At 30.9% G+C, this 56,727-nt stretch overlaps 8 protein-coding genes and 1 non-coding gene across 11 annotated transcripts; 3 read left to right on the forward strand and 6 right to left on the reverse strand.

Moving 5' to 3' along the window:
- The first annotated feature begins 469 nt into the window (after positions 1–469).
- Positions 470–8,428, forward strand: LOC125866059 (protein DETOXIFICATION 46, chloroplastic-like). 2 transcript variants are annotated; one of them, XM_049546351.1, is made up of 14 exons: positions 470–951; positions 1,404–1,498; positions 3,977–4,085; positions 4,226–4,281; positions 4,702–4,757; positions 5,088–5,226; positions 5,355–5,492; positions 5,572–5,640; positions 5,742–5,852; positions 6,125–6,253; positions 6,504–6,581; positions 7,009–7,080; positions 7,230–7,292; positions 7,386–7,554. In XM_049546351.1, the coding sequence occupies exons 1-14, from the start codon at positions 522–524 to the stop codon at positions 7,485–7,487; spliced, it is 1,647 nt and encodes a 548-aa protein (XP_049402308.1). In that variant the 5' UTR covers positions 470–521; the 3' UTR covers positions 7,488–7,554. The 2 variants fall into 2 exon arrangements, with proteins under 2 accessions (XP_049402308.1, XP_049402316.1); XM_049546359.1 differs by lacking the exons at positions 7,230–7,292; positions 7,386–7,554 and adding an exon at positions 8,102–8,428.
- Positions 8,137–15,996, forward strand: LOC125866051 (protein DETOXIFICATION 46, chloroplastic-like). The gene is made up of 14 exons (XM_049546340.1): positions 8,137–8,738; positions 8,877–8,971; positions 9,134–9,242; positions 9,370–9,425; positions 11,254–11,309; positions 12,703–12,841; positions 12,968–13,105; positions 13,185–13,253; positions 13,357–13,467; positions 14,136–14,264; positions 14,548–14,625; positions 15,267–15,338; positions 15,489–15,551; positions 15,636–15,996. Exons 1-14 carry the CDS (start codon positions 8,282–8,284, stop codon positions 15,735–15,737), a joined length of 1,674 nt encoding a protein of 557 aa, XP_049402297.1. The 5' UTR covers positions 8,137–8,281; the 3' UTR covers positions 15,738–15,996.
- Positions 15,997–16,012: 16 nt separating this feature from the next.
- LOC125866075 (uncharacterized) lies at positions 16,013–18,735 on the reverse strand. 2 transcript variants are annotated; one of them, XM_049546378.1, is made up of 3 exons: positions 18,184–18,733; positions 16,668–16,883; positions 16,013–16,343 (listed from the first exon to the last, which is right to left on the reverse strand). In XM_049546378.1, the coding sequence occupies exons 1-3, from the start codon at positions 18,691–18,693 to the stop codon at positions 16,284–16,286; spliced, it is 786 nt and encodes a 261-aa protein (XP_049402335.1). In that variant the 5' UTR covers positions 18,694–18,733; the 3' UTR covers positions 16,013–16,283. The 2 variants fall into 2 exon arrangements, with proteins under 2 accessions (XP_049402335.1, XP_049402327.1); XM_049546370.1 differs by lacking the exon at positions 16,013–16,343 and having other exon boundaries at positions 16,393–16,883; positions 18,184–18,735.
- A 295-nt stretch (positions 18,736–19,030) lies between these two features.
- On the forward strand, positions 19,031–19,102 carry TRNAP-CGG (transfer RNA proline (anticodon CGG)). Its single transcript has one exon. It is a non-coding gene; the product is annotated as a tRNA-Pro (tRNA).
- Positions 19,103–24,228: 5,126 nt separating this feature from the next.
- LOC125851531 (protein terminal ear1 homolog) lies at positions 24,229–24,841 on the reverse strand. Its single transcript, XM_049531310.1, has 3 exons — positions 24,717–24,841; positions 24,492–24,630; positions 24,229–24,411 (listed from the first exon to the last, which is right to left on the reverse strand). The coding sequence occupies exons 1-3, from the start codon at positions 24,833–24,835 to the stop codon at positions 24,229–24,231; spliced, it is 441 nt and encodes a 146-aa protein (XP_049387267.1). The 5' UTR covers positions 24,836–24,841.
- A 1,663-nt stretch (positions 24,842–26,504) lies between these two features.
- Positions 26,505–27,626, reverse strand: LOC125846882 (protein terminal ear1 homolog). Its single transcript, XM_049526570.1, has 5 exons — positions 27,538–27,626; positions 27,253–27,414; positions 26,994–27,119; positions 26,751–26,892; positions 26,505–26,657 (listed from the first exon to the last, which is right to left on the reverse strand). The coding sequence occupies exons 1-5, from the start codon at positions 27,624–27,626 to the stop codon at positions 26,505–26,507; spliced, it is 672 nt and encodes a 223-aa protein (XP_049382527.1).
- A 1,448-nt stretch (positions 27,627–29,074) lies between these two features.
- Positions 29,075–32,435, reverse strand: LOC125846926 (protein terminal ear1 homolog). The gene is made up of 5 exons (XM_049526627.1): positions 32,248–32,435; positions 32,069–32,123; positions 29,572–29,642; positions 29,342–29,483; positions 29,075–29,245 (listed from the first exon to the last, which is right to left on the reverse strand). The coding sequence occupies exons 1-5, from the start codon at positions 32,433–32,435 to the stop codon at positions 29,075–29,077; spliced, it is 627 nt and encodes a 208-aa protein (XP_049382584.1).
- A 1,225-nt stretch (positions 32,436–33,660) lies between these two features.
- Positions 33,661–34,695, reverse strand: LOC125846955 (protein terminal ear1-like). The gene is made up of 4 exons (XM_049526673.1): positions 34,328–34,695; positions 34,101–34,226; positions 33,863–34,004; positions 33,661–33,771 (listed from the first exon to the last, which is right to left on the reverse strand). The coding sequence occupies exons 1-4, from the start codon at positions 34,693–34,695 to the stop codon at positions 33,661–33,663; spliced, it is 747 nt and encodes a 248-aa protein (XP_049382630.1).
- Positions 34,696–42,774: 8,079 nt separating this feature from the next.
- On the reverse strand, positions 42,775–44,031 carry LOC125853327 (protein terminal ear1 homolog). Its single transcript, XM_049532997.1, has 4 exons — positions 43,571–44,031; positions 43,262–43,387; positions 43,027–43,168; positions 42,775–42,951 (listed from the first exon to the last, which is right to left on the reverse strand). The coding sequence occupies exons 1-4, from the start codon at positions 44,029–44,031 to the stop codon at positions 42,775–42,777; spliced, it is 906 nt and encodes a 301-aa protein (XP_049388954.1).
- Between the last annotated feature and the right edge of the window lie 12,696 nt (positions 44,032–56,727).

Genomic DNA, 56,727 nt, shown 5'->3' on the forward strand with positions numbered 1-56,727 from the left:
GAGGTTGCGCCCATTTGGTGAAATTTCAGCTTTTGAATTTCGATTAATTGAATCTGCCGCCCCCGGTATTATTTCGCGCCGTTCCGTATATGAGCCTCTTCAAACCGGACTTATTGCTATTGATTCGATGGCGGACTTCATCCGATTAAAAAACATAACGTAGTTTGATTTGAAACGGAGTGTAAGAAAAGAAAAAAAACTTTTTAATCTTGTAGTTCTAAATAAAGTTAAGTCTATCAAATGTACCAAAATACCTTGTAATCATGTGGCCTTAAACATATCACGTGGATAATTGAAGTTAAAGTGTTGTTAAAAAAGAAAATAAGTCATTCTTTTTGAAACAGAGTAGACGAAAAAAGAAAATTTAATCATTCTTTTAGAAATATATATATATATATATATAATATAAAAATAGAAATGGGTTGTATTACGAGACTTTCTCCATATAAAGTAAAAGCAGGCAGGCTCAATTTTTTCTTTCTTTTCAATCAAGCACAGCAACCGACTCTTCATCGCAAACAATGAATCTTCAAACCCTGATTTATAAATCTCACATTCCGAACCAAATCCCTAGAATGAATCTGAATTTCTCTTCCACACGTCTCCAAAATTGTCAGGTAACGCCATTGGACCGAATCTGCAAACACCGCAAGCAAATAATTACTGCTTGTTTAAAGCAAAAGATTCCAGTGAAACTAGAGAACTTGAATCCGGATTCATGTATCAGCGATGAACAACAAGTAAAAGCGGTAACACTTGGAGAAGAAATCCCAGTGGTAAATTCTAATGGTAAAGAAGAATTCTCTGGCAATGAAAGCATTTGGGATCAAATGGTGGAGATTGTAAAGTTTTCAGGGCCAGCAGTTGGTTTGTGGTTATGTGGACCTTTGATGAGCCTCATTGACACTGCAGTTGTCGGTCAAGGAAGTTCTATTGAACTTGCTGCTCTAGGTAGAGATCTCACTGATCTTGCCATTTCTGGATGTCCAAAATATTCTAAAAGCTTAAGTATTAGTTAATGATACTCTCAAACATGTCCCTCATGTGCGAGCCCATTCTTTTTCATGGGCCAAACATATGAAAATTCTTTTTTTTAAAAAAAATTTAGGTGGTGGTAAGATTCGATTTAGGACCTCTGCCTACTTTATACATGTTAAACTGTGTGATTATCTCATCTAAATACTTAAGCTGTCAGAGAGATCACACTTTTGAGTTAATATCTTATATGACCACTCAATTTGAATCACTTAGAAAGTCACTACTCAAAAATGACTCAATAGTTGAACGGGATAATTATGTATTAACTCATCATACTTTTATACAATTTCCATATTGAGTGGGACGAACGGAGTATAATGTTGTTTAAATGTTCAGTGATTTAGCTCGACTTTTGTAATTGGCAGGTCCAGGAACAGTGTTTTGTGATAACACAAGTTATGTTTTTATGTTCCTTTCGATTGCCACTTCAAATTTAGTAGCTACTGCATTGGCCAAGCAGGTATGCTTTGTTGAAAATTCTTAATATTGGTATTATCTTTTAACTGTATCTACTTTCCCCAAATATTAGGTGCTTGGAAGTTATCATAGTATGGTGAACCTGTATATCAATATATAGTCGTTGGTATTTCTGTTTACTATTGCATTATGAGCATCTTCGGTTATGGTGCAGGATAAAGATGAAGTGCAAGGTATCAATTGTTGTGGAAATATAGTGGCTTAACTAGCACACAATCACAAACAAAAAAATAGAGAAGAAAAATATCACTAAGTTTAACGAGGTTCGGCTAGACCTAGTCCTTGGAGCAGAAGCATGGGAGCTTTTCATTATAAAAGAAAAGAAGAAGTGTACAATGCCTTAAAATTCTCAACTATATATAGATCCCAAGTAAACCCAACATATAAGGAAAATAATCTCCCAATCCTAGAAAGACAATACATTTCTGTTCCAAATTTATAAGGATAAAAGGTCTCCTAAACTAATAGAAAAATATATACTAAGGAAAAATTGTAGACATAATTAACAAATAATTAACACATATATGCATGCAGTGTTCCTGTTTTTGTTCATTAAGAGCAGGAAATGCTTTATCTATCTCAAACTCATGTTATTATCTTCAATATTCAACTACCCATCCGTTAAAGTAGGAAGTTAGATTGTGTGGTATCATAGTAGATTTATTACAACAAAAACAGTTTCTAATCTTACGAACATTAGTTAACTATAGGTTTTAGAAATATTTACAAAGAATACTAATTACTGTTAAAAATACATATTCAATAGTAATAATTAATTTATTACCGTTAATTACTAATTAATTATTTTTGTTGTTATGATTGTTGTGTTAAATCTCCTGGCCGGATCGACTTGGAATATGTGAGATATGAGATGTGTTGCTAACAAACTGAAAAAAAAAGCATGATGAATGCATGTGACAACTGTAGCTAGGGGTGTTCATGGTTTGGATAAAAATCTATTCAAATCGAAAAATCAAATTAAACCGATTTACTTTGGGTTTTAGATTGTTAAAAGTCGATAGTATTTGGTTTGGATATGGTTTTGTTCTGAAAAAATCTAAGAAATAACCGAACCGAACCAACAAGTTATATACATAAATTTTATTATTATACATACATAATATATTATATTCATAAACAATTTTAAAGATTTTATATATGTTTCATCAAAATTTATTTATAATTTACTTATGAAAGAAAAAATGTCCAAGGTGAAACATTTTTCTTATTGGTTTCATGTATATGAGCATCTATGAAAATTCTTTGTGGGTCTGAAAATGTCATTGTCTCTTTCTTCTATGCCAAAATAGTGAATTTTGAAGTTTTATTCAGTAAATTCAATGATCGAAAGTTCTGTAATGCTAGTCATTCTAACTAGTTTTTTGTTTGAATGGATTGTTATCACTCTTTTCACGTTTTGAATAAATTGTTTCTTTTATTTTTATGTATGGTTAATAATCGAATAACCAAACCGATAAATGTGTATTATATTTGGTTTGATTTGGTTTTGATAATTTTAAAATCGATTAAATTGGTTTGATTTTAATTTTAACCAATAACCGATCCAAATTAAACCGTGAACACCCCTAACTGTAGCAGTGTTGATGTAAGTCAAGATTCTAACTTCTTTTTGGCACAAACTGTACGCACAAGTACATTTATATAATGATATAGTGACGACAAGAGAACAACTTTTTGGCACAAACCCTACGCACAAGTCGAGGGTTAATTGTTTTATTCCCCAGATTGTCCACATAGAAACCCTAAAAACTCGATCGAAATTTAGGAAAAACTTCAAAAAAGTGTGATGAAAATTGTATCCCACGGAAGAGTTGGAGCTTCTTCCCCATGGGCGACGAGCCTATCGGAGCCCTTCTTCTGCTCCAAAATTACCGTAAAGAAATTCTTCTACAAAACTTCTCCAAAAGAGAAAACGTAGAATACAAATCTCAAAACCGATGACTAGGCGAGAAAACTCAAACTCAAACTGTTAATTGGTCAGGACTAACCGAGTTAATTGAGAAAATTGACTTAAATCTAAAAGAAACAGAGTATATTGAGAGAATATTTTTTACCGGCAATGGTCAAATGCCCATAATATTCGAGTTTATTAAGCAAATTAGTGGCAACTGTTTTGTTATAGTGTGAAAACAATATAGGCATTTGATGTCAAGCTTCAGTGCTCGCAATTCAACTGTTAGTAACAATCTTCTAGGCAAGAACAAACTATCAGGAACATTCTAATGCATCATATATTCCTTTTTCAAATTCAATTCAAGATTCATACCTATAGTCGTCCATACAACTTGTGGTCGAGATTCCTGCCCCAAATTAAGGGATTCGATGACTTATGCACTAAAGCTCATGAAGTGGATTGGAATCACTGCTTCTCTTTATTGTCGTGAGTGGGTCTGTGTCCTTCTCATTACAGTCCTCATGAGCATCTTGGATTATGGTGCAGGATAAGGACGGAGTGCAACACCAGATATCTATACTGCTCTTCATTGGGTTGGCCTGTGGTGTTGTGATGTTAATCTTTACAAGATTGTTTGGTACTTGGGGCATTACTGGTATGCATCTCATTCTCTTTTTGGTGGTGAATGTATCTATCATTCAATATGTATACTATTCAGAATGTTCCTTTCTTCCTTCAGTAATGGTGTAATTTTTATGAGCAACTAATGATAAATTTGTCTCCGATCCCTTTCAGCTTTCACAGGGGCACGCAATACGGAAATAACAAATGCAGCAAATACTTATGTCCAGGTTATTATGCTACTTCTGTTAGTTGTTAGTGCATGTTCTGCTGGATAGTAAGAGAGGTCCAATGCAAATTGGATATATTTATTCTGGTGATCTTTCGAGAGGCATCTTATCTAGAGTCCAAAGACTTAGCATATAAAGTAAAGTTTGAATGTTGTACTGTTTCATATCACTGTTCGATGACTTAGGAATTGGAAAGTTGTTGGCAAATTGAATGAATGATATACAATATTTGATTATCTGGATTTCTTATTGCCAATCTTCAAAGTAGGGTTTCATCCGTCCTAGTTCAAATTTGCTATAGCAGGGATAACAATATTTGGTTGAAAATTCTATCGTTCTGGGATATAATCAAGTCAAATCTACTTGTGCTTGGTTACCTGAGCACACTTCATCTGAATAGAATATCTTTTTTTGTGATAGATTCGAGGATTGGCATGGCCTGCAATGCTTGTTGGTTGGGTTGCCCAAAGTGCAAGGTAGCATCTACCTTCTGATACTTTAATTTGTATATTATGTAATCAGTGCACTTTTAGATAATTTACTTGAATTTAGTTGGCTGAGTGATCTATAAGGTTGTGTTGAAATCTATTATGTTTCTTCTTCATATTTGCAGCGATACTTTTACAAGAACCACTAACATATGCACTTAGTTCCTATGGCTACAATTTGAAATATGCATTCCTTGGTCAAATTATTGAGCTTTAAATCTGAAAGCTGTTTATGATTTTCTGCTGGTGATTTTTATGTTAAGTGTATTGGTCAGTATGTTTCAGTGTATAATATAGTCTTGTTAATGGTATATACAGTTTAGGCATAAAAGACTCATGGGGACCTTTAAAGGCTTTGGCTGTTGCTACTGCTATTAATGGCATTGGCGACATAGTCTTATGCAGATTCTTTAATTATGGTATTGCTGGAGCAGCATGGGCAACGATGGTGTCCCAAGTATGCCACAAACGCCTTTCCTTCCTCTAAATTAATTTGATCTGCTCTTCAACCCTGTCTCCCTCTCTGCCTCTCTCTATTTTCATACTCTTTATGGTAATATTCCTAGCTTACAGGCAATATTTTAGGTTGTTGCAGCTTATATGATGATTGCAGCTCTGAGCAAAAATGGGTATAATGGTTTTGCCTTATCTGTCCCATCATTGGATGACCTTCTACAGATTTTCATGCTTGCAGCACCTGTGTTCCTAACAATGATGTCAAAGGTTTGTTTGACTCAACTTAATTTTCGGCTTATATGAAAGTAGTGACTATGTTATGTATCTGATAGATATTGAATTCAAGGTCGCATTCTACTCTCTACTTGTCTACTATGCTACATCAATGGGCACACACACTGCTGCTGCACATCAGGTAAGTTTTTGTTGACTAATAATTAAGATGTATTTTCTTCTTGCATCGTTCTAATGTAATAGTCAGACGGATATTAACACTAACATTACTTACCTTATTAGGTCACGCGACAACTGTACTGCATATTTACAGTATGCATTGAGCCGCTCTCTCAAACAGCTCAGTCATTTATGCCTGAATTGTTACATGGAGTGAATCGGAACTTGTTGAAGGTCTTAAATTTATTTATGTTAAATTTACAGTATCCTGCATCTATTTTCTTACCACCACTTCCAAGCTTGAAAAGCTATCATAAAATGTTCCGTTATATCTGTAAAAGACTCTTCTTTGAAGAAAGCCTCGACTTCCATGAAATATTTTACTCTGATGTCCATATAAACTGTCGTTTCTATTCATTCTCCAATTGACAACTTTAGAGTTGTGTTCCATGCATTTTTCTTTATTCTTTAATAGGACATTTTAAAAGATGAACACTGTGAATCAGGCCCGGATGCTGTTGAAATCGCTTTTGATTATTGGAGCATCAAATGGATTAATAATGGGAACTGCTGGAGTGTTAATGTCATTGTTTTTCTCCAAAATATTTTCAACTGATCCTTTGGTCATACAAGAGGTTAGTTGCGTATTATATTTCTCTTTTTTGGTCATGAGTATATATATTAATCCTCTCCATGCCCTCTTCTTTATGAATAATTTTGCACAAATGATAAAGAAAAAAAATACTGCATAAAATAAAAATAAAAACAAGACAAAGAAAGCTGTGTTAATTTTTCCATGTTACACAGGATTAATATTGTGCAAGCATCATCATTGTATCAGTTTTTTTCTGATTTACTAATTGTTCTCACCTTCTATTGATGCAGATGCATAATGTACTGCTGCCATTATTTCTAGCTCTCTCGGTAGCGCCGTCTGTTCTTTGTCTTGAAGGAACCTTGTTGGTACGGTTTCATATTTGCTCCAAATTATGTTTTGATCATGGTAAATAGTTTGGTTGACTGTATCGATTATTTTTATCTGAAAGTTTTGTTTATTTTGTCTATGCCTGCCATAAATTTAAGAAGTATGCTCTGTTTCATTGAAGAAATATATAGCATTTCAAGTTTATTAAGGAGTAAGTACTACTGGGTAGGAGGGGCTAACTAGGTTGAATTTATTTGTACAAGGAATTAACTTTTTTCTTCACGAGGGATTTCATTTATTAACTATCTGCAAAATCAATACTATAATAACCTTACCATTTGCCTTGTGATTGTTTACATTTATAATTTACTTAATTGTTATTGTATGATAAGATATCTTTTAATCCTAAAAATGGTTATTTTGAAGCTTTTATCTCAATTGTGTGATGATCTGATTACGTTGTAGGCTGGAAGAGACTTAAAATTTTTGAGCATATCAATGACCTCCATATTTGGTTTGGCTTCTCTTCTTGTCATGGTAAGTCATTTCACTTATTTTCAATGAGTCCCCTCATGATTTAGTTTGCAAACAAACTTTTTTTTTAACCCTTGCTCAGGAAGCTAGATTTCTTAAATCTTTTTCTAATAAACAGAATACTATTCACTAATTATTTTGATCTCAAACAGCTCTTCAGCAGTAAAGGATTTGGTTTGTCAGGGTGCTGGTTTGCACTAGTAGCTTTTCAATGGGTAACTTCATTTCATTTAATTTTTTTTTTTTACTCTTTGTTTGCTAAAACTGGCTCATGTTGTTTTCCATTTTAACTTTCGTTTTCTTTGCAGACACGATTTTTGGTAGCTCTACGGCGCCTCACGATGGTGGATGGCATGCTTTATTTGGAAGGCTCAGTTCATGATGAGTTTCAAAAGTTGAAAGTTTCATAGGGGATTATTATGTTCGAGACAATAGTCGCTACGTCAATTTTTAGATGCACTTTAATTTATTTTTGTAAAAAGGTAAGGGGAGGAAAAATAGGAAAGAGTATTATAACTTGAGAATCAGACACTCAGTAACAAAACGAAATTTCAGAAGCAATGAATAAAGTTCGTTTGAAGTGTTTGTTAATATATATATATTTTTTTTATGATTGAATGAGTTATGACTCAAGTGCACATACATGAAAAATTCAGACAGATATAACTAAAATTTTAGCTATTTTTTTTATTATGTACTTTAGTTAAAAATGCATAATGTTGGACTTGACAAGTCAGATAAATGTCACCTGAGTTGTGGTGCACTGGTGTGAGTGCTTCACCCTTAACTAGATGTCTCGGGTTTGAGCCCCTTAACCAGACGTTTTGGGTTTGAGCCCTAGATATAGAGAAAATCTTGTTGGGAGCGCCACCCCCGAATGAGCCAGAGCGCAATTCGAATTTAGTCGAAGTTTCAATGTGGACTCTGCACCGGGTGGAAAACCAAAAAACCAAAAAAAAAGTCAGATAAACGTCAATAAAAAATATATGAATCATGACTTTGTCAAATTTATAAATATTCAAAGCACCACACAAAATTGGATATTTGTGGGACTTCAGGACAGTTAGGGAAACGCTGAAGCACAAGTATATTCGAAGCAGGCGCCAATTTTCAAGTGGCTCAGAAAACTTTCTAGTTACGGCCATAATTTTCCCTCTGTTTTTTCTATCTGTTCAATCAAGCATCGAAATCTTCATCGCTAATAATGAATCTTGAAACCCTAACTTGTAAATCTCACATTGTTCCGATAGAAATCCCTAAATTCAATTTGAATTTCCATGTTGATTTTTCTTCCACCCGCCGTCGAACTTGTCGGGTAACATCATTGACCCGAATCTGCAATCACCGCAAGCGAATAATCCCTGCTTGTGTAAATCATAGCCAAGAGATTCCAGTGAATCTAGAGAACTTGCATTCGAATTTGAATTCATGTACCAGTGATGAAGAACAAGTAGAAGCGGTAACAGTTCGAGAAGAAATTCCAGTGGTAGATTCTAATGCTAAAGGAGAATTTTCTGGCAATGAGAGCATTTGGGCTCAAGTGGTGGAGATTGTAAAGTTTTCAGGGCCAGCAGTTGGTCTATGGTTATGTGGACCTTTGATGAGTCTCATTGACACTGCAGTAATCGGTCAAGGAAGTTCTATTGAACTTGCCGCTCTAGGTAGAGTCTTCCCATTTCTGGATGTCCAAAATATTTGGTACAATCGTACTTTTATACATTTTCCATATAAAGTTGGATGGGTTGAGTATAATGTTGTTTAAATGTTCAGTGATTCAGCTCGAGTTTTGTAATTGGCAGGCCCAGGAACAGTATTTTGTGATAACACAAGTTATGTTTTTATGTTCCTTTCAATTGCCACTTCAAATTTAGTTGCTACTGCATTGGCCAAACAGGTATGCTTTGTTGAAATTCATGTTATCATTTAACCGTATCTGCTTTCCCCAAATATTAGGAGCTTGGGAGTTATCATAGTATGGTGAACCCATTTATCAATATATAGTTGTCATTATTTTCTGTTTACTCTTGCATTCTGAGCATCTTGGATTATGGTGCAGGATAAAGATGAAGTGCAACATCAGATATCTATATTGCTCTTCATTGGGTTGGCCTGTGGTATTTTGATGTTTATCTTTACAAGATTGTTTGGTACTTGGGGCATTACTGGTTAGCATCTCATTCTTTTTTTGATTGTGGATTTATCAATCATTCAATATGTATACTATTTGAAATGCCCTCTTCTTCCGTCAGTATTTTTTATGAACAACTGATGTTAAATTTGTCTTACTTTCAGCTTTCACAGGGGCAAACAATATGGAAATAGTAAATGCAGCAAATACTTATGTCCAGGTTATTATGCTATTAATTATTAGTGCATATTCTCTTGGATAGTAAGAGAATTTCAATAGAAAATGGATTTATGTATTGTGTTCTTAGTTGCGCAGACTCTTCACTTTTGATGCCACACCCATCTCGGATTCACCAAAAATACACTACTTTTGGCGAATCTGACACACACCCGTTGGCACTTTTGAAGAGTCCGAGCAACATAGATTGTGTTTATCTTTCAAGAGGCATCCTGACTTATCTGGAGTCCAAAGATTCTAAAATAATGTTAGTTTTGAATGTTACATTGTTTCATATAGCTTTTAGATGACTTATGTTTGAATATCCTGCTAACTGAAACAAGCAAGTTATTTCTGGTAAGGGACAAGGAAAAAAGTCGTAGGAGCTTGGAAGTTGTTAACAAATTGAATATCTGAACTTCTTATTGCTGATCTTCAAAGTGGGGTTTCATCCATCCTAGTTCAAACTTGCAGATACAGACATTAGGTCATTTGTTATACTTCCAGAATTGGACTGGGAACCTAAATAAGCCACAAAAACATAAAAGTGACCAAAATAAGCCACTACTTTAGGAAGTAACTAAAATAGGCTTAGTGGAAGAAAAAATTCCACTTTATCTAATATTCTAAACGTTTTCCGTTAGTCTCATAACGTGTATATTTTAATATATAACGGAATTATTTTCTACACTTTATAAAATGGAACTATTTCTTACACTTTATAAAGTGGAACTTTTTCTTACACTTTATAAAGTGGAAGAAAATCTTACACTTTACAAAGTGGAAGAGAAAATTCCACTTTACAAAGAGGAATATTTTCACGTTTTTATCTCTTTTGCAGTGTTTGTCATACAATTATATTGATTTGACATATCATAAAAACGGAAAAAATTATTACACTATGTATTTTTATTTTTTTATTCTGAAAAATCCTTCAATCTCTATTTAAGGAGGACGTTCAAACATTAACTGGTAGCACCTACAACATACTTTCTATATTTGTTCATTTCAATCTCAAAAAAAAAATGTCTTCTAAACCAAAAGTTAGAGTTTTGATTTATTAGGATGGCGAAATTATACATGATGGAAATACCGTTTATTATAATTGTCCTCCCAAACACAATGCTAAATATTCAATTAATGTCCGATATCATAAATTTCTTTCATCAATTTATAAAAGAATGGGTATAATCAGTACTGTTTATAATTTGATTATAGTCGTAAAATACCCTACTTCATTTTTATCACAAGGACAAGTAAATTTTGGAGAGTGGATTATCTATAATGACGAATCGTTGACCGACTTTTTGAGGGTTCCAGATGACTACATAGATCAAATCAAGTTAACAATACTTGAAATCTATGTTAGGAAGGAGCCTAAGACTAGTCAACAACGTTCTCCTTTATCGGTCAATGTCTATCCAGTTTATAAAAAGTGTAATAAAAAGTTCCACTTTATAAAGTGTAAGAAAAAGTTTCACTTTATAAAGTGTAAGAAATAGTTCCATTTTATAAAGTGTAGAAAATAATTCCGTTATATATTAAAATATATACGTTATGAGACTAACGGAAAACGTTTAGAATATTAGATAAAGTGGAATTTTTTCTTCCACTAAGCCTATTTTAGTTACTTCCTAAAGTAGTGGCTTATTTTGGTCACTTTTATATTTTTGTGGCTTATTTAGGTTCCCAGTCCTCCAGAATTCATATGCTATAGCAGTGATAATAATATTTGGCTGAAAGTTATATTGTTCTGGGATGATCAAGTAAAATCCACTTGTGCTTAGTTACCTGAGCACACTTCATCTGAATAGAATATCTTTTCGTGCTAGATTCGAGGATTGGCATGGCCTGCCATGCTTGTTGGTTGGGTTGCCCAAAGTGCAAGGTACCATCTACCTACTGATACTCTAATTTGTATAGCATTATGTAATCAGTGTGCTTTTAAATAATTTGTACTTTAATTTTGTTAACTGAGTGATACATAGGGTTGTATAGGTAGCAATCTACTATGTTTCTTCTTCATAGTTGCAGTGATTCTTTTACAAGAACCACTAACATATGCATTTAGTTCCTATGCCTACGATTTGTCAATGTTCTTTTTCTTGTCTGCACAATGTCCTGTTTCATGCTGTTCCGGCCACAGAATCAATTGACGGGAATTCCAAGCCCCCAAATTTATTTCTCACCATATTTCATCTTCCTCTTCCTGTTGTGCTTTTCTCATTGATGCAAGTTCTCTCCCTATGTGTGATCAGATTCAAACTGTTTAGTCCACTTTTCTTCTTTATATGAGAAGAGTAGCACCATTAGCGGAACGAGGGGTTGCTCAGATGTTAAGCACCCTCCACCTCCAATCACAAGGTTGTGTGTTCGAGTCACCAAGGGAGTAGAAAAGGAAGCATAAAAGGTGGGAGCTCCTAGGGAGTGGTAAAAAAAGGATTGCCAAAAACAAAACAAAATAGAAATGTTGGTGAATTTTAACACACATACTGAACTCTTAGTAGATGATGAAGATAAGCACGATTTTTTAGATAATGAAGATGAAACAATTGTTATAAGTTCAATAAGCTAATTACCCTATTTAGATGGAAGGTCCATGAGGCTTGAAGCACAACGCGAGAAGTGAAGCGCGCAACTTAGGAGATATTAGAAATACCAAGTATATGTGAATTTAATACTATAATAGTAAATTGATAGTAAAACTAGTTTCAGCATCCAATATACAAAGATTCTGACATTAGTCCAACTCTTCAAAATTGAGATTCAAAGTGCCAAGCACTTCTCATTTGTATCATTGTTTGAGTTACACTTTTCTCTGAAGCACATGGCTGCACCCGTGAAGGGATAACCCCTTGCTTCACATCAACTGATGCAGTGTTGGTTTTAATAGTACTGGTTGGGAGACATTTGAGCATGTTTGTCTTTGCTTGACATTTCCTTGAATAATATAATTTTTTCCTTGATTAATATAAATTTGTTCCAATTGACTATCATTCCTGATACTATTTTTTTTACTTTAATGAAATCTTGATGATGAAGTTTCTTAAAGAAAGAAACGACACTTATGGATAACTGTCAGTACTGAAAGTTCTTAATGTTTTTCGTCCAGTATTTATATGTTTGAAATGTGCATTACTTGTCAATCTTTTGAGCTTTAAATCTGAAAACTGTTTATGATTTTCTGCTGGTGGTTTTTGTGTCAAGTGCATTGGTCAGCTGTTTATGATTTGCTGCTGGTGTTTTTTGTATTAATATAGTTCTTGTTAATGGATCTACAGTTTAGGCATGAAAGATTCATGGGGACCTTTAAAGGCTTTGGCAGTTGCCACGGCTATTAATGGCATTGGCGACATAGCCTTATGCAGATTCTTTGGATATGGTATAGCTGGAGCAGCATGGGCAACAATGGTGTCCCAAGTACGCCAAATATGCCTTCCCTTCCTCTAAATTTGATCTGCTCTTCAACTCTCTGTCTCTCTCCCTCCCTCTCTCCATTTTCATACTCTTCATGGTAATATTCCATGCTTACAAGCAATATTTTAGGTTGTTGCAGCTTATATGATGATTGCAGCCCTGAGCAAGAAAGGGTATAATGGTTTTGCCTTATCTGTCCCATCATTTGATGAAGTTCTACAGATTTTCACACTTGCAGCACCTGTGTTCTTAACAATGATGTCAAAGGTTTGTTTGACTCAGCTGCATTTTCGGCCTGTATGAATGTAGTTACTATGTTATGTATCTGATAGATCTTGAACTCCAGGTGGCATTCTACTCTCTACTTGTCTACTATGCCACATCAATGGGCACACACACTGCTGCTGCACATCAGGTTAGTTTATGTGGACTAATCTTATACATGTATTTTCTTTTTGCATCTTTCTAATGTAACGGTTAGATGAATGCTAACACTGACGTATTACTTACCTTATTAGGTCATGCTACAACTATTCTGCATATTTGCAGTATGGGGTGAGCCTCTCTCTCAAACAGCGCAGTCATTTATGCCTGAATTGTTGTATGGAGTGAATCGGAACTTGTCAAAGGTCATAAATTTATCTATGTAAAATTTACAATATCCTGTATTTATTTTCTTACAACCACTTCCAAGCTTGAAAAGCATAAAATTTTCCATTATGGGCGTGTTTGGTATGGAAGAAAACATTTCTTTTTCTATGTTTGGTTGGTCAAAATGTTTGGAAAATATTTTCTCTAGGAAAACAAGTTCCTTAAAAATAAGGAAAATGACTTCCCTAATGGAAGTAGGGAAAGCAAATTGTATAAGTGGCATTCTATGGTTATTGTCTCCTCCCCATCCACCCAATCCCCCAACCCCATCCCTTGACCATCCCAACCCCACTCCCCATCCCATCTCGCCTCCATAGTGTTTTGCCAGACAACATATAAATGCTCTTTGGATAATATTTTTTTGCTTACTTACCAAACACTAGAAAATAAGTAAGAAATCCATTTGTTTTCCTAGAAAACATTTTCTAGGAAATCATTTTCCGTGGAAAACAATTTCCTTCATACCAAACACACTAATATATCTGTACAAACCTCTTCCTTGAGGAAAGCCCTGACATCCATGAAACTTTGACTGTGATGTCAATGTAAACTGTTGTTTCTATTCATTCCCCAATCGACAACTTTAGAGTTGTGTCCATGCATATTTTTTGATTGGACATTCTAAAAGATGAACACTGTGAATCAGGCCCGGATGCTGCTGAAGTCCCTTTTGATCATTGGAGCATCAAATGGTTTAATACTGGGATCTGCTGGTGTGTCAATATCATGGTTTTTCCCCCAAATGTTTTCATCTGATCCTTTGGTCATACAAGAGGTTAGTTGTGTATAATATTTGTCTTTTTATATCCTGTGACTTTTCAATTTAGATGAAGTTCACAATGACACATCTCTTGGTCATGAGAATATTAATCCTCTCCACACCCTCTTCATTATGAATAATTTTGCTACTTGGAGCAAGCAGAAAAGATAAAGAAAGAAACACTGCATAAAATAAAAACAATGCAAAGGGGGAGCTGTGTGAGCCAAATAAAGATTTTATGTCGGTGAAAATAATTTTTTTCTGGTCTGCTGATTGTTCTCACCTTCTGTTGGCACAGATGCACAAAGTACTGCTGCAATTATTTCTAACTCTCTGGGTGTCACCATGTGTTCATAGTCTTGAAGGAACCTTGTTGGTACGGTTTCATACTAACTCTAAATTATATTTTGATCATTGTAGATATTTTGGTTGATTATATAGAGTATTTTTTATCTGAAAGTTCTGTTTATTTTGTTAATGTCTGCCATAAATTCAAGGATTATGCTCTGTTTCCTTGGAGTTTTTTTTATACCATTTCAAGCGTATTAAGGGGTAAATACGTAGGAGGGGCTAACTAGGTTGTGTTTATTTGCACTAGCAATTAGCTTTTTTCTTCATGAGGGTTTCATTTATTAACCATTTAAAAAATCAATATGTACTAGTAAGTACATTAATTCCTACGAGAACATAATCCGACAATCAGCGAATTGATTAATCCAAAAAACCGTAGAGAAGTTTTACCATAAGGATGTGTAGTATGGTAAGATGTGTTTTAGTTTCTTGGGAAAAAGAGCAGCAGAGCCACCTTCCGTTTCTTTTCCTTTTTCTTGTAGACGTTCAGCACCTACCCAAGAATATTTCCATCTTGTATATTGTTGAAGCCATTACCATTTGCCTTGTGATTCTTTACATTTATTTTTATCGTTATTGTATGATACTATATTTTTAATCTTTATTATTCTAGTTATGGTTTTTGAAGCCATATCTCAAGTCATTGATTATCTGATTACTTTTTAGGCTGGAAGAGACTTAAAATTTATCAGCATATCAATGACCGCCATATTTGGTTTAGCTTCTCTTCTCGTCATGGTAAGTCATTCCATTTATTTCCAATGAGTCCCCTCATGATATACAGTTTGCAAACTAACTTTTTTTTATCCTTGCTCACGAAGCCATATTTCTTAAATCTTTTTTCTGATAAAAAGAATATTACTCACTTATTATTTTGCTCTCAAACAGCTCTTCAGCAGTAAAGGATTTGGTTTGACGGGGTGCTGGTTTGCTCTAGTAGCATTCCAATGGGTAAATTCATTTCAGCCTTTCTACTCTTTGTTTGCTAAAACTGGCTCATGTTGTTTTCCATATTAACTTTCTTTTTCTTTGCAGACACGATTTTTGGTAGCTCTACGGCGACTCACTTTGGCGGATGGCATACTTTATTTGGAAGGCTCAGTTCATGATGAGTTTCAAAAGTTGAAAGCTACGTAGGGGTTTAATATGCCCGAGACAAAAATGTCCACATAGAAAAGAAGTTTTTCGTTAATGATACAATAAACCGCAGGGGCTGCAGTGATTAATCATCAAAATCCAAATTTTGTTGTTACTTGTCAATATCAAGTTATTTGATCCACCATGTCATAACTCAAATGAGTTGAGAACGAATTATTATTTACTTATTTAATATTCGGAGCGCTATTGTAATAGTACTTTTTTGGTATTGTAATATTCCTGAAAGCATTATTATGGTTTGTACATCCAAGTCCTGAGTTACCAATCTACTTATTAATATGCTGTGCAGTATTTGACATATAATTGCTTTGAAGCGTGTGATTCGTCTAAAGTTACATCAACTAAACAAACATAAATAGAATGATGGGGATTGCCCAGTGCAGTGACCACAAAAAGTCAGAACTATGATTACGAGACTGTAAAAAATTAAGACATCAAGGACCCATGGATAGTGTCCACTATGCCATGGGAGTATTGTGGTGGCTACTGCGGAAAGGAAATTAAGAAATGAGCCACAATGAAAGATCAAACCCTGCTACTTCCTCGGCGACTACGAGCATATGATCTAGGTACCGGTCCTTTATCCTGCACATAAGGAGACCCCAAAATGAGCAAGGATGATCATGAAAGAAACAAAGGAGAACAATGTGTATTTATTTGCACTCAAGGGTGTTGCCTAGCGGTCATTGAACTTGATAAAAACAGTAGGAAACCAATTCAAAATTCTAATATGGACAAAAGGTGCTCATTTGTCCAAAGCCTTTTTAGGTAAATTACTTCGTACACGTCCATAGGTGGAAGTAGCATGTACCCCGTGTATAAGTGGAACCCAGTAAAATAGTGAGAGTTGCACAAAAGCTTAACTAGGAAACCGGTGTTATAAAAGAAACTAGATAAATGAAAGATGACCTGAAATGATCGCCTCTCTGCATATTGTTTTTGTTTTTTCAAAAAAAGAATTTGAGCCTGTTTCTTCTTCTCTTCAGCTTTCATTTTTGTCAGGCTTGGACGGTAGAGAATCACAGTCCTACCAATTTGACCAACAACCACTGAGCCAGTTGCTTCCTCCAAATGCTTTACAACATCATCCAGCTCTCCTCCGGGACAGGTACCATGTATTTTGAGCTGCATATAACCATGAGGGCATAAAAAACAAACACAAGACCAATGCTTTTTATCACATTAATCAAAACTTAACACATTGCCAAGAAGATAATCGTGACTTTTCATCAACAGAGCTGAAACCGTGAGCGTTCACCTTAGTTGAAGTAAATTAAGCTCTATTCATGTCCCACCGCGAAAGGCCCTTATTCATCAGCAGATCAACTTATGATCATCAATTTGAACATTTGTCACTTTTACCAGCACAAGACACATACTTGATAAAAATGAGCGTCTTGCTAAATGCACTTAGCCTAAACATATATATATTGATCAATATTTCTCACACTCCTAAGTGCTAATACAACTATCTATAAACAGATTTTAACCAATTACTAATTTAACAATGTCACAAGCATAACTAGCAACAGAATTTTCCCTCTTTTCTACACACCTCTACTTGCTAGTAACCAGAATTATTAACCTCAACAACTTAATAAACATTCAGATAAACGCAATCTCATTAAAGTTATAACTATTCATAACATGTTTGTGTGAATTTGAGTTCCATGCTTTCAGCTAAAAAAACCTTTAAGCAACAGAGGAAGGAACTATAACACAGGAAACCATTTAGCAAGATCAATATCACTAATCAGATTACATACTTGTTACAATGTACAATATCAACAAACTAAAACGGCAAGCAAGCACAAACAGTTCCACCGTTTGAACAACATGCCTAAGTAAGATTCACAGCAAAATTAATAACCAAATTTTACCTATTTACTAGTATATCATCTCTACTTGTTACTTATCAAACATAAAAATCTTCTACACTTGTTAAAAAGCCACTGTTCTTGTTTACTAATTCAGAACAATTTTTTTTTGTTTATTTATGAGGTTAAGGTCAGCACAATTAGCCCCCTTCGACCATAGATTTTGAGTAGAAATATGAAAAATTGAGCTTCTGAAGTTGTGTTTGGACCGGCATTTTACTTGGAAAAAGAAGTTGAAGTTTTATTTGTGGAAGTCCAAAGAATACCAAAACTGGTGTGAGCCAATATTTTGGAAACTTGAAAAAATATTCAAATTTCATGGCCAAATATATATTTGAAGATAATTTTTTCAAAATCTGATACAAAATCTATGACCAACTGTTAGCTAAAAGTTCTGAAGGCCAATTTCGCAACAGGAAAAAAAAAATCGCACTGATTTGAAAATAGCCTTTCCAGCATAACGATTCAATATAAACCCTAAACCCTAAATAGTTGCCCAAATATTTGAGTAAATTGTATGCCAACAGCAAAAAATTGAGAAAATGTACCTTGAGAAGCTCATTAGCTTCAAGAGTCTCCTCTAAAGCCATTACCACAGTATCAGTAACACCAGATTTGCCAACCTGTTGGCTCTTTAGCTTCTTCCCTAAACTATGTGCATACGATGCCAATTCTTTCTTCTCCTTCACAGTCAGGTTCGGCAATTTCGCCCTTAATATTTTTCTCTCAGACTCACTAGGCCTGGGGGCAGTAACTTCTTCATTTACTTTTACAATTTCCTCGTCTTCCACATCCTCAGAAGATTCCAAGAGAGCTTGAGAAGTACAGCTAATTGGAAGGTTCGAGAAAGTTCTAGAACGAAGGAAGATTGATGTATGGGTCCGAAGAGAGGGGAAGAAGGAAGGAGAATTGTTGGTGATGGGATGAAGTGACGTCGTTTGATGGGGAAGAAGATAGAGAGATTGCTTAAGGAAGGAGAAAGAAAGGATGGGAGCGGGTCGGAGCAGGCGATGGAGAGCCATGGACGAAGAGGATGAAGATAACATTACACTACTCATTTGCTCAACGCAGCGACATCATTTTGCTTTGTAATTTTTATTTTATTTTATATTATTACTCCTCTTTCTAATTTATGTAATTAGTTTAACTTGATATAAGAAAAAATATTTTTTAAAATTATAATTTAAAGTAAGTCATCATAATTCATATTTATGTTGCTATAAGCTAGTTAATTAATTAATTAAGACTTTATAATTGTTCATTCATGTATGTATATATATATATGTTTTGTTCGAGTTCATTGTAAAAATTAAAATATTTGTTTTCTTAATTTGAACCGTGTGAATATTGTAAAATAGATTAGCTAATATAAATAGGTAGTAATTATAACAGGGTGGGTGTTTGGTCTAGTGGTATGATTCTCGCTTCGGGTGCGAGAGGTCGTGAGTTCGATTCTTGCAACACCCCCCCCCACACCATAACTGCTATTTCTTTTTTTTTTTTTTTGTATTCTTCTTGTGTGTGAACCACTTAAATGTTCATTTTCTCATAAAATTTAATATTTTATTGTTGTTTAATAATCGGTATTTCAAAACTCATGGTCTAAATTAATTTAAATTTATGCAACCTGTAAAACGCTTCTGGATTAATTTAAATTTATGCCACGTGAAATCTATTTAAGTGAAAAACGTTTGAATATTCAACTTTTAATTTTGATATTGAGAAATTTATCCATATCATCACATTAATATTTGTTGATAACCATTTAATCTTTGAGAAAACTACACAAATTGGACCAATTAATGAAACTATTTACTCAAAGTGAAAATTTAATATATGACATATATTATATTAATATTTTCAAGTTATAGCAGTAGATTTAAACTTTCAAGTTGTAACATTAAAAATTTCAGGTTCTAACAATTTATTTAAAAAAAAATTGTTTTTAATAATTGAAAACATTTGTTTTAAAAAAAAAGAAGATAAAAAAACAAAAAAAAAAACATTTTTGAAGGCAAAAAGGTAAAAAACAAAAACAGGGGTGTTAATTTAATTTGAATTGAGTGTAGATAATTACTAATTAGCATGAATTAATGAATTCAAACTTATTAAGAATATTAAGTTTTCTTAATTCACTCAAATTAGTTAAACTTAATTAAAAATTCTGATTTTATCCTTCTTTTTTTTTAAACGTTTCTCTCTCTTCAATTTTCTGCCAAAAATCTTCTCACTATCGAGTAATTGAAGTTTTTTTTCTTTGAAAAATCTTGATTTTGTTGTGATGGACAACTACGTATCAATATTAATTAAACATGGTGGAAGCAGGTTAGTATTTATTATTGTTTAGTGATTGGTCAAAATTCGTTTTTGTTAATTTTTGTTCATAATACATTTTTATTAATTTTGTTCATAATACGTTTTGGTAAGTTTTTTTTTTGTTGTTGTTTTATTAATTTGTATACTATCAAAACCATGATTTCGTGAGAAATAGGTGCAATATATGAAATATTTGAGTATAAATGTATAAAATATAAATAGTTTTATCGTTGTAGATTAAGTAGGTATAGTAAAATTGTAATATTGATTACTGTTTTCTTTTTACGAAAATATAAATTAAATGTAAAATGTTGAATGAATATGGTAGTATAAATGTAATGAAATTGGTATGAAAGTGTGTTCACTAATGTGTAAAAAAGTTATTTAGATTTTTGAAGAAATGTATGAAAAGTGTTTTAATTTGGTATGAAATTTGAAATTTTACTGATTATATATGTTTTGTCATTTGTGTATAAATTTGTGTAAGAGTAATGAATTATTTGGTATGAGCAATGTATAAAATTGGTATGAATGATGATTGTTGTATGAAATGTGTATTAAGTGAGTATGAAATGTGAAATATTATTTTTTGTATGAAATTTATTTTGTAGTGTACCGTCTGAATGATATTTGTATGAAAAAAAATAATGACGAGTGTGTACAATTTTGTTGTTATTATAATCAATTTATGATGGAACAAGAAAATATGCAATTCAAAAAGTGTCGGAGCATAAATTAATACAAAAAAATATTGTTTCAGTGCGTATTATCATATTATATATAGTTTTGTAAAGTTTTTTTGTACTTTTGTATCCAGTAATACTAACACAATAATTTATGATGAAACAGGAAAATATGCAATTCAAAAAGTGTCAGAGCATAAATTATTGTTGTAGGGAGACCACAACATGAACGTTGGAAAGGATTTGCTGATGTGAAATGCAAGAGGTCTAAGGTTACGTGCAGTACATGTCGTCGGGAGGAACACAACAAGAAGACATGTTCAAATTACCTTGCTGAAAAAAAAAGACATATTTATTTTTATTTTGTTTTGGTTGTTTTAACGTGACAAACTCATGTTTTGATTTATTTTGTCTTTTAAGTTAATGAATTATAATTTCAGAACATTTATTATGTGTACTAGTTAATCATTTGTGTATTAAGTGTTTTTCAAATGTATAGTAAAAAAAACTAGATAATGATGGTATGCAATTGATATCAACTGAAAATTCAAATTTTAGTATGAAATTGGTATACATTTGGTATCCAACTGATGTCCCGGCAATAAAATTGAAAAAAAAAAACTTGTAATTGAGATTTCAACTGAAATAGTCAACCTAAAACTAGTTAATGTTGCATCTAATTTGTATACATTTGGTATCGAATTGATATCCTATTGGAAAAATTGAAAAAAGGGCATGTAATTGAGATTTCAATCGAATCAGACAACCTAAAACTAGTTAATTTTATACCCAATTGGTATACATTTGGTATCTAATAGATATCCAATTGAAAAAATTGAATAAAACATGTAATTGAGATTTCAACTAAATTAGTCAACCTAAAACTAGTTAATTTGTACCCAAGTGGTGTACACTTGGTATCAAACTGATATCTCATTGGAAAAATTGAATAAAACATGAAATTGAATAAAACATGTAATTGAGATTTCAACTAAATTAGTCAACCTAAAACTACTTAATTTGTACCAAATTGGTATAAACTTGGTATCGAACTGATATCTCATTGGAAAAATTGAAAAAAAAACATGTAATTGAGATCTCAAATGAATTAGTCAACCTACCAACAATATTCATGTTTCATTCTGATACCAACGTCATTTTATAAGTAGTTATAAATTAATTATTTCACATAATTTATACAAAAATTAAATCAATTTCATATCAACATTCATACACTATATATAAAATTCAGTTCAGACCAATATTATTCATATTTCATTTCATATTCATGTACATAAATTTTAATAAAACAGTATACCATATTTGAAAAAAAATTCACACCAATATTATTCAAACATCATACCAGATTTCATGTGCACTGTGGCATTTAACAAACGACACTAAAATCAACTAATTGGGCTACTTATATCAAATCAATATCAAATAATACTTCATACCAGTTGAATACCAACATTCCATCACATTTCATACAATATTCATATATCATATATTAATGTCATAGTCATACAAATATTATTCAAATTTCGTACATTATTCACATCAATATAAGTTTCGTAACAACAATAATCATAATACAATATTTTTAACACAAAAAATACTAAATTGAATAATTCAAAAATAAATTAAATAAAATACTTATCCTAACCACTTTTTTGCCTTTTTTTGAAATTGGGATTTATGAGTCCTCCTTCCTTGTTGTTCTTCTTGTTGATTGGTTTTGAAGACTGACCAATTTCGACATTTGTTGCTTTTTTGTTTTTTTCTTTTTAATCTCACTTATGAAATCTGAATCCGAATCCAAAACAGAATGAGTCGCTTCTACAATTTTCACCTTCCTCTTTGTTCCCTTTTGATTTGCATGACTAACTGTTTTCTTTGCTTGACTAATCTTTGACTGAGAAGAAGCATCTTTAATCGGAATTTCATTATTTGTTGGCATTGCAGCACTTATCTCTAGTTCAAGAGCAGAAACCTTGGCCAACACCTCTTCTCGAGCTGCCTGCTACCGGCAACAAAAGAGTTGATAGAGAACAAAAAATAGAAAGAAAAAATTAGAATTCATATCTGACATTCTTTCCTGCACATATAATTTTTAAAACATGTGCTAATTTTAAAACAAATACAGATCCACTTCTAATGGGGCACAAGTAAGCATTCGCTTCTTCCAATTATCAAACATAACAAAAAATTCATACAGAAAGGAAAGTATGTTATCTTATTTTTTTCCTTCCACATCCATGGAGCTCAATCATGAGTTCTGTTGATTTTCTTTTTTAATGAAGAAGACGAACGTTGAAGATGGTGAGAGAGAAAAAATTAGTTTTATGTAAAAGAGGAATGTGGGGGTGGGGGTGTGAAAACTGGAAAAAAAATCTCTAAAATAGTGTAAGAGATAATGGCAATTGATTCTCTATTAATGTTATCCCTAAAATGGTGTAAGAGATAATGACAATTGATTATCTTATTTCTCTTACTTATTAATTGTAAGGTAATTATAAAAATAATAACTAATTAATTAAATCAAATAAATTAAATTATAGATTAAAACTAATATGTTAATACTTGTAATTAAACTATTATAAGTAGTAATATAAAAAAAAATACATATAAAGGTTGTAATATTAAGCCTTAAATAAATATGTGGGGTGAATTTTCCTTACTCAAATTAGACTCAACACAAACTATTCATCCTTAATGGATCCATAGCCCAAATTATTTATGGCCATATACTTTGATAATATCAAACAGTAACCAGTAGTGTTTTTTAGTACTAGTAGTATAATAAATTTCAATGTAAAAAATAATATAAAAATCATTTGAAATACGATTTCTTTTTCTGGATGGATAGATGATATGATAAATCCCGGGATGCATATGCTCTTTGATATTTTGTTTTTGTGTTCTAAAATAACGTAACCAATATATTAACTAATCGATTAAATAATTTGAATCAAATTTTGTTCTTCTTGTTTGGTTCTGGTTTTTGTCAATGATGTGAATGATTTTGGGAGAGCAATTTAACTTCAAAAAATAACAAAGTAGTTTTGTTCTGATGTATGTCAATGATGTGAATGATTTTCCTTGCCTAAATGATTCATTGATGATGGGAGAGCAATTTAATTTCAAAAAATAACAAAGTATTTTTATATTTATATATATATATATAAACAAATATGTAACTTCCCCATAGTTTCAATATCCCTCATAATTATTACCGTAAAAATTGAATCCAAACTTCCCCTCCCGATGAATTGACATAATCTTCAATTCATTACGTTTAAAAACTTCACTTTCAACATCAATCATTTCTCGATGATCACCAACACAAATTAGAAACAATTATCTTCAAATAACTGCATATATTAATGCTCCACCATGAACCCCACCTAGCTCCGCCTCTGTCCACGACCAGATGACAACCAGACCAAATCAACTTTAACATCCTCAGCTCAAGCAAGAATAGAAAGAAAAAAAAAGGGCAAATGATATGTCATAGGCATAAATAGGAAAAAAAGGCAATCTCAGAGACTTCTTACTTGCCAGTTTCCACCCCTCAATTTTTTCTACCGCTCCCTAAAGTTGGGGTTTCTTGAGAATATCTGAACAAGATGGAGTGACTTTGTATTCACCTACAGTAATCATTTGTACCGATTCCCCAGAACCATCTCTCGGAGGACTAAACTGAACTGGCAGAAACTCTTCTGATTCACATACGAATCTTGTGTTCTTGAAATGGTTCACTAAAGCCTCTTTTCCCTGTTAAGTAGTAATAGAAATTTCACATAAAAAAATCACAAACTTAATTGGTTTATTTTAGAAATTTAACATTGACGCACCTGGATCTTCGCAGTGACAATCTTAACCGCCCAAGTAGATCCCGGAAACACATTTAGTTTGTCAAAAACCTCAAAAAAATTCCACACAGTTCTCTCATCTGTGAAATTCACAAATGCATAACCTTTGTTCATCTTGCTTCTGCAAATGAAAAAAAAAAAAAAAACTAATAGTACTGAAGTGGCTATACTTTACTGCAAATAAACACAAGAAAAATAATTATTTACTTGAAATCCATAGGCAAATACAAGAAATCATAAGCAAAGACATGAATATTTTCTCCATTTGAATCTCTAGCTTTTTGATTCTCCAGTAAACAGTGCTCGTCCAGAAATTGCATCAACATTTCACGGCTGTAAAGAAAAAATGAAATGAATTAGTCATCAAATTCAAAGAGCTACCAGATAACTAAACGACAGATAAATGATATGCCACTAGAGCGTCAAGCCATTAAATTTTGTTATAATCAACTTCCCAGAAAAAGTAATCTGAACAATCAAAGAGATTAAAATTACTTGTAGTCATATGGAATATTCTTAATCAGGATAGTAGTCACGTTCTTATGGTTCCTACTTATAGGTATCACACCGTATTTCATCGGGCCATCGTTTCTCGACCACTCCCCACCTCTGATTCCCTTAATGGATGGAGAAAATTTTGTTCTAGCGACATAATCATTTATCAATCTAGGAGGAATATTCAACCACGGGTGTTCCACCAGTGGTGGTCGCACATTCTCCCGTGGTGGTGAATCAACGGTAGGAGGAGGAGGAGGCGGTGGCGGAGTGGAAATAGGTATATATTCGGATGCATGTGGATTCAACAAACTCTTACGAACAGTAGCCATGGAGGTACAATTGATAAAATTGAAAAAAAAAAAAAACGGTTTGGTTGTTTCTTTTATATATGAAAAAGTGACACAGATTTGAACAGAAAAATGAAAGAGACAGTGATAGTTAACATAAAAGGCAGGATAATAAAGAGGAGAACAGTGTCTAGCTTATATAGTGTAAAAAAATTAAATTAATTGCAAAAAACAAATTTATTATAATAAGTTATATATTTTGTTTTCCATATATTTATTTAAAAGAGTTATCTATTATCGTAAGTAATTTATAAAGAGATTATGTAGTTCGGATTTCATTCATCTTGAAAAGGAAAAAATGTGATGAGATAGACGGACTTCAGTATTCATTCTTAAGAAAAAATTTCAAGTCCGGATCACAAAGAATAGATTTCAAATCCGGATCACAAAGAATGAGAACATTTATTGTAATTAAAAAATATTTTCCCTTTAATAAGATTGGGATCGAACCAAAATAAAGTAAAGATAAAATAAAGTGAAGATAATGCACTTGTATCTTAAATTTGAAAGGTGATAGATAAGTAACGTACAATTTTTGCTAGTAGTTTTGAAAATAGAACTTCAATTAACTTTTTTTAAAAACAAAATTATATTTGAATTAGTAAATGATAGAGAAAACATTTTAAGCTAATCGTGCATTATGTTTATACACAAGTGAAATACTTAGGTGATTTACAAATAACAAAAGAATCAAATCTCTCTATTCTTCTAGTAGTGGTTGATTCTCATGTATTTTTACAAAGTTAAACAGATCTCTAGTGTGTATTATTTCTTATTTTAGGTCCTTGATGATGAAAGTGTTTTTTAACCTCTACATTAGGGAGACGAATTATATGTTTACCTCCATATATTTCTCTATTCATAGAGTACATTAAATGATCAAAAATGACTATAACAACTTCTTTAATGTGTCAATAATATATATATATATATATATAGATATATATATTAGAGGAGTAACATTCCTGCTAGGCTATACTGAACTTCATTATTTCATAAACGAAAAATACAACAACAAAGGGTGGAACCCATCACCTGCTACTCAATTGATTGATCGGATTATCTGAGAGATTTTTCAAGTGTCAGTATTTCACCCCTAAATTTTTTCTCCCCCACAAATATAAACCCTAAAATCCATCGATCGATCGGATTATCTGTAGTGACTTTGTAATGCCCCCACAGTAATCATTTGCACCCATTCCCCATAACCATCTCTTGGAGGATTAAACCAAACTGGTAGAAACCTTTCTGATTTACACATAAGTCTTGTTTTCTTGAATCGGTTCACTAAAGCATTTTTTCCCTGTTAATTAGTAGTAGTAGAAATTTCACATCAAAAATCACAAACTTAATTAATAATTTATACCTTTATTTTTGAAATATTACAATCACGCACCTGGATCTTCGCAGCGACAATCTCAACACTCTTTACAGATCCTGGAAACACGTGTAGTTTGTCATTAAAAGCCCAAAAAAAATTCCACAGAGTTCGGTGATCAGTGAAATTCACAAATGCATAGCCTATGCTCCTATTGTTTCTGCAAATTCAAAAATAAAAGATAATCTAATAGTACTGAAGTAGTTTCTGTACTTTGCCTGCAAATAAACACAAGAAAATTAATTAAACGAGGTTATTTACTTATAATCCATAGGCAAATACAAGAAATCATAAGCGAAGACATGAAAATTTTCTCCATTTGAATTTCTCGCGTTTTGATTCTCCAGGAAGCAGTACTCGTCTAGAAATTGCATCAACATTTCACGGCTGTAAAGGAAAAAATGAAATTTAATTAGATCGATAATGATATGGAACTAGAGAGTCAGACGGTTAAATTTTGTTTTAATCCAACTTCCAAATTAATATGAACAATAAAAGAAGCAAAAAAGTTAAAAATTACTTGTAATGATATGGTATATTTTTTATCATTACAGTAGTTTTGTTCTCATGTGTTGAACTTATAGGTATCACATCGTATTTCACCAGCCCTCCTAGTCTAGGAGGAATATGCCGACGCTGGCGACGTGGTCGCACATTCTCCTGTGGCGGTGAATCGACGGTAGTAGTAGTAGGAAGCGGTGGAAGCATCGCCGGCTGAAATGGATGCGGTAGAATCATCGCCGGAGGAAATGGATGAGGTGGAAGCATCGCCGGTGGAAATGGAGGGAGTGGAAGCAGCACATACCGAGGAGGAGGGAGTGGGGGTGGCAGAGTGGACACAGGGATATATTCGGGTGCATGCGGGTTCAACGAACTCCCCTGAACAGCAGCCATGAAGGTACAATTGATAAAGTTGGTAGTGATTTTGAATAAAAGTGTCAGTTATTTCTTTCATATGAGAGGGAGAGAGAGGGGGAAAGAGAAATTTGAAGGGACCAAAAGAAATTTATTTTCCGAGAAAAGTAGAATACTTCAATGGAAAACAGGGAGAACTATATTCTTTCTTATAAAGTGTTAAAAAATTGAATTTATAATACTAAGTTATATTCTTTTCTTTATCCAAATTTACGCGACACATTTCATTTTTCGAGATTCAAACGGATTTAACCTTGACCAGAAATCGCGCATGAAATTTTCATTTTTAAAAAAAATGAAATTTATATATTTATAAATTATATACAACGTACTAATAGTCACCATAATTGACAATTCAAAATAATTATTAGATATCTTAAAAAATAAAAATATTTTTAAAAAAAAATATTGTGTCAAGGATTTAAATTAAGCTGCAAAATATCTCTCACATAGGGGTTCAAATATGTCATATTTCTTTCAAGTTAAAATTCATTTATCATGTTCTTGAGATCTTTTATAAATCTTTTTAATATAACTTTAATAAAAGACAACTCAATATAAATAATTTTATTTTTATATGTACATATGTTATAACATTGTCGATTTAATTCCCTTTTAAAATGAAAAAATGTGAGAAAGATGACCGAATTTCATTCATTTTGAATTTTTTTTTTAGTAAAACAGTATTTTCCATTTCAATAATAAAATTGAACCCAAATAAATTGAAAAATATTGGCTTCTATTTTAAATTTAATTTGAATGCTGATCTAATCACACTTTTGTCTTCCCTCACATAACTAAATTCATTTATGTAAGGCTTGTTTAGCCATGTGAAACGTAGTCATTATATAAACTCATATAAGATGAAATTGAAATTTTATTTACATAGACAATTTAAGTTTAAAAAGCTACGTTTTTGTTCATAAAAGTAAAACCTCATATATATTCTGAAATTTAAGTAGTAAAAGTTCAACTTCAAAATAATGTTCTGAAGTCTCTCATTTGCGGAAGTTGAAGCTACAATAATTTGCCGAATGCCAAAGCTCCAACTCTTTGAACTTAAAAAGTGAATCCAACATAGTTTTAGTTTAAAATATTGTCATTTTTGAATTAAACTGTAGTATCTCACTTGTCAAATATATTAATTTTGATCACCACTTTATCATATTCAGGCTAAAATTACAAAATAAATTAATCCAACATATAAAATTCAAACTGAAAACTAGTAGACATATGAAAATATGTAATGAAACCAGAGGAACCAAATCAAATGTGTGATAGACATATCAGAGTAGAAGCAGCTCCTGCTAATGGCTATACTCAAACTTGTTTATTTCGTAAACGAAAAATACAACAACAAAGGGTGGAGTCCATCACCTGCTTTTCAATTACTTCTCCCCTGCATACCTAGCTTAATTATCTAAACCCTAAAATCGATCGATCGGAATATCTGGAATGACTTCGAATTTCCCCACAGTAATCACTTGCACTGATTCCCTAGAACCATTTCTTGGAGGATTAAACTGAACTGGAAGACACTCTTCTGATTCACACACAAATCTTGTATTCTTGTATCGGTTCACTAAAGCATTTTTTCCCTGTTAATAAGTTGTAGTAGTAGAAATTCAACATCAAAAATTACAAACTTAATTAACAATTTCTTCTTTTAGTTTTCAAATTTAACATTCACGCACCTGGATCTTCGCAATGACCATCTGAACGCTCCTTGCAGAATTTGGATACGCTTTTGCTCTCTCACTAAAATGCCCAAAAAAAATTGAGAGAGTTCTGTGATCGGTGAAATTCACAAATCCATAGCCTGCGCTGCTCGTCATTCTGCAAATGCAAAAATAAAAGATAAGTTAATAGTACTGACTTCGACTGCAAATAAAACACAAGAAAAATAATTACATAAGATTATTACTTGAAATTCATAGGCAAATACAAGAAATCATAAGCGAAGACATGAATATTTTCTTCATTTGAATCTCTATTCTGTGTATGCATCTATTATAATAATTAGTTGTGACTTATAAAAAAAAATATGCTGTGCCAATTATATTTTGAGCTAATCATTTATTGTGTTTACACTTAAGCGAAATAATTAGGTAATTTACGAGTACATAAATTATACTAATGTGATATTTTTAATATTATATCACGCTAAATATTGATGGGGCCTTTGGTGTATTTTATGAATATCACAATCATTGAATTAGAAGTACTTTTACTACTCACCTCATTTTGTTTGTTTATCGTTGAGTTTAAAATTCAATTACTTATTAAATTATTGATTTACAAATTAATGAAATGTTAGAATATAGAGAATTCAACAAGTTAGTAAATCCAGATGTGTTATATATATATATCCACAGTTGTCTCCCTAATTACATTGCTTATAAGCTTTTTAGTTGTAACTAATTTAACAAATTATACAGTTATACAGTAGCTAACTTAACTAATTGATCACGTAGTTAGTTACTCTTAGCCTCTTTTAATTACTTAGCTCATCAACAAAAATAATAAACTCTATCTATCGCAAATAGAGGCTAATCACTGTATATTTATTTCTTATTATAAGTCCATTATGATCGATTTGGACATTGTGCAACTTTATCATGTATATCGCTAAACAAATACATATGATCGATTGGTTTGCTAAGTATGGCAGAAAAAAAATACTATACTATTAATATTGAATAAAAATTTCAAAGAAAGGTTTAAAATTAATTTAAATTATGCTGCAGAATATCTCGCACGCGGGGGGGCGGGGGCGGGGGGGGCGCAAATAAGTCATAATTTTTTGAAGTTCATTTATTATGTGTGTGATCACGCTATTTTTATATAAAAAAAAAATTTATATAATCTCAATAAAAAACAATTCAATATGAAGAGATTTTTATTTTTTTTTATAACTGAAAAACATCCACAAGGATTCTTTCTTATTTTTTTGCGTCACAACATATCAGTCTTTGGTTAGAATAAAACTAGAGAAAAAGGGTCGCGTATTGCTATAGGAAAAAACTGCAGCAATATAAAATAGCAGAAATGTGACCATCTTATAAGTTATAAGTGAAAATATTTTTTTATATTGTTAGTATAGTTTTAATTTAAGAATTTATTTGTCATGGTAATTCATAAGTAACTTGATTTTGATATGTATATATATTATACATAGTCGATTTCATTCCCCCTAAAAAGAAAAAACTGTAAGTCGATTTCATTCCCTCTAAAAAGGAAAAAATGTAAGAAGATGGCCGAATTTCATTCATTTTGAATTAAGATTTCAAGTTGAAATAATAATAATAAAGAAAAAAACGATATTAGAGTGTTTTCCATCTAATAAGATTTGAATTGAACCCAAATAAATTGAAAAATATTCACTTTTGTTTTAAATTTAATCTTGATCTCGTTCACTCTGTTTGCCATGTGAGATAAAATTATGATATGAAACAAAAGTTTTATTTGGACATATAATTTGAATTTTTTATTGTATTTTATGTCTATAAACATAAACCCTCATATGTTCTCTGAAGTTTAATTCATAAAAGATCAACTTCAAGATAATTTTCTAAAGTCTCATTTGTGGAAATTAAAGCTACAATATTTAGTCTTGACTTGGAACTTATATAATGTTCTAGAGTCTAGTTTGCCGAAAGTTAAAAAGTGACTCGAACATTGTTTTAGTTAAAAAAAAATTGTCATTTTTGTATTAGACTTTAGTATCTCACTTGTCAAATATATTAATTTTGAAAATCACTTTATTATATTCATGCTAAAATTACAAATTAAATTAATCCAACAACTAAAATTCAAACTGAAAACTAGTAGATATATTATCCATGTGATGTGCTATGAAAATATGTAATGCAACCAGAGGAGTAAAAGAACAAATCAAATGTCTCATAGCATATCAGAGGAGTAACTTCCAATCTCGTGAGTATTTCGTAAACGAAAAATACAACAACAAAGGGTGGATTTCATCACCTGATCTGAGAGATTTCTCAGGTGACAGTATTCCACCCCTCAATTACAAAGCTAGCTAATGTAAACCCTATAATTGATCAATCGGATTATCAGGATTGACTTCAAATTTCCCCACTTGCAATGATCTAATAACCATCTCTTGGAGGATAAAACCCTATTGCTTCTGACGCATATTTTGCACTCTGGAATTCTCCGTCACTGAAAGCCAAAATAAAATTCCACAGACTTCTTTTATCCGTGAAATTCACAAATGCATAACCTTTGATCCTATTCATTCTGCAAATGGAAAAATAAAAGAAAAGCTAATAGTACGGAAGTTGCTCTGCAAATAACAACATATAATTACACGAGATTATTACTCACATGGTATCCAAAGGCAAATACAAGTAATCATAAGCGAAGACATGGATATTTTCTCCATTTGAATATCTCGCTTTTTCATTCTCCTGTAAGCAGAAATCGTCTAGAAATCGTATCATCAATCCACGGCTGTAAAGGAAAAAATAAATTAATTAGATGCTGATATGGAACTATTAAAATCTTGTTTTAATCAACTTCCAAATAAGGCAAAAGGTAATATGTACATTTAAAGAAGCAAAAAGTTATAAATTACTCGTAGTGAAATGGGATATTCTTGATCATGACAGTAGTTTCGTTATTAGGTATCCATTTCTCCACCCATCGTAGTCTAGGAGGAATACTCCGACGTCGTCGCACATTCTCCTGCGGCGGTGAAACGACGGTAGGAAGAGGAAGAAGCGGTGGAAGCGCCGGCGGATATGGACGCGGTGGAAGCTGCATCACCGGCAGAAATTGATATCTTGGAAGCATCATCAGCCATGGAAGTACAATTGATAAAGCTGGTAGTGATTTTGAAAAGAAGTGTTAGGTTAACTGTTTCTTTTATAGGAAAAAAAAAAGTGAGAAATTGAGAATTGAATATATAGTGAAGGAAGAAATGAAAAGAAAGAAATGAGACTATTCCCCTTTACTGGAGGCTGAGTTTAGTCTTGAATATAAAAATGGAAATACTTTTATCGGAATGAAGTTTTATGCAATATGAATTTGAAATGGTAAAATTATACCGTGTCAATTATACTTTGAGCTATTGTATTTATACTCAAAGTGAAATAATAAGGTACTTTATGACTATTACAATCATTGAATTAAGAGCTCTACTACTCACCTCATTTTGTTCCTTTATGGTTGAGTTTAAAATCTAGTTATTTTTTAAATTATTGATTTACACAAATAATGAAATTGTAGAATATAAATAATTCAACAATTTAGTAAATCCAAATGTTAGTAATGATGATGCAGAAGAAGAGAAAAAAGATAAGGGAGAATTCTTTATCTTGATTCTTCAGATAATATCTTAGTTAATTATTGTATTGATTTCCTAATTACATTGTTCATAAGCTTTTCAGTTGTAACTAATTTAACTAACTACAGAATAACAAACCTAACTAATTGATTACACAGTTAGTTACTCTTAGCCTCTTTTAATTACTTCGCTCAACAAAAATAATTAACTCTCTCTATTACAAATAGATACAAAATTAAACTGATTTTCATTGTATATTATTTTTCATTAAGCCCAATTTGCCGAAAGTTAAAGCTCCAATTCTTTTAACTTAAAAAGTGACTCGAACACTGTTTAAGTTAAAAATATTTTGTCATTTTTGCATTGAACTTTAGTATCTCACTTGTCAAATATATTAGAGTAATTTTGATCATCACTTTATCATATTCATGCTAAAATTACAAATTAAATCAATCCAACAACTAAAATTCAAAGTGAAAACTAGAAGACATATTATCCATGTGATACGAAAACAGAGGAGTAAAAGAACAAATCAAATGTCTGATAGCAAATCAGAGGAATAACAGCCCCTGCTAATGGTGGATTTCGTTAACGAAAAATACAACAACAAATTAAAGGGTGGATTCCATCACAATTGATCGATCGGATTATCTGAGAGGTGACAGTATTCCACCCCTCAAAGCATGCTAATCTGGAGTGACTTCAAATTTCCCCACTTGCAATGATCTGAGAACCATCTCTTGGAGGATAAAACCCTATTGCTTCTCTCCTAAATCTTGCATACTGATATCGTCTCCTTAAATCATTTTTTCCCTGTTAATTAGTAAAAATTCCACATCAAAAATCACAAACTTAATTAACAATTTCTTCTTTTATTTTTTAAATTTGACATTCACGCACGTACCTGGATATACGCAATTGCAATCTTAACGCTCCTTGCAGAATCTGGAAACGCTTTTACTCCGTCACTAAAAGCCAAAAAGAATTTCCACAGAGTTCTTTGATCGGTGAAATTCACAAATGCATAGCCTATGATCCTATTCTTTCTGCAAGTGAAAAAAATAAAAGAAACGCTAATAGTAATGAAGTTGCTATATACATATACATCGACTACAAATAAAATAATTACACGAGATTATTACTTGAAATGCAAAGGCAAATACAAGTAATCATAAGCGAAGACATGAATATTTTCTCCATTTGAATCTCTCGCTTTTCTATTCTCCTGTAAGCAGAAATCGTCTAGAAATCCCATCATCAATTCACGGCTGTAAAGGAAAAATTAAATTAAATTAATTAGATAATGATATGGAACTATTAAATTAAAAAGTAATATGAACATTTAAAGAAGCAAGAAATTAATAATTACTCGTAGTGAAATGGGATATTCTTGATCATGACAGTAGTTTCGTTCATAGATATCCGTCTCTCCAACCCTCCTACTCTAGGAGGAATACTCCTACGTTGGCGACGTCGTCGCACATTCTCCTGCGGCAGTGAATCGATGATAGGATATGGATGCGGTTGAAGTGCCGGCGGATATGGATGCGTTGAAAGTATCACCGGCAGAAATTGATGCGTTGGAAGCATCACCGCCAGATATTGATGCACTGGAAGCAGCATATACATAGGACGACGTCGTGGTCGTGGCCGTGGCCGTGGCAGTGTCGCCGGAGTGGGAATAGGGATGTATTCAGGTGCATCGGGGTTCAACGAACTCTCAGGAACATCAGCCATGGAAGTACAAATGATAAAGCTGGAAGTGATTTCGATTAAAAAAAAAAAAAAGTGTTAGGTTAACTGTTTCTTTTATAGGAGAAAAAAGAGAGAAACATATAGTGAAGTGAAGAAATGAAAAGAGAGAAACAGTTACCACCAAATGAGACTATTTCCCCTTTGACTTAGAGGTTGAGTTCAAGTCTAAAAATATCAAAATTTTATGATAAAAAATGCTTTTAATGGAATGAAGTTTTATGGGACACAAATCTAGATTAATTAGATCTACTTATGCTCCTTTTTCTCTAAATCATAAAAATGTGAATTAATGTTCAAAATATCATATAATAATATAATGATGATTGGATGCACCTCTTTAAGTGAAGATAGAAATTTAAATCTAAATCTATCTTCTCCTTTTTTTGGTAACACCTGTAATGAACTCAAGTTACCACTCAAAGAGGATATATATTATAATCGCGAAAGAACACAAAATACAATTGAGAAATGGGAACGACTAACGTCCTTACAACGAAATTGAGAAAACTTAACTGAAGGAAAAGAAGAGCAGAAAATATAGAACTGGATAGAAGAGATGGGAAACTTAGACTAAGAAGGGAGATGAGAGGAAACACTCTTTTCTTTAACAATTTGCATAATCCTTCTTTCCAACTCATTTGCCCTTTTTAACAAAGTGTAAATGGGCCTGGATCCCAAACAATCCTTTGTGAAGGCTTGGCCCGATTACTTTTACTCGGCCCAATATCTATTTGTGTGATATCCTTGTTGGTATCCCTATTGAGCTGGGGCTGATTCATAACAATACTCCCGTCCTCAATAAGAACCTTGTCCTCAAGGTTCAAGACAATAACAATGGAAATAGCATGCTCCTCACCAATTGCCTCAGATAACAGTAGCTGAGTAGATTGAACAACCTTGACCCATTTAAAAGTCACAATACCAGCAACATAGATGCACTCAAAACCACACATGCAATTTATATTAATCATTGGACACACACTAGTATGAGTATGATCAACCCTTAATGTCGTCTTCCTCCTTTCTTTAGATTGAGTACTCTCTTTCAAGTGAGCATCATAAAAGTAACTAAAAAGTCGAGAAGTAATATCAATAAATTCGAGCAATAGGTGTGCCTCTGTGGTCTCCATAAGACCATTTTGGTGCATGGTCTTGGAACTGATTCCCGGATCCCACACACAATTAACCTTCACCGTTCCATCAAGCTTAACAATGAACAGATTCACTCCGTCATCCATAGGAAAGAAACATTCAGCATGTCTTATTCCTTCATTAATTTGTTTTTGTTTAACATCATTCCTCACATCATAAGATTGGATCTCACTCTTTGAAACACCATCCTTATTCTCAAAAAGTAGTTTATCAAGACATAGATCCTCAATAATTGCAACTTTCAGGAAAATTATGTCAACATACATTTCGTCAGACGCCACCAAATCAATTTTCTGTCTAGAAAAGCCATGACAAAGAGAGTTGGCATCAAAATACCTCATTAGTAGGGCGTGTGTGGATTGTGAAGTCGACACTATAGGTTCTCGACTACCAAAAGAAATAAACAAATACTCTCTGTCTGTTAAGTGCAGTTGCTGAGCAGTTCGTGTTTCGTTCGGCGTTTCAACTAGCACCCAAACCAGTAACAAAGTAAACATAACATTGGATACCTTCCAAGCTTCATTGGATATTGTGTCGGACCTTTGGTGCACCTTTGAATTACCCGATCCTATAGCTAGGACGTAACTCACCAATATGTCGAGCAACTAATTGTGAAATGCTCCTTCACAAGTTGTTTTTGAGTCATCCCCACTGCTATAACAACTTGGACATATAATGGCAAAAAATTGGACATCGCCACCTTGAGCGCCAATAATAGAAAGATAACCATCCTTATCAAAGTCCGTTGCAGATAAATGATCACCACACGTCTTACGTCTGAACACGAAGGTAATGGACCGAGAAACATACTGCCTAGTGTCAAACCAATAACAAGTGGGTAAGTCATCTGTCATGCTCTCAATTGCTAGAGCCCCAAAATCGGCAAAAAATGACTGATTGAATAGGCATGGATAAGACTCAGCAATCTCACCATCATCATCCCGAGGGATAAGGGAGATCTCTCCAACAACTCTTATTGGTGCATCAAAGTCAGAACTCAAAATCTCATGGAATACAGAATTTCCAGTCACTACCAGCTTCAGATTTGCGAATTGGCCCTGTAGGTCGGACTCGTTTCGCTGGAGACTACCACCAAACACTATGTCCGTATTAGTTTCAAGACATTCATCTTCCGCAACATTTGATTTCCTAGAGTGCATATCACCACGATAATCAATTTCACCGCACCAAGTAGGTGTACTTAGCACCTCAGTTACTTGCAAAGGCATTTGCAACCCCATTGAATTATCCTCTACCAAGTCAAATGCCATGTCAAATTCATGGACCGAGTCTTCAATGTAGTGAGAACTTTCATCAAACACCTGGTCTGCCTGTGAGCTTCCAGTGTTGTAGGTTGATGCAATGGCAGAGGACTTTGAAAAATGACTGGAAGCAGGAAAGGGAGACACCATAACTGATTGTGAAACTATAGGGACAGAACTAACGTAGTCATAATGAACCTGTGAGGAATTAGCTAGATGCCCTAACACATTTATGTTGGTTTGTTGTTGAAATCGCTGAGTAAATGCATCCTTGAAATGGTTCCAATCGACGAGTAGCTTGTTGCGAAACAACCAATTGAACCAGGAAAGAGCTTCACTATCAAAGTAGAAGAAAGGAAGAGGTAGCCAGTCCTTCTCGTCGAAACCAAGGTATGTGAAGTACAACTCTGCCCGAAAAATCCTGTTCTTCGGGTTGTTGTTGTCGTTGCCACTGAATCTAGGTAGAAACATAGCTGATGGAGTTCTCTGGATGAAAGCACCAATGTAATGAACTCAAGTTACCACTCAAAGAGGATATATATTATAATCGCGAAAGAACACAAAATACAATTGAGAAATGGGAACGACTAACGTCCTTACAACGAAATTGAGAAAACTTAACTGAAGGAAAAGAAGAGCAGAAAATATAGAACTGGATAGAAGAGATGGGAAACTTAGACTAAGAATGGAGATGAGAGGAAACACTCTTTTCTTTAACAATTTGCATAATCCTTCTTTCCAACTCATTTGCCATTTTTAACAAAGTGTAAATGGGCCTGGATCCCAAACAATCCTTTGTGAAGGCTTGGCCCGATTACTTTTACTCGGCCCAATATCTATTTGTGTGATATCCTTGTTGGTATCCCTATTGAGCTGGGGCTGATTCATAACAACACCTCTCCAACTCGTTATCGGTAACACTTTTGATATTTCAATTAATTTTTCTTTTGTTTTTCTACTTTGATCTTTCCAAATTTTCAAGTATGTTATATTCAAAATCCCTAAAAAGGTTTAGCATTGTTAATTTTTTATATAATTAAATCAAATGTGTATATTAAAAATTTTAAACTAGCAATGTTATATATTTTGGACCTATAAATTTTTTTTAGTGTTAAAAACTTAAAAGTCAAATCAATCAAATTTATCTTAGATATATTTTTTCGTAATAATGCACCCATTATTCTGAAATCTTGGGTAGTAAATAGCTTTTAAAATAAAAAAAATTATATTGTGTCAATGATACTTTGAACTAATCATGCATTGTATTTATACTCGAGTGAAATAATAACATGATTTACGACTATCACAATCACTGAATTAGGATCTCTACTACCCACCTCACCTCATTTTGTTCATTTATCGTTGAGTTTAGATTCTAGTTATTTTTTAAATTAATGATTTACAAATAATGAAATTGTAGAATATAGAGAAGTCTAACAATTTAGTAAATCCAAATGTTAGTAATGATGAAGAAGAAGGGAAAAAGAGAAAGGGAGAATTCTATACCTTAGAGATAATATCTTAGTTAATTATTGTATTGTACACTGTATAGGCTGTATATAGATACGCCACTATTGGCTATTTGGCTTCCTAATTACATTCCTCATAAGCTTTTTAGTTGTAACTAATTTAACTAACTACAGAGTAACAAACTAACTAATTGATTACATAGTTAGTTACTCTTAGCCTGATTGAATCACTTGGCTCAACAAAAATAATCAACTCTCTCTACTGCAAATAGATACAAAATTAAACTGTTTTTCGTTGTATATTATTTTTCATAATAGGTCCTTTATGATCGATTTGGGAACTGTGCAACTTCATAATGTGTGTCGCGAAACAAATACATATAATTAATCGGTTTGTTAAATATGGCGGAAAAAAAAATACTATAATATAATATTGAACAGAAATAAGAAATTAGTTTAAAATTTATTTAAAATGTGTCGAATTTAAATTACGCTGCAAATTATCTTGTACATGGGGTGCAAATAAGTCCATGTTGGTTTTAAATTTATTTATCAAGTGTGTGTCATCACTTTCTTTTATCATTTTTTTATAAACTCAATAAATTAAAAGATACTTCACTATAAGGAGTTTATTTTTTTAAGGAAAAGGGTCAAATATACTTTTAAATTATTCGAAAAGGTTTAGATATGCCCCGTTTAAAGTTTGGCTCACTCGTACCTTCGCCGTCCAATTTTTCGTCTAGATATGCCCTTATGGGCGTTAAACGCCAAATAAAATTGCCACTTCATTTTTACATTACCACGTGGCGTTGAAAAAGGGTCAAATATACCCCTAAACTATTCGAAAAGGTCTAGATATACCCCCCCTTTTAAATAAATTACCCGACCGGTTTTCAACAATTTTTTTAAAATTTTTATTTTTTTCGGTAAATCCCAAAAATGAGTAATTGACTAATAAAAAAATAGGAAAAATATGAAAAAAAAATATAAAATTAACGCCAAAAATTCGCAAATAAATATAATAACCTTAAATTTAACAATTTCAACAATTTTTTAAATTTTTCGATAAATCACGAAAATGAGTAATTGATTAATAAAAAATATGAAAATGACTTTATGCTGAATTTTTAGGTTATATTTTTCATATTTTTTATTAATCAATTACTCATTTTCGGGATTTATCAAAAAAAAAAAAATTAAAAAAAATTGTTGAAATTGTTGAATTTAAGGTTACTATATTTATTTGTGAATTTTTGGCGTTAATTTTATATATTTTTCCTATTTTTTATTAGTCAATTACTCATATTCAGGATTTACCAAAAAAAAATTTTGTTGAAAACGGGCAGGCTAGTTTATTTAAAAGGGGGGTATATACCTTTTCGAATAGTTTAGGGGTATATTTGACCCTTTTTCAATGTCATGTGGTAATGTAAAAATGACGTGGCGATTTAATTTAGCGTTTAACGCTCATAAGGGCATATCTAGACGAGAAGTTGGACGGTGAGGACACGAGTGAGCCAAACTTTAAACGAGGGGTATATCTAGACCTTTTCGAATAGTTTAGGGGCATATTTGACCCTTTTCCCTTTTTTTAATTATTAAAAAAAGTCAACAAGAATTCTTTATTTTTTCTGTCACGACATATCCACTATTAATCCTTGTTGTATCTCTGATATTATGTATGTAAAATATTTTTTTATATTATTTGTATTAATTTAATTTAAATTGTCATTTATTATCATAATTCATAAGTAATGTAATTTTGATATGTGCATAACTGCATAAGTGTATATATTATACATTATCAATTTCATTCCCTTCTAAAAAAGAAAAAGAGTTATGAGATTCGAAGTAAGATTTCAAATTTAAATCACAATAAAAAATATAGTAATTGAGTATTTTCCATTTAATAAAAGATGAACTGAAGTAATTAGATTTAAAAATAGAGCACATATTCACTAGTATTTAAAATTTAATTTTGATGTTAATCTCGATCACACTATTATGTTCCACTCACATCTTTATACTCATTTATTTGTCTGTTACTCGGGTTGTGTTGGATCTTTTCACATCACATGAATTTATTATATAATTTTACTTTACTATGTAAAATTACTGATAATATGTGTACTAATTTTCCATTTGAATTTTACATGTTGGATTAATTTAATTTGAATTTTTCACAGGAATATGATAAGCTGATGATCAAAGTTAAAATATTTGATAAGTGAGATAATAATTTTTAAAGCAAAAATAACAAAGTATTTTTTACTAAAAAACATGAAAAAACAATGTTCGAGTCTTTTTTTAACTTCAAAGAAATGGATTTGCTTGGACTTTCCGCAAATAAGACTAGAAAATTATCTAAGTTTTAAGTCAAGACTAACTATAAAGCTTCAATTTCCACAAATACGACTCAGAAAATCTTGAAGCTAACATTTTACAACTTAAACTTCAGAATATATGAGAATTTTAGGTTTATAAGTGAAAAAACACGATTTCATAGTTAAAACTTTAATTATATGTTCAAATAAAACTTAGACTTCTTCATATAATTTCATATTATAATTTTATCTTACCTACTCACATAAGCGAGCCTGATTTGATTGTCTTTTAATTAAGGGAAAAGAGTCTAATATACTCATTAATTTCGTCATTTAGAGCTGATATATCCCTCGTTATAAAAGTAGCTCAGACATATCCTTACAGATATACAAATGCCTCATATATATTCTTACCATTACAAAAGGAGCTCACATATATCATTCATCTAACGAAAGTGAAAAAATAATTTATTTTTCTTACTTTAATTTTTTTTAAAAAAATCACGTAGGGGTATATATATGGTCCTTCGAGCAAAGTTTAAGATATATTTTAATATTTTTCATACAAAATTTATTTTTTGACTTCTTTGATTATCATTATTCGAGTTTCTTAATTTTTTTTTAATTTCATTCTTTAGTGTAAAGAAAAAATTTAAAACTATTTTTTTGCAATTATATTGTAATTTAGTTTTTTGTATTTGTAACAAAAAAAAAATGGGGCATCTGTAAAAAAATTACAAGAAAATTAGTGAAACATAAATAAATTTGATCATCAAAATAGTAAATTTAAATTAGTCTTTAAAACAAAAAAGTCAAAAAAAATAAATATGTGTGGGGTATAATCCATATACCCCTATCTGTCTGATTCAATCTCATCAAAAATAAATATTTTGATGCCACTTAAGAAAAGTTTAGGGAAGTGCGTCTGAGTCTTCTATAATAAGTAATTGTGACTTGGTCTAGCTAGGACAGAGCCATCCTATAGAGACTTTCTACTGTTCTAGATTTCCACAAAGCAGTATAAGGGTATGAGAACATTTTTTCCCATATGGGATATATATGAATCACTTTTATAACGAGAGATATATCAAATCTAAATATAAAAGTTAAAGGGTATATCAAACCCTTTTAAGTCAAAAGCCACTTATAGCTTTTAACTTATTTTAGTTAAAAAAGGATTAAAAACAAACGTTTATTATAAAAAAAATTATTTTACCTAAATATAAGTACTATAAAATTGCTTAAATACTATTTTAACTTTAAAAAAGCACCTAATTTTAGTAGATCCAAACAAGCTTGGAATTACTCCCTAAGCTTCTTATCATAGGTTGTTTTTTATTAGAAATAAATATTCCTAAATACTAGTCATTTCACAAAATCAACAGATAAGTAACACTATTCCTCTTAATTTTTCCATTGAAAATTTTTAACCTTGAAAATATAATTTGATAAACATAAAAAAATTAAGTGATTAAATTAAATTAAATTTATTAATTAAAATAAATTAAAACATGTTTTCATACTACTTAATAAAGATACAAGAATAAATTTAACTAATTTCTTAAATGACTAGAAATCTAAAATAATCACAACTCAATAAAAATGGTCGAGAAACTTTAACGTCTCGCAGGGTCATTAATAGTTCTGCTAATGGCTAAACTCGATCAACAACTTGTTTATTTCGCAAACGAAAAATACAACAAAGGTGGACCCCATCACCTGCTACTCTATCGATCGATCGGATCATCAGGGAGATTTTTCAGGTGTCAGTATTCCACCCTTCGATTTCTTTTACTCCATATAAAGCTAAGCTATAATAAAAACCCTACTAGTACTAGTAGCTGTTCCCTAAAGTTAGGGTTTCTTGAGAATATATGAGCAACATGGAGTGACTTTGTATTGCCCCACAGTAATCATTTGCACCGATTCCCCAGAACCATCTCTTGCAGGACTAAACCAAACTGGCAGAAATCCTTCTGATTCACACTCAAATCTTGTTTGCTTGAATCGGTTCACTAAATCTTCTTTTCCCTGTAATTGGTCAAAATTTCACATCAAAAATCATAAACTTCATAACAATTTGATTTTTTTTTAACACTCACTCACCTGGATCTTTGCAGTGACGATCTTAACACTCCTTGTAGATCCCGGAAACACGTTTAGTTTGTCATTGAAAACATAAAAAAAATTCCACACAGTTCTCTGATCGGTGAAATTCACGAATGCATAGCCTTTGCTCCTCTTCTTTCTGCAAATTTAAAAACAAACGAGAAGCTAATAGTACTGAAGTTGCTACTTTGACTGCAAATGATATGTGAACACAAGAAAAATAATTATTTACTTGAAATCCATAGGCAAATACAAGAAATCATAAGCGAAGACATGAATATTTCCTCCATTTGAATCTCTCGCCTTTTGATTCTCCAAATAGCAGTGCTCGTCCAGAAATTGCATTAACATTTCACGGCTGTAAGGAAAAAGTTAGATTAATTAGCCATCAAATTCCAAAGTGCTAGCAAATAACTAAACGACAGTGCTATTGAATGATATGGAACTAGAGAGTCGGACCATTAATTATTGTTTAAATAAACTTCCAAATAAGTAAAAGTAAAAGAGGTAAAAATTGGATAAACATAGAATTAAAAATTACTTGTAGTGATATGGAATATTCTTGATCATGATAGAAGTATTGTTCTTATGTGTCCAACTTATAGGTATCACATCGTGTTTCTTCATCCCATTATAACAAACACTTCGTCTCTGGTCATGATTTCCCACTTTTCTCCGCCAAACTAAACGTCCCTCAGTATTTGAACAATTTCCTCTTCCAAACACACCTCTGTTTCCGTTACTCAATCGAGAAAAACCTCGCCCTCCTCCTCCTCCTCCTCCTCCTCCTCCGCGTCTAGCGAAATAATCATTTCTCAACCTAGGAGGAATATTCGGACCAAGGCGTATCACCGATGGTGGTCGGACACTCTCCCGCGGCAGTGAACCGACGGTACGATGAGGAGGAGGAAGCGGTGGAAGCAGCACAGGCGGTAGCGGAGTGGAAATAGGGATATATTCGGGTGCATTCGGGTTCAACAACCTCCTAAGAACAGCAGCCATGGAGGTACAATTGATAAAGTTAAAGTGAATTTGAAACAAAAATAAATGTTTGGTTGTTTGTTTTATATGGCAAAAGAAAAGAGAGAGAAAAGGAGATTTGAACAGAAGAATTATGTCATAGACAGTGATAGTGAAGGAAGATGAAAGAAGGAAACAGTTGGTTTACTGCACTCTCTGCATCTCAGTATGCAGCGAAAAAGCCTTTTTATAGCAGCACCAAACCAAATTTGTTTTTCTAGAGAGAAAAAAGTAGGATGTTGTAATACTCCCTCCGTCCCTTTTTAGTTGTCCACTTTAGAAATGACACACAGATTAAAGGCAACAATGATTAGCACATTGAAGTTACAATTTTACCCTTATGACAATTTTTCACTTCAAAATTATAACCACTTATTTGAATTCAAATAAAATAAATTAGAGGGAAACAACATACACTTTTATAATTTTCAAGAAGTGTAAATAAGGATATAATAGGAAAAAATTTGTTGTTCTTTCTTGATTTGTCAAAATGGACAACTAAATAGGGACAACTAAAAAAGGAAATATGGACAAGTAAATAGGGACGGAGGGAGTAGAAAAGAGCACAACTATGTCTCATCTTATAGTAGTACTAGATATAGGACCCCGTGCCAGCACGGGACCCAATATATATTATTTTTTTATTTTAATTTATGTCATATTATGGAATTTGAGAAATTATTGAAATTTTTGTATGATTTTAAAAATATTTTAAATTTTTAACTATTGTGATGTACTTTTTTTTAACATAATTTTGAAAATAATATTTATTACTCTGTTTGTTCTAGTTTATGTGGCACAGACAGAATTTCAAATATTAACCATTTTTTATATGCCTCTTTAATATATTAAGTTGTTAATTATTGTATTTTATAGTACATTTTGAACCTAATTTTTTAATAATATATATTATTTGCCATGTACCAATTTATGTGACATTAATTGATAGATTTGTTGGAGTCGAGAGATTTATTTTGTTAGTTATTGTAATTTATAATTTTTTTTCCGTCAATTTCAAATAATATATGTTGTTAATTGATAGAATACTTTTAATGTAATTTATTTTTAAAAATATGTGTGACTCTCTATGTCCCAATTTATGTGGCACATGTAAAGTTTTGACAATTAACCAAAATTTTAATACATTTTTAAAAAAAATTAAGTCGTTAAATTTTAAGTAATTTAAATTGTTGTGTTATTTATTACAATTTATAATGCTTTTAAAGTAGTTTAAATATTGTACTATTTATTATGATTTATAACACTTTTTTTTTAATTTATGTCATATTATGGAATTTGAGAAATTATTGAAATTTTTATATGATTTTAAAAATATTTTAAATTGTTAGCTATTGTGATTTGTAGTACTTTTTTTAACATAATTTTGAAAATAATATTTATTACTCTCTTTGTTCTAATTTATGTGGCAGATGCAGAATTTCAAATATTAATTCTTTTTTATATGTCTCTTTAATATATTAAGTTGTTAATTATTGTATTTTTTAGTACATTTTGAACCTAATTTTTAATAATATATGTTATTTGTCATGTCCCAATTTATGTGGCATTAATTGATAGATTTGTTGGAGTCGAGAGATTTATTTTGTTAATTATTGTAATTTATAGTTTCTTTTTCGTCAATTTCAAATAATATATGTTGTTAATTGATAGATTTTTTGGAGTGGACTATTTTTTTTATTAATTATTGTAATTTATTGTTTCTTTTTCGTCAATTTCAAACAATATATGTTTATTATGTAATCCATTTATGTATAGAGTTTAGAGAGTCAATTAAATTTTTTATATAAGTTTTAAACAATTAAGCTGTTAATTATTGTAATGTATAGTATTACTTATATTATTTTTAAATATATATTTAAATATTATATGTTAGGTTTTTTATCCTAATTTATATGGCATTGATAGAATTGAAAGTGTCAAATAATTGTTAATTATTGTAATAGATAATATGGAGTATTTGAGTCATTTAGGGGCCGTTTGGTTACTGGTTAGAGTTATGCAGGTATTAGTTATACATGGTTTAGTTATGCAGGTATTAGTAATGCATGGTTTAGTTATGCAGGTATTAATTATGCAGGGTTTAGTTATGCAGGGTTTAGTTATGCAGGTATTAGTTATGCAGGGTTTAATTATGCGGGTATTAGCTATGTGGATATTAGTTATGTAGGTATTATTTAGTTATGTAGAGATTACAATACATGAATTATTAACTATTATATTAAACTTGTAGTAAATTATTAATATATATTATTTACAAAATAATAATACATGTTAATAAAATGTGGAATATATTGAATAATATACAATACTAATATTTTTATTTTTTTTAATCAACATTGGACCATGTCTGTTTATTCATCAAATAAAAATGTGTCCAAACAAGGTCCAAGAGTGACCAAATCGGTCAACAAAATAGACAAAACAAAAACAACTAGAAATAATCTAATTTGGAAACAAAAAAATCCTAAACTGATAGAACAACTCCAGCATGATGCTAATAATTGATTAGCATATGTACCGTCAAAAAATATACAATCAAATCTCTAATATTAAAAAAATATTTATATTTGCATAAATAAATAAAAACGGTAAATATAAAAAAAAATGAAAATAGTCTATATATAAAAAGAAATAAAAATAACAAACGTAGATAGGAAAACAGTAAAGTTTCCAATTAAATAAAATAAAATAAATTAAAAGAAATGAAAATGATCTATATATAAAAAGAAATAAAAACAACAAACGTATATAGGAAACAGTAAAGTTTCCAATTAAAAAATAAAAAATAAATTAATAGGGTAAATATGTAATCTATCATTTTAATACATGTATAACTAATACCCACATAACTTATTCCACCTTCTACCCTGCATAACTTTATACATAGATTCCCTCATAAGTTATGTTGGTATTAATTATGTAGGACTACAAAAATGCAACCAAACACCGTATAAATTAATACATGAATAACTATTATACAACATTTAAATTCTTACCAACCAAACGTGGTATAAGTTATGGTGACTTTTATACCTAATACAAAACTTCTACCAAACACAGTAAAGCTAATGCAACTTTTTATACATGAATAAGATGTCTCTTATACAGTAACCAAACGACCCCTTATAGTATAGTAATTAATATATAGTATGTAGTATTTAAGTGGAAGGTGGTGGGGCCCACTTATATATTTTATAAATATATTGGACATTAGTAATGATCTTATTGGCTCATTGGTAGTCATTCCTAGAGTCTTCTATAATATAGTAATAATAGTGTAAAAAAAACAAAAAATATTATTGAAGAATTTAATTTCCTTCAATTATACCAGTAAGTTGTATATTTCACTTTTCAGTTTCCATAAGTTTATTTTAAAAAGTTAGTACTATATAATTATCGAAAGTAAATCATCAAAAAACTATACAGTGGGGTAATATTACATTCATTTTGAAGGGAGAGAATAGAATGAGATGGACAGACTTCGATATCCATTTTTAAGTCGGATTAGAGAGAATGAAAAGAACTTTTTTTTATAGAAAAATATTTTCTTTTGTTAAATATCAGACCAAAACAAAGGGAAAAATATGCACTTATTTCTTAAATTTGGACGTTGACTTAGATAAAAAAAATTACAATCTTTCAAAGAAAGTAATTTTTGAGAAAATATTTTGAGCTAACTGTACATTTAGGTGATTTACGAGCTCATAAATTATATTAGTATGATATATTTAAATATAATAAGTATCAAGCTAAATATTAATGGTGTCTTTGATGTGTTTTGTGAGTATCATAACCATTGAATTAGGAGCTTAACAAATCATCTCATTTGTTTTTTCCCGTTGATTGAATATAAACTCTAGCTATTCTTCTAGTTATCGATTTACAAATAGCAATAAAAAAAATCAAATCTTTCTGGATAACAAATAGAGGTTGATTCTTATGTAATGTACAAAGTTAAACTAATCTTCAAATATGTATTATTTCTCATTATAGATCTTTGATGATAGATTTAGGCACCGTACAATTTCACTGTATATATCGTGAAACAAATATAATATAGTTGATTGTCTTGCTAAGCATGACATGCACCTCATTCATTCTACTGATTGGCGATGTTGAGAAAAATACTACGGTATGATATTAATATTGAATAGTATATATTAAATTCAAGTCCATTTATCATAGGAGTGTAATCAAACTTTTACTATTTTTTAAAAATTCAATAAAGGATAATTTATAGGTTCTTCATATTATGGAATATTTAGGCATTCTGAAACAAGTAGTGTGGTTCCTATTGATCGACACTCGGCACCTATGTCACCCGCAATAGTATCTTACAATCTATTTTTTTAGCAAGAACTATCTATTCCAAAACTTTCACAATTCCATTTAAAATAGTCCCTGTTTATAATAACTCTTTCACATGTTCTTAAGATTTAACACAAATATTTGAATTATTAGCAAAAAAATAAATAAAATTAAATTTCACATTTCTAAATTCATTTTTAGTTAACATTTTGTTATGAAGAAATCCTTGCAAAAATTTTACAAAATGTTTGGTAAATTTCATTTCTTTGAAGATCTTATAGAATAGTAATTATTAAAAATCTTAATAGATAAGTTGTTAGTTACCTGAATTTTTATGTGTTGCTGTTGAAAGTTTGGTTCTCCATAATCTCTTCTGTCATTTCTCCTACCTCTGCCGTCAAACTATTATTTTTTTAAAATATATTTTCTTTATTTCAAAATAAGTGAATTATTATTATTAGATATTTTTTCATATATTTTAAAATAAATGAATTGTTCAATTAAAGAGACTTGTTGAAAATTTCTTCTAATATTGTCCTTATTTATATTTTCTAGGTGATAATTTTAAGAGAGTTAATTTTTCATATTAATGATTTTATTTTTGAAAATAACTAAAAGAAAAAACGTGAAAAGTAATGTTCAATTTTTGACCTAATCTTTTTTCCTTTTAATAATGTAAATTGCCTCAAGAATTCAACTATTTTTTAAGCAAAGGGACTTATTATTTTTAGTAATATCTATATTACCTTAAAAGCATGAATTCTTAACTTGAATGTTAAATTACTATAATATTTCTAACTTAGGTTGTGACTTTTTCGATAAATTGTGACTTTTCTGATAAGCTGTGACATTTTTCGATGAGTTGTGACTTTTCCAAAGAGTTGTGACTTTTTCAATAAGTTGTGACTTTTTCAAAGTGTCGTGACTTCTCAAAAGGTCATGACTTTTCAGATAAGACACAAAAAAATACTTGTTCATACCATCCTTTGTTGACTATAAATAGAGGAGCTTCCTCTCATTTTTTCCAACCACAATGTTTTTTAATCTTCTACTCTTCTTCTTCTTGCATTTTTTAAATTTTCGTATGATTTATTGTTGTTGAGTGAGTTCGAATAAGGCTGTAAGTGATGCCTTTGCTCTTAGTATATGCTGATTACTGTCTAGTTGTGACTGGAAAGAAATAATTTTTTTTTTGTGAAAACAGATAATGTACATTTTTGTCGATGTATTACTTGTGCCATTAGTTGTATGACAGCCCGATGCTGCCTTTTCTGCAATAATTTTATCATATCAAAATTAAATCAGTTGCTAATAGTGGTCCATTTGTAACTTGCTAAGTGCATGGTTGTGGTATTAACTCCCCTTTGATGATATGTTTCAATGTTCTACCAACAATAGAAGAATTAAGCAAAAAGAGGACAAATTTTATCTTGAGGATTACATGAAACGTATATGTCCTTTCCCTTCACTCAATATTTCTTTGGTGTCTCTACGTTGCATTTTGTACCTTCACATTTTTCTCTTATTTTTTAACAGTTTGTGAAGGAACACACCATCATTATTATTATCAAAATGCGGTTGTTTTTACCTCACCTTTTAATAGTGATCTTTAATGTTTGAGTGACCTTGCCTTGTTTTTTTTCCTCAGAGTTGTTGACTGATGAACTTCTCGATTGGCACTATCGAAAGGTCATCAATTTGCCTAATATATACATTAGTATGTAATGTTTCAATATATGAAGTTAACATGGTGTAGTCTAAATTTATTTGTTTTGTTAAACAAATTCTCTTGTGATGTAAATATATGTTTCTCAACATCTTTTTCTAAAATGATTACTTTTCAAAAGTTAGAGAAATGTCACGATTTGTTATTTTGATGCTCAAGACAAAAAAAAAAGACTTTATTTATCAATGTTACTCATGTGATTTAGAATGTTAGGAAGTTTGCTTCAAAATAATTATTACTATATAAACACGAGACCTTTTGTTTTACTTATTTACTATTTATTAATATTACAATATTTTAGACAAAGAAAAGTTCATATTACTCATATATATTTGGTAGGTATTAGTATTTAAATTAAAGTATTATATATGTCACAAATGTATTATCAAGTTAACAAAATCTTTTAATTTTAAAATATATTATTTTAAATTGAAAAAAAAACTCACGACAAATGTGAAAATATGTGAACATGTATGAATCATTGCACATTAATTCTTTAGTTATAATATTATAAATTTTCTTAGTTATTACTAATTATTGCAAATGTTATTCAGACTCTTTCACATTCTTTAGTTATAAGATTATGAATTCTCATAGTTATTACATTAATTAATTCTATCTTTCATCTTTTCTTATCTTAACTTTTGACTAATAATTTCTCATATTATTATACCGTTCATATATATGTGATAATACAGTGTTGTTATTTTTCCTTGGATGAATTATGCTTGATTGAATAAATTAAAAATTATTTTCAAGTATATGAACTACATCTTTGTTGGGTGTAAGATAAACATGTGATTATATATATGATTTTATAGGTTTTTTCGGTAAAAAAAAAAAAGAAACCTTTCTCAGTTAACTATGGACAGTCAGATAACTAGCTTTGATTTATTTACACAGTCAATCGAGAAGTCAAATATAAGAGCCAACAACAAGAGCGTCATTTATTATGTTATAACTTTTAAAATAAAAATTAGTTCTAAAAAAATAAAATGTAGTTGTTCTCTTCACATATTCATATGACATCTGAATAGTTTAACGTGAAATGCACGTGCAAACACATCTGGTTAAATGACAAGAAAATACACAACAAATATCATCTATAAGGTAATATTATTGAGATACGACCAATTATATGATTGAACATCAGCAAATTGAAATAACATTATGTATTATTGCATTTAACTAATAAAAAACTTTACAGACCATCTTTATAATTCGCGTGAATAAGAGATATATATGATGATCCATATTGAACATTCACAAAAAAATCAATAATATTATTTTGTGCAAAATTTATTATTCAAACTTTCACTTAAATAAGTAATACTATTTACTAAAACATGTATTTTCTGAATTGATAATCACGTGCAGCGCACATATCGAAAAACTAGTTGATAAATATACAGCTACGGTAAATTAAATGATCAGAAAGTTCATTTCACATCATCTTGAAATAAGAGGGAAAAAAAGTCCGTAGGAGGTGCGTGTGGACACGTAATAGAAGAGCGTGGAGAGGAAATCAGAAACTCATAATTAGCTGCATTAAATAACCAGATTCGTAGTCTGTGGGATACGTGCGACAGCGGCGATGAATGTTTCTCCGCTTGTTTCGTCTCTGCCGCTTTGCTGAGTTAGAGATTTTGTGTGTAGCGTTTACCACTTGTTACGTCGTCCGATTGGACAAATAACTTTAAAATGCTTACTCCGTTCACTGTTTACTTTTCACTTAATGTTAAAAGAAATTTTCATTTTATTTGTCATTTTTGATATATCAAGAAAAAATATTTTTTTTTAGTTTTATTTTTAATATTAAATAATATTTTCTATATCATTTTTTAAAATTCAATATTAAACATTAATTAGTAGGGATAGTATAGTAAAATATTTATATCAATAATTATTATTTTAATGAATATGATAAGTCAAACAGTGACAAGTAAATGTGAACGGATGAAGTATTAATTTATTTTGCACTACTACTTGAAACTTGAAAGTTGAAACCAATACTTCCTACTTCCTCCTCCTTCGTTTCAAGTTGTTTTCAAGATGTACATATTACCCATTGAATTCGATTAGTTTAAATTAAGTTTATAAATTAAATTATACATATTAAAAATTAAATTTATATTGAAACATTGGAATATAATCAAAAAGAAATTTAAAAGCAATTTTTTTAAAAAATAAATCAATTCAAACACTCTTGTAAAAATGGCGTGAGTAATAATTATCGGAAAATAACCACCAGTGCAAGTAATAGAGTCTGTAATTATGAGTTTTTTTTGGGGTAGAGGGGTGGGGTGTGGGGGCATAGATGACAATAGTGTGAACTGTGAAGTCCATCCCCATTTTAGAAGAGCAGGACTTAGGAGTAATGAGTATATAGGCCTAAGCCAATGAAGAGAGAAACTTTTTACTGTCCAAATTATTTATATATTTTTTTTGGAAAAAATTCTTTTTGCTAGAAAATTTTATCGGAATTTGGCAATAATGATATTTTATCTATGTTATTTTATCTTTTTGAACATTTTTATCCTTTTAACTTTAATATATTTTAATTAAAAAATAAAAAAAAATCTGTTTATTTTTTATTTATTTTTTTTGTATAAACTTTTTAAATTTCTGACATCTAACATTACCTTTTTTCTTCAACAAATGGAGCACTGCCTCATGGAACATGGATAAATTCATTTAAAAATTAATTTTTGGATTAGTTATCTTTAAATTAATCTTCCTCAGTCTTAAATTTATCTTTATTATTAATTATTTTCATTTTTTAAGACATTTAATTTATCATATTAACATGTTATTATAATAAAAGTGTCATTCTATTTATTGTTGGCGTGGTAAGTCAATACTTAACAAGTAAAAATGATTGAAGGAGTATTTAAAAAGAGCTGATTTTAAAAAATATTTTTTTCAAAACCTTAGTTAAGTTGGAGTTTTTGTGATTAAAAACTTTTAAAACTTATTTTTCAAAGTTCTATATATTGAATTTGAAGCAGGAAAACTTATTTTTAACTTTATTTCCTGTATCAACTGGTTGAACTTATCTAAATTTTCACCCAGGAAATACTGCACGCAGATATTCAAAAATACTTTATGGACGTGGATTTAATGGCAACTGCGTAACGGGTGACTCCTAATTATTCTGTGCAACATCAAGTTGTGGGCTCATGGATCCATTGGGCTTCTTGTTTGGCTTCGACAAAATATGCGAAGTCCAAACAAATATGCAAGGTTTAATTTGTAAGATCCGCCCAGAGGCTAACACCAAAAATAGAAGATTTTCCGTAGCATGTGATTTCTATCATGCTTATATTTATGTGGTACAAATTCGGAGGGAAAGATGGACGACATTTCACAATTAATATGAAGATATTAAACTTTTTGATAATTTATAGTCTGAATATAATTTATTTTAGTTAATACCTTTGAAACTTAATAAGTTTTTTTAATTTTGAGACCTACTATAATACTGAATAATTTAATCGTCTGTGTAGTAACAAATTTGTAAAGAAATATCTATATCAGGGAGAAAATAGTAAAAGTTAATTTGTGTATTGAACATTCATACATTTTTATTTGTTTTGACAATATTAATGGTTTGTCAAGTCTCCAACTGCTAAAGTTGTTCACCCACTCAAAATACATATAATAGTAGTGCATAATAAGTAAGAACCGTCCCAACCATATAAGTATATAGCTTTAAGAGGACCACAGGGCACAAATGAGAGAGAGCAGAAAAAGTGAACCATGTGCAATCAAATTCTCGACAGTGTCAATGATAGAAACTCAGCATATCAATTCTTGGCTTCTACTCCTTTACTTGTATGAGTATTTCAGAGATTCCCTCACTCTCTTTTCTCTCATTTAAATAAATAAATATCATGTATAGAGATGTCAAATACATATGATGGGTTAAACCTTATACGTTGACATAATGTTTTGAAGAAATGGGAGCATGACAGTTTGAGTTGAGATTTTTGTGGTTAAGCCTCGACCCATCTAGTCCCATCTAGCTCCATCCCCACTACCACCACTAAGCATATACGTATTTTTTTGTTTTGAGATTGCACAAAAGGCAAGTCTATGATTTTAAACCAGTAGATATAAACTACTATGGTATCTACAAATGACAAATCGAAAATCTATATATTTATATAAAGCTGGAAATAGGCAAAGCTGATGTGGCATGCCTTATTGATCAGTATTGCTATTTATCTATTTTTCCATAATTTTTAATTTTTTCATCATTTTTCTATTCAATAATCTTTTTTAAAAAAAGTAACTTCCTTCCTCATTATTAGCATTTAGCATAATGAGCAATTAAATTAGGAAATTATTTATTGCTTTAGCCCACGCAGCATCGGTTACTTCTTGATGCTATTAATCACCAGTAATTAATTGGCAACATTCATTTACTTATTCATACTCTATTTTCGCATATATATACTCCTCCTTATATCTGTCATTTGAGGTCTAAGGCAAGTATTTTTCTCTTTTCTTTTATTTTATTTTATTCATGATTCATAATCCTTAATTTTTAATCTATATATATATATTATCATCATCTTATAACAGGTTAATCAATATGGAGTTTTTTTTATGTGAAGAGGCAACCAGATATTTTTTTTAATCAGTGTCATTGTTTTTTAAGTTTTTGCAAGACTTTATCATATTTTTTGTGATTGAAGTGTATTTTTGAAGTTGTTAATATATATGAATACCCATCTCTCTCACTCTCTCTCAATCTATACAATATCAAAGTTTGGTATAGACAAAGTGATGTGATATCTCTCTATCACCAATAAATTATTCATCTTTTTTCTTTTTTTATTCGGATTTTTTAATTATTTTTACTTTATTATTGCAATTCAATAAAAGGCAATGCAAAAGTGTAAAGGAAAACAAACATTCATATCCATATGATATAGAAAATCTATGTAACATAAGTTGGATAAAAAAAAAAGGGTGATGTAAAACTTAGTTTTAGCGTAAAAAAAATATTTTTTCCTTAGATTTGCAGGAAAACGTATGGATCATTTATTGCTCATTATTGTTACCTATTATTTGTCCTTATTACTTTTTCTGCATGTAATATCTCCTCAAGTCTCTCTTAATTTTTTGTTTTAATTATTTTTAATTGATAATTATTATAACCTTAACAAATATCAAGCAACATTTCAAGACTTATATAAGTCCACATCTCAACACACAAATCGCAATTGCAAGATTTAAATTTGTGTGCATCATTTTGCTCAATTTAATTAATATAAGAGATATTTACTTTTATCTCTTAATTATCGATAGACAATGTAAAATCTCAATATCGCTATATATGATTCGTATTTAACAGAGTTTGTATGAATTTCTAACGCTTTCGCATATGTATATGAGAATATGATGAAAAAAATACATTGTTCAACGCATTTTCGAAAATAATAGCAATTGATGTCACTCGAAACTAATTGGTAATAACATCGACGTTATGCGACTAAAGATAAAAAGGAAATGAAAGAAGGAACACTTAAAGGGAGAGTTATTTCAATATCTTTCATATATAATTTACAAGGCACAATAATAAATATTATCATAAGAGAAAAATAAGAATTGACGGTTAGATAAAATTAATTGGAGACTAGAGATGATGAATGTGAAGAGAAAAAGAAAGAAAGAAAGAAAAAAAGAAAGAAAGATAGATTTATTTGATTTGTAATATATATTTTTTTTAATTCTTTACAATTTTATAAAAGGAAGGTGAATGAAAAAGTAAGGATGGAAGAAGAGTGGGCAGTAGGAAAGAAGTCATGGAAAGAAAGAGAAAAAAAGAAGAAAAATGTGAATATATTTTTTATACCCTGATAAAACCAGGATAGCATGTAAATGGGACTGTTAGACAAGTTCATGTATTTATATAGTAGCTAAGTTTTTAGATTTAAATTTAAAATATAGTATATGAACATGCTAAAGATTAAATTTTCCATGAAAGGAAATAAAGTTAAATACTTATTATTAAATGTATAAAGGAAAATTATGTTTCAAATTTGTTACTCATGCATGTCAAAAAATCAATTTTATCATTCACATATTATAAAAATAAATTGTTTAAAAAACTTATTACCGCGCGAAGCGCGGCTCAATTCACTAGTCTATATATAATAGGAGAAGTAAATAGTGACACGTATCAGCACCACAAGATTTTTTAAAATACTTAAAATTAATTACATGTAACAGGATTTAATAATAAATTATTAATTAATTTTTAAAATGACTTTAAATTAGTGCCACGTGTAAGCACCACAAAAAAGCAAACTTTTGAATATTTAAATAAAAATAATGAAAAATAAAATAAAATTAAATTAAAAAACGGTTGTTAATCAACCATTTTCAAAAAATAAAAATTAAAGTTTTTAACTCTTATTAATAATAGATAAAAAGCAAAAATGTCCACTAATTAATATGGAAAAATCATTTAAATAATAAATTTATAAATTGAAAAAGTATAAATGAAAAAGAAAATCAAAAGGGTTGTGAATCAACCATTTTCAATAAATAAAAATTAAATAACTTAACTCTTAATAATAATAATAATAATAATAATAATAATAATAATAATA

Source organism: Solanum stenotomum, chromosome 1, assembly GCF_019186545.1.
Source record: "Solanum stenotomum isolate F172 chromosome 1, ASM1918654v1, whole genome shotgun sequence".
NCBI lineage: Eukaryota > Viridiplantae > Streptophyta > Magnoliopsida > Solanales > Solanaceae > Solanum > Solanum stenotomum.

Bases quoted from the DNA above. Each gene is read 5' to 3' on its own strand.
- LOC125866059 (XM_049546351.1), top strand. From the start codon at position 522: ATGAATCTTCAAACCCTGATTTATAAATCTCACATTCCGAACCAAATC. The intron at 5,227-5,354 runs GTATGCCACAAA...GCAATATTTTAG, and splicing joins GGGCAACGATGGTGTCCCAA to GTTGTTGCAGCTTATATGAT. The intron at 7,081-7,229 runs GTAAGTCATTTC...GATCTCAAACAG, and splicing joins TGGCTTCTCTTCTTGTCATG to CTCTTCAGCAGTAAAGGATT.
- LOC125866051 (XM_049546340.1), top strand. From the start codon at position 8,282: ATGAATCTTGAAACCCTAACTTGTAAATCTCACATTGTTCCGATAGAA. The intron at 9,243-9,369 runs GTTAGCATCTCA...TCTTACTTTCAG, and splicing joins TGGTACTTGGGGCATTACTG to CTTTCACAGGGGCAAACAAT. The intron at 11,310-12,702 runs GTACCATCTACC...ATGGATCTACAG, and splicing joins TGGGTTGCCCAAAGTGCAAG to TTTAGGCATGAAAGATTCAT.
- LOC125866075 (XM_049546370.1), bottom strand. From the start codon at position 18,693: ATGAGTAGTGTAATGTTATCTTCATCCTCTTCGTCCATGGCTCTCCAT. The intron at 16,884-18,183 runs GTACATTTTCTC...GGTTATATGCAG, and splicing joins AAGCTAATGAGCTTCTCAAG to CTCAAAATACATGGTACCTG.
- LOC125851531 (XM_049531310.1), bottom strand. From the start codon at position 24,835: ATGTTGATGCAATTTCTGGACGAGCACTGTTTACTGGAGAATCAAAAA. The intron at 24,631-24,716 runs GTAAATAATTAT...TTTCATTTGCAG, and splicing joins TATTTGCCTATGGATTTCAA to AAGCAAGATGAACAAAGGTT. The intron at 24,412-24,491 runs GTGCGTCAATGT...ACTACTTAACAG, and splicing joins TTGTCACTGCGAAGATCCAG to GGAAAAGAGGCTTTAGTGAA.
- LOC125846882 (XM_049526570.1), bottom strand. From the start codon at position 27,626: ATGGCTGCTGTTCAGGGGAGTTCGTTGAACCCGCATGCACCCGAATAT. The intron at 26,893-26,993 runs GTAAATAACCTC...TTGAATTTGCAG, and splicing joins TATTTGCCTATGGATTATAA to AAACAATAGGAGCATAGGCT. The intron at 26,658-26,750 runs GTGCGTGATTGT...ACTAATTAACAG, and splicing joins TTGTCGCTGCGAAGATCCAG to GGAAAAAATGCTTTAGTGAA.
- LOC125846926 (XM_049526627.1), bottom strand. From the start codon at position 32,435: ATGCAGCTTCCACCGCGTCCATATCCGCCGGCGCTTCCACCGCTTCTT. The intron at 29,484-29,571 runs GTAATAATCTTA...TTGCATTTGCAG, and splicing joins TATTTGCCTATGAATTTCAA to AATGACGAGCAGCGCAGGCT. The intron at 29,246-29,341 runs GTGCGTGAATGT...ACTTATTAACAG, and splicing joins TGGTCATTGCGAAGATCCAG to GGAAAAAATGCTTTAGTGAA.
- LOC125846955 (XM_049526673.1), bottom strand. From the start codon at position 34,695: ATGGCTGATGTTCCTGAGAGTTCGTTGAACCCCGATGCACCTGAATAC. The intron at 34,227-34,327 runs GTAATTATTAAT...TTTCCTTTACAG, and splicing joins AATATCCCATTTCACTACGA to CCGTGAATTGATGATGGGAT. The intron at 33,772-33,862 runs GTACGTGCGTGA...ACTAATTAACAG, and splicing joins TTGCAATTGCGTATATCCAG to GGAAAAAATGATTTAAGGAG.
- LOC125853327 (XM_049532997.1), bottom strand. From the start codon at position 44,031: ATGGCTGCTGTTCTTAGGAGGTTGTTGAACCCGAATGCACCCGAATAT. The intron at 43,388-43,570 runs GTAATTTTTAAT...TTTTCCTTACAG, and splicing joins AATATTCCATATCACTACAA to CCGTGAAATGTTAATGCAAT. The intron at 43,169-43,261 runs GTAAATAATTAT...TTAAATTTGCAG, and splicing joins TATTTGCCTATGGATTTCAA to AAAGAAGAGGAGCAAAGGCT.